The sequence below is a fragment of the Zingiber officinale genome, chromosome 2A (assembly GCF_018446385.1).
Source record: "Zingiber officinale cultivar Zhangliang chromosome 2A, Zo_v1.1, whole genome shotgun sequence".
Lineage (NCBI taxonomy): Eukaryota > Viridiplantae > Streptophyta > Magnoliopsida > Zingiberales > Zingiberaceae > Zingiber > Zingiber officinale.
The window spans coordinates 117,345,323-117,414,689 of record NC_055988.1 but is presented as its reverse complement, the minus strand read 5'-3'; the positions used below and the strand labels follow the sequence as shown (position 1 = coordinate 117,414,689).

The following is a 69,367-nucleotide window of genomic DNA, read 5'->3' as shown; positions in this document are numbered from 1 at the left end:
ATGTCCGGCCGAACGGCCAATCCTCTTGGCCTAGCAGTACACTCCTAATATCCAGTGATATCCTTTTGGGAGTTGGTGCTACCGACGTCGGGGATGGGCTGCCAGAAGATCGTACGACGGAAGCTTTTACTGTCAATTCAGAGATATGCTTGACCCGTTAAGGTACTGTGTTAATGACACTTTACTGACATGTCTTTTTAGGGAAAGCTTTGAGAAGTGTGCTTGCCTTCGGAAGTGTGCACGCGCACTACCGAAGCTGTATATAAAGGGGGGTCCAAGTATCGGCAGAGGTACGCAATACATGCGATATTCACTATTTGTTTATAGTTCTTGTTGCTCCCCTTCATTTCTCATCGTCGGTGACTGACTTGAGCGTTGAAGGGCCAACGTCGGCGCTGACATAGTCTGTGTTGCAAGTCTGCACGGAGTCCACAAGAAGTCAGCGTGAGCATCACATCTCCAGCTTTCCGTTTCTTCGACTTTCGGACAGGATCATATTTACCGCCGTCTGTGGGAACGTCACCTGCATCCGAGCTGACAAGATGGAAGACGACGCTGGACGATTCACCACTGTGACGCTCACTCAGGAGGAGCTTGAGATGCTCGTTTAAGCCCGAGCAACAAAAATGATCGAGCAACAACAACATCAGGCGCTAGCCGATCGGCAAGCACGGCAACCTGCAACATTGACAGTCGGGAGTTGGCAGTTGGCAGACGAGCAGGGTCGAAAGACCGAGTGGAGTAAATCTCCGTGTGGGGGCAGAACCGAAGGTCGACCGACACACAAGGGGAAGCACCGCTAGCGCCGATCCCCTTCCATCGAGTTTTGTTCCAAACCCCCTCAGGGATAGCCCAAGCACATTAGGAGCGGGGATCATCTTCAGATGATGCTCCCGTTCGAGATGCATGAAAAGGCAAGGCGCCTCAGAGCAACGCGTCGCCTGAACAAATTAACCGGCAGTTCTCGGAGGAGATCTTACAAGACTCTCTGTCCTGATATTATACCCCCGCTGGCGATCGGGACGTAGAACGGATCGATCGATTTGGATGATCATTTGGGTCAGTTGGCATAACGAGGCCACGTTGCACCAGTATACGGACGGGGTGAAGTGCAAAGTCTTTCACACTACGCTCTCGGGATCAGTGCAGCGTTGGTTCTGAAGACTGCTGGACGGCTCAATACGAAGCTTCAAAGATTTCAGAGCCGCGTTCCAGCATCATTTCACCAACAGCAGACGCTACAAAAGATGAGCGTCAGCCTCTTTGCCCTAAAGCAAGGGCCTAAGGAAGTGCTCCGAGCGTACATCCTGCGCTTCAACCAAGTAACCATGGACACCCCCTCGATCTCATCTGAGATAATGATGAATGCCTTCACTCAGGGGCTCACTGAGGGAGATTTCTTCCGATCACTTATCGGGAAGCTGTCCAGGGACTTCGACCATATGCTCAAGAAGGACAATGAGTATATAAATATGGAGGAAGCCCAAGCGGCTAGAAGAAAGGATTCACCGATCGAACCATCGGCGCCAACCGAGTGACGACCATTGGGCAGTCATCAACCGCCTAAGGGGTCGAGGGTCGAAGGAGAGCGGCCACACCAGGAGACCAGGACACATGCAGTGCAGCATGTGACTTCTGGTTGGCCAAAGGCGGTAAAGGGCAAGATATGGACACCAATGTTTTGTTCGTTCTGCCAATCGACGACACACAACACGTGGGATTGTCGCGATCTTACACCAATCGTCAGCCGACCGGCCCCAAGAGGGTACCGCCATCGGTATCTTTCTCCTGATCGACGGCAGAGGCACCGATCTACCGGACGACGAAAGGAAGAATGGAGGGAGACCGAGCGACATCACCAACATCAGCAGAGAGATGACACTGATCCCTCCCGAGTCCCGGCCGAGCGAAATAGACCATCCGCTCGGGAAGAAGAAAACAAGAACAATGCTTCCCGAGGAGAGATAGGCATGATCGTCGGAGGACCGACCGACGGCGATTCCAACAGAGCCAGAAAGTCATACGCTCGGAGGTTGGAGATCCACGCTGTATGATGCAGCAAGGAAAAGACCGAAGGGCCCTAGATTAGCTTTGTCCCCAGTGACTTAGAGGGGGTGGAGATCTCCCATGATGACGCGTTGATCATCCGAGCAGTAATCGCTAATTACACAACTCACCGAACTTTTGTTGATATAGGGAGTTTGGTGAACATTATTTTTAGGAAGGTGTTCGATCAGTTATAAATTGATTGAAATGAACTGCTTCCCATGATGATCCCGTTGTACAGCTTCATGGTTAATGAGGTACTGTCGCTCGGGCAGACCCGACTGGCGATCTCACTCGGAGAGGAGCAACTAAGGAGAACTCAGACCACTAACTTCATCGTGGTGGGCGCGCCATCAGCCTACAATGTCATTTTAGGACGATCAGCCCTCAATGAGTTCTCAGCGGTAGTATCTACTTATTAACAAAAGATCAAATTCCCGGTAGATGACCGGGTGGGAGATGTCAAGGGTGATCAGCTGGCCGCTCGGCGATGCTACGTCAAGATGATCAAGTCTGAGGCGAGGAGCGCACGAAAGACTCTACGACTGGAGGTAAACGTGATCACTGAAAAACCCCCTACCTTGGTATATGAAGAAAAGGATGAGGTCCAAATCCACCCCAGTCGAGCGGAGGCAACTACCTTCATCACCTTCGACCTGGAGGAGGAGGAGAAGGAAGAGCTCGTAGCGTGCCTTAAACAAAATCACGATGTGTTTGTCTGGTTGACACATGAGCTTCCCGACATCTCCCCGAGAGTGGCTCAACACGAGCTTCATGTCCGACCGGACGCTCAGCCGGTGAAGCAAAGAAAAAGGGATTTCAGCGCAGAGCAAAATGTGATCATCCGGGCGGAGATAGAGAAGCTACTAAAGGTCGGCCAAATTAGGAAGGTTCAATTCCCGAGCTGGCTAACCAATATGGTGTTAGTCTCCAAGTCGGGCAACAAATGGCGGGTCTGCATCGACTTCTGCCATCTGAACAAGGCCTGCTCGAAGGACTTCTATCCACTACCCAGGATAGACCAGATGGTGGACTCGACGGCGGGTTGCAAGCTGATCTGCATGCTCGACGCGTACCAAGGATATCATCAAGTGTCGCTTGCCCGCGAAGACCAAGAGAATGTCAGCTTCATTACGGCTGACGGAACGTACTACTACAATATCATGACGTTTGGACTCAAGAACGCCAAAGCCACATACCAGAGGCTGATGAACAAGGTATTCCGATGGCAAATCGGTCGTAATATGGAGGTATATGTCGATGATATATTAATTAAATCCCTCCGAGCTGCTGACCTATGCACAGATGTCAACTAGACTTGTCGGGTGCTGAGGACTTATGGGATAAAATAGAACCTCGGCAAGTGTTTATTCGACGCGAAGAGTGGCCACTTTGTGGGCTATATCGTCACCGAGCGGGGCATTGAAGCCAACCCGAGCAAGGTCAAAGCTTTGCAAGACATGCCTCCACCTCAGAATTTAAAGGAAGCTCAACGGTTGACCAGTCGGATCACGACGCTGTCCAGATTTATATCCAAGTCATCTGACCGGAGCCTGCCATTCTTCAAGGTGTTACGCCAAGTCACGAAATTCCAATGGGATGCTGAGTGTGACCGGGCGCTGGAAGAGTTGAAGGAATATCTTAACTCCTTGCCTGTATTAGCCAAGCTAGTTGTTGGTGAGCCACTTTGGATTTATCTATCGTCCAATGAACATGTCATTGGATCAGCTCTGGTTAAGCAAAACGACAAAGAGCAACAACCTGTATAATTTTTTAGTCATATATTGAAGGATGCTAAATCTCGCTACACCGATCTCGAAAAACTAGCATAAGCTTTGATTCTCGCCGCTCGGAAGCTTCGTCCATACTTCCTAGCGCATACAATCATCGTGCTAACTAACAGTGCCCTGGGACGAGTCCTTCTCAACCCAGAAGGCTAATCAAATGGACGACCGAGCTAAGCGAATTCGACATCTATTAACAACCCCGAGCGGCAATCAAGGCTCAAACCTTGGTGGATTTCATTATAGAAGTCCAGAGTGACAAGCCAACGGTAACATGGAAGATATATGTGGACGGCTCGTCCACTCGGCAGGGCAGCGAAATCAACATATTGCTTATCTCACCTTGGGAAGACCGGATGCAGCTATCCGTTCGGCTAGACTGCAGAGCCACTAATAACAAAGCAGAGTATGAGGCCCTGATAGCAAGCCTACAGGTAGCTTGACATGTGGGAGCAGTTAAAGTCCTCATCCACTCGGACTCCCAACTCGCAATCCAGCAGCTATTCGGGACATTTGAGATAAGCAACGCTTGGCTAAGGCTCTATGCGGAGGCTTTTGAGAAGCTGAAGGTCAACTTCCAGGAGGTCATTATACAGAAGATCCTCCGATCGGAGAACTAGACGGCAGATGACTTAGCGAAACTAGCCAGTTTGTTGCCCCCGATCATCATAGGGCAGTCGGTCGAACAAGTCTCGCTCATGGTGCATATCGATCGGATGGAAGGAATAACCTTCCCAAGCGACTAGAGGACGGTCCTAACAGAGTTCTTGCCATCTGGAGCTACACCTGCCGATCCGGAAGAAGCTCGCTTGTTGAAGAAAAGGATCGAGCTATTCACCTTGATCGGGGATCAGCTTTACAAGAGAGTCTTCTCCAGGCCTCTCCTCAAGTGTGTCGGGTCGGAAGACATCGAGTACATCCTACGGGAGGTCCACCAAGGCTCCTGCGGAGGCTGTCCAGGCAGTCGTGCATTAGCCCGAAAGATACTCCTGGCCGGATATTTTTGGCCGACCCTCCAAGAGGATGTCGCTCGAACGGTGGCTACTTGCTTGTCCTGCCAGAAGTAGCACAACCTGCCGCACCAACCGACCGAGAAAATGAAGGTGTCCACGGTCGCATGCCTGTTAGACCAATGGGGCAAGGATATCGTTCGGGCATTCCCCATGGAGACCGGTCAGCGATAATTCCTGGTCATCGCGGTGGATTACTTCTCGAAGTGGGTAGAAGCCGAGCCACTCGCAAGAATAACCGAGCAGATGGTCATCAAATTTATTTGGCAAAACATCATTTGTCGGTTCGGCATCCCACGCCAACTCGTATCCAATTGAAGACAATTCGTCGGTCAGAGGCTCAGAGAGTGGTGCAGGGGCTATGACATCCGACAAGCCTTCACTTCTATAGCCTACCCCCAGGGAAACGGGCAAGCCAAAGTCATCAATCGGGAGATCCTCAGAGTCTTACACGCTCGACTCGACCACGTTGGAGGCAGCTGGGTCGACGAACTCCCCAGCGTGTTATGGGCCCTCCGCACGACCCCGAAGGAGGTGACCGATATGACCCCGTTCCATTTGGTATACGGCGATGAGGCAGTCGTCCCCGTGGAGGTCGAAGTAGAATCCAATCGGGTGCAACACTATGACGAGAGAAACACCGAACGGAGGCTTATGGAGCTCGACTTGGTGGACGAAATGCGAACAAAAGCAACGGTTCGGCTAACGGCGTACCGACAGCAGATGAAAAAGAACTACAACCAGAGGGTGATCCCGAGGTCCTTCCAGGTCGGCGATCTCGTCTGGAAGAAGGTGAAACCGGTCGGCGACGTCACCAAGCTCGAGATACCATGGGCAGGGTCTTTCAAGGTCGTGCAGAAGCTCTGTTCGGACGCTTACTATCTGAAGGATGAAGAGGGAAGGTTGCTCGAGAGGCCATGGAGCGCGAATTACCTTCAACCCAACAGGGTTGGATAAGAGGTGCGCGAGTGAATACTGTACTTGTATTTTTTGTATGTCTCCCGAACGCAGGGCAAAATTTGAATAAAAAGCAAAGGCCTCTGGAAGTGCATCTCCCTCAATGGTCGAGCGACAACTTTAAACCCGGGTCCAGATTAAGTTTACATCAACGGTTGAGCGACGACCTTAAACGCGTGTCTCCATCAACGGTCGAGCGGCGACCTTAAATGCGAGTTATCATCAGCGGTCGAGCGGCGACCTTAAACCCTTGTCTCCACTAACGGTTGAGCGGCGACCTTAAACCTTTGTCTTCATCGACGGTCGAGTGACGACCTTAAACTCGAGTCTTCGCATAGTCTTCATCAACGGTCGAGCGACGACCTTATACATGTGTCTCAATCAACGGTCGAGTGGCGACCTTAAACCCTTGTCTATATCAATAGTCGAGCAGCGACTTTAAACCAGAGATCACATAATGGTTGAGCGGTGACCTTAAACCCAAGATCACATCAACGGTCGAGCGACGACCTTAAACCCGGGTCTATGCTCTCCGCTGGTCTCAAACCAACATATTGGCTCTCCTATCTCCCCCATTCGGAGTCGCACGGTCTTTTAAATATAGTGACTGCTCGACACTATTCTTCAAAATGCTTCTAAGATCGATCGGAAGTCCGCAGAATCATAATGGAACTCCGGATACGCGAGGAGTGGTCGGCTGGATAGATTAATTACGGACGATCAGAGTAACGGGACCACGAGTTTGCACAATGCTCAAGGAAAAGGGGAGTCAAAGAAACATTCAAAGAGATAAAATTCATCCGAGCAGACGAGCATTCGTTAAGACTTCAAAATTTGACATTTTATAGAACTCTCGGACTCACTCTAGATAATCTAGGGCATCGTCAGGTAACGTGACAGTGAGCTTATCTCAGCTGATGACGCTGCTGGTCAAAGCTGGCAACAGATCGCCTCTCTCGTAAAGCTGGTCGATTATCCCATCGATGGCCAGATCGAAGAGGCGCAGAGCCCGATCAGTGACCTTCTCATTAAAAACATCTGAGCGGAGGTAATTTTTCTTCATGGCTTTAAAACGGCTCTGCTTAGCTTCTTGGTAGGTCGTCAGGGCCGCTCGGGAGGCCTCCAGCTCATCCTTGGTGATGGTCAGCGCATCGCCCTTGGAGGTGAGTTGGTCGCGGAGGGCAGCTTCTTCTGCCGACAGGCTTATCCGCTCAACAACCAGGAAGTCCTCCGCTTCCTTGAGTTTTGGGCGAGGGTCCGGGCCTCCTTATTCTTCTCCTCGAGGTCTGCAATGGCCAGGTTCTTCCACGCGTTGGCTGATTTGATCTTGTTGTCAAAAGTGACGACCTGCTTATTGAGCCGCTCCAACATCGTGGCCTGCCCGACGCTCTTGGTTCGTTCGGCCTCAAGCAGTTTGTTGCTCTTCTCCATAGCGGCTCGAAGTTTAGCCACCTCGGCGTCTGTTTGTTCTTGAGCAACGAAGGATTGGTCACTCGACGTCTTCAGTTGCTTTACTTCCTCTTCCATAAAAGTGAGTGTTTGGCACATGACCAGACTTTCCACGCAGTACTGCAAACAAAGCAAATATAAGCACCGATCGAAAATGAACTATGCAAATGTATGTAAAACTTACCCCAGTGGACATCTGAGTGTGGTTGTTCATGAGTGTCCTCGGAGGCATCACCGTCTCACGGGCCCGAGTGTCTTCCCATATTTTGGCAAGTGACCCTTGGATGGTGACCCTTGGATGATGATCTGGTGCTCTGAAGCTCAGGACTCGACACTGGATTCGTGCCATTCTTCGGTCACGAGGTGCAAGATCACCATAATGTGTCGTTGGCCGCTCGGGGCCAACTGCGCAGAAGTGGTCCGCCCGGACGACCGTGATAAAGAAGCTGGTCGGATGGCTGACTTCTTGGTCTTCAACTTTGGTGGCATGAAGACCACCGCGCGTTGCACTGAATGTCCCTTGAGGAAGACCGGACAGGGAAGGCGTTCGATCCGACAACTTAGGGGTGATGGACTCCTGAACGGGAGTCGGGGTCGACATCTCCACCCGTTCGGTGGATTGCACCCCGGAAGTGGTGAAGTGTGATGAAGGCTCCGCTTGGCGCCTCTTGCGCTTGGTCAGTGGTTTGTCTGAGGAAGCGGAGCCTGAATCCCCCTCAACTAGAATGATCGGGCGACATTCAGAAGGTTGGGAGCCCCCGGTCGCTCCCCCACTTGCTAGAGCGGGAGCCGCCTCGCTCTCATCTTGAGGCTCCTCCTGCGAGCCGACTAGCGGTAAGCCACGGTTCCCCAGTTCTTCGACAGCGACCGCGTTGATCACGACATATGCGAGCTTCACCTTGCCGACCAGATGTGCGCGCAGCATGACTTCGGCTGAAAAAAAGGAAGAGAAATTAGTTAGAATCAAAAGAAGGATTAAAAGAAATGGCATACCTAGGTTGGTCAGCAGTCGGGTGTGGATTGGACTCAGGCCGAAGATATACAGGACACCCTCCAGCAGCAGCTTGTGGATGTCATATTTCTGACCGGCCAATATAGCGACGGTGTTGAGATAGTCCAATCAGCTCTTATACTTTTTCAGAGGAGACTGAGGTGCCACTTTGAGCTGTCAGTGAGTCGGGAAGTCTGACCGCTCGGGAAGGCGCAAAAAAAAAATATTCTCTCCAATGCTTATTGGAGGACGTCATTTTGTCGAAGAAAACTAAGCCCACTCGGGCTTGGAAAAGGAAAGTCCCTGGCTCGGACAGTTTTGGATAGTAAAAATAGTGGAAGACCCGGGGAGTAAGGGGAATACCGTGCAAGCGAAAGAGAACCAACACCCCGCACAGCAACCGAAAGGAATTCGACACTAGTTGATGGAGGGAGATGCGTAAATATTTACAAACAACATGGAAGAAGGAATGGATAGGGAATCATAGACCAACTGTAAAGTGATCTCGAAAGAAAGTGATACAGCCAGACGGCGGAGAATTCAGCCGATAAGAAGAAGAAGGAAGGATGACTTCATATTCAGGAGGGAGCTCAAAAGTGACTTTTAGACTCTCAGCGTCGCTGGTGTCAAACCGGGACTCGGTAGAAGTGTACCAGGGCCCCGGGAAGCCGGCAAGAGGCTGCAAAGAACTTGCCATTACAAAACAAAGGTCGAGATTTGAAGAAAACCAATTGGCGGGGATATCGCCTGAATACAGACGCTGAAAAAATCGAGAATGGGAAAGAACGCTAGGAGATGAAAAAGCTCGGAGGTCAGTGCGACAAGGAAAAAGCTTACAAGCAAAAGGTCGACGGAGAGACTGCTGGGGAGGGGTCACCGAAGAAGCAGTAAGAGAATATCGTTGGAGCACGAAGCAGGCAGCACCAAAGAGCACGAAGGCGAAATGCGCAAAGGCAGCGACACGCACGGGCTTATAAGCCTGGGGGTCGGCCGATCGGAGCCATCCGATCTAGGTCGGAGAAACCCAGGCAAAGATCGGATTATTGAATTCAAAAAATCAAACATCACATCAATACCCTATCACATCAGGCGTGCGGCGACAGCAGGCGTGACACATGGCGCATTGCCACGGGTCAGCATTTAATGAAGGTGTCGGAGCGTGCTCAGTCCTAATGCATGGAGATTTGCACGATTTTCCAGAAATCTGGATGACGTCAGCCTAGTTCGCGCTTGCCCGAGATAGCTCAAGAAGAAATTCCACAAGTGCAAACCTTCGTCCTGCTGATCGGATTAAGGAAACATACCTACGGTCGAACGACAAGCTTCAACATGCCTACCGGCAGGGAGTAGTCACATCTCGATCAGAAGCCTCATAGTGGCGAAGGCCGATCGAGAGGAAATCTGCTCAGATAATTGTCTAGTCAGTCGGACTTACAGCCTCCTTAGACTAGACTTAAGGGAGAGATTTGTGATGCGGTGATGATGAAGGACCCCACCCCACTGCCACGGTGGAGGTCAAAGGAGGTCAAAGTCAAGACGGTCAATGCGCAGATGGCATCGGTCGGTCAGTCGAATCATGCCCAGACCGGGGAAAAGGGCTCCGACCCACCGTCACCTCCGATTAGAGATGTAAACAAGCTGAACTGAGCCGAACAGTATTAGGCTCGAGCTTGGCTCGTTTAAGTTATATTCGGGCTCGAGCTCGACTCGAGCTCGAATCGAATTTTTATTACAAGGCTCGAGCTCGGCTCGATTTGGAATTATCAAGCTCGTGAACAGTTTGAGCTCGGCTCGTTATTAGCTCGATTATCATAGTTAACGAGCATAATTCCTTAAGCGAGTTCGGGCTCGTTTTCGTGCTCATTTTAGAGCTCGTTTTAAAGTTCGTTTTAAGGTTCATTTTAGAACTCATTTTTTTGCTCGTTTTAGTGCTCGTTTTTTGTCTCAATTTAAGGCTCGTTTTTTGGCTCATGAGCCTACAAATGAACATGTTCGCGAGCTCACGAGCTGAATATCCTTAAGCTCGAGCTTGGCTCGATAAAACTGTCAAGCTCGAAATCGAGCTCGAGCTCGGCTCGATAAGATAAATTAACGAACTCGAACGAGCTTTTTATCAAACTAAGCTCCGAATAACTCGCGAACCGTTTGGTTCATTTGCATCCCTACCTCCGATACGAGGAGCAATCAAACAACCAACGCTCAAGGGAGAATGGGCAAAAGCAGAAGCCGAGCGGCTCTCTCGTTCGTCCAGACAATAGAGATGCGCAGAGTCCAACTTACAACCGAGCGGCTACCTCGCTCCGCCTGGCAATAAGTTTCGACCGAGCAGCTACCCCGCTCGGTTTAGCAACAAGCTTCGACTGAGCTGCTACCCCGCTCGGTCTGGCAATAGGCTTCGACCGAGCGGCTACCCCGCTCGGCCTGACATCAAGCATCAGCAATGGCAGAGTGAACCTTCGGTCGAGCAGACACACTAGAGGAACAGAGAGGTTCTGGCCGACCAGACGGGGCACTAGGGCGGTGAATGTCTGGTCGAGCGGTCAATCCGCTCGGCCTAGCAGTACTAGAGCTGTCAAACGGGTCAACCCATGGCGGGGCGGGTCAGCCCATGGCGGGACAACCATTTGGCGAGGCGGGGCGGGCCGACCCGTCAACTTGGCGGGTTGAAAAATTTCCAACCCAACTCAATGCAAGGCAGGTTGCGGGTTTCGCGAGCCAACCCGCGGGCCCATCAATTTAAAAATGTTTCATATTTTCAACGTTTTACTTCGAAAATATTTCATCAACCAAATGTATCGATAAACATGTATTTTAAATATAAATGAACACAAACGAGTAGTTATGTAGAATGAAAAGTACTATTTTTATTTCAAAATTATAACAAAGAGAGATAATAACTTGGTAAAAAACTTAGCTTACATGTGTTTCTCAACCCGCGGGCCAACCCAAGTCCATCGCGGGTCGACCCACGCGGGTCGCAGGCCTAGGCGGGTCGGCCTATGGCGGGCTTGGGTTGATAAAATTATAACTCAACCCGCTTAAATCGTTTGGCAGGGCGGGCCAACCCTACGGGCCAAATCCAAATTGATAGTTCTAAGCAATACACTCTTGATATCCAATGATATCCTTTTAGGAGTTAGTGTCACCGACGCCGGGCATGGGCTACCAGAAGATCGTACGACGGAAGCTTTCACTGTCATTTCAGAGATATGTTCGGTCCGTTAAGGTACTATGTCAGGGACACTTTACTCACACGTCTTTTCAGAAAAAGCTTTGAGAAACGTGCTCGCCTTGGAAAGCGTGCACGCACACTATCGAAGTTCTATATAAAAGGGGATCCAAGCATCGACAGAGGTACGCAATACATGTGATATTCACTATTTGTCTACCGTTCTTGTTGCTCCGCTTCATTTCTCATCATCGGTGACTGACTTAAGCGTTGGAGGGTCAACATCGGGGACTCCTTCTCTGGCTCGACACTGACGTAGTCTGTGTTGTAGGTCCGCGTGAAGTCTATAGGAGATCAGCGTGAGCGTCACTTCCTTATCTTTACGTCTCTTCGACTTTTAGACATGATCAAGCTAATTAATATCTTATGTTTTAAAATGCAAAATAATTAGTATATTATCTAAATATTAGGGTAAACATATAAAAATATATAAATAAAGTTTGTATGTATATCTATATTTTGTAAAATATTTTGAACGAAGAAAAAATATTGATTAAAAAAAACTTTTTTATTTGCCTATTGATTATTTATTTATTTATCTATTTTTATTTATTTATTTATTAGGACTTTTTCTTTTCTTCTTGCGCTGCTCTTCCATTGCTCTTCAGAGGAAGCAAAGGCTACAGCCCTAGCGAAGAGGAAAGAAGGGAGAGGGGGAGGAAGATGGATGTGGTGAAGGCCCAGCAGTTGTCCGGTAGGGCGGTGGAGAAGGTGATCGTCCACCCGCTGGTGCTGCTCAGCATCGTCGACAACTACAATCGCGTCGCCCGCGACACCCGCAAGCGCGTTGTCGGCGTCCTACTCGGATCTTCCGCCAAGGGCACGGTCGACGTCACCAACTCCTACGCAGGTCAGGCCTCTTCGCCTTGATCCCAGTCTCGCTACTTCGGCCGCATCCTGTGATCTGAGTGATAATCTCTTGCTGTTAGGTTAGAGGATTGTCTAGATAGATCGTGACGGAGCGAGGCTAAGTTTGATAACGGGACTAGAGCCTAATTGTAAATCCATGGTTTTTTCTTGATTAATTTAGTGGTTGATAATGTGTTCGTTGAACATTATAATTGCTTGGGGATGCAGATGGTGTCTTGGTGAACAAGTTAAGGCGTTATGTTCTGCTTAATTCCTGCTCATAGGCCATGGAGTCTTTAAGACTTTTCCTGAGAATAGAGTCATTTTTAAGACTTTGGTTTTTTACTTGTTGATAGAGTTTATAAGGTATTGAGAGATCATGCACTATTAATTTTTATTATATTTGGTGGTTTGAGGATGTGAGCATTTTCTTTCAATACATTGGGATTGGTTTCTCCGATGTAGTCTAGGTGAGTGGAACCGAGATTGGCATTGGCCAATCCTATTTCTCCTGAGAGTTTGAAATTTGTGATGTTTACAACAAATAATCAAAGGCAGAGATAACTACCTCAAATCAAATAGTTGGTGAAGGAGTTAAATGAGATTTCATCAGATTATTTAATAGTTGAGGATCATATTTATTCCCCTTGTTTTTGTTCCATAGTTTAAAACTATAAGTCCAGATCCTACCTCTGATATGACCAAACAATATAGATATTGAACGTATGGGATAGGGGAACAATAAGGCATTTATGTTTTTTTTTTTTTATTTAGATATACAAACAAATGAGAATGCCAAGTGAAAGTTAGCTTAGTTAAAAAAAACAGCATCCCAGCAAGAGGATGTCTGAAATTTTTTTTGCATGTGTGCAGTTCTCACTATTAAGTAATAATCAAATGGATATGTGAAGCAGGAAGTTTTTACTTGTTTCATTAATAAAGCACCAAACGTGATTTTAATCCTTATTCAGATGAATATTTTGAAATATAGTTCTTTGCTTATTGATGAAGTAAATGAAATATAATTCAAAGACAGATTTTGGATTATGTTGGTGTTATGAGTCAATTGCTCAAGTGGTCGTTTTTTTTAAAGTGGGCTTGTTTATATTGTACTTGGAGCACATTGCTATTCTGTGAACAGATCCTTCTCAACCAATTTTACTTTTCAACCACCTTATGCTAGAATTATGCCATTTCGCTGGTTTATGTTCCTCACATCTTAACAATTGTTTCAGTGCCTTTTGAAGAGGACGAGAAAGACTCGAGCATTTGGTTTCTGGATCACAATTATCATGAGTCAATGTTTTCTATGTTCAAAAGAATAAATGGTGCTTACCTGTTCAAACTTTGATTTTTTTGTGAAAGAATACTAATCTTTCTTTTTGTGCCTAAGTCAATCTTCTTGTTTGTAGCAAAGGAGCACGTTGTGGGTTGGTATAGCACAGGGCCCAAGTTACGGGAAAATGATTTGGATATCCATGCTTTGTTTAATGAGTAAGATTATCGATTCACTTAGTCGTTTAATTTAACATTTTTTTAAAACAAGAAGTCTTCTTTCCTAAAGCCACTATCAGAGAGTTAACACTTACCTAGTTCTTTATTAAAGTATAATCACTGGTTCTCTGTCTACCCCTCTGAATAGATATCAAGTGGTCAGGATGACTTGCTCTTTCTTATAAATCGTAAACTGGTGCTTTGCAGCATTAATTTTGATGCAGTTAATTTTTCACTTAATTATCTTTGGGAAACAATAAATAAGTTTAGTTGGCTGTACTGAATTGAAATTTTTTGGGTCATTTTTCTTTTTTGATAAATAACATTTCGGATCTAGTTGGCTATATCATATTGATGCGTTGTGCTTGTCACTCCAGCTATGTTCCAAATCCTATCTTGGTAATCATTGATGTCCAACCTAAAGAGCTTGGCATACCTACAAAAGCATACTATGCTGTGGAAGAGGTCAAAGAGGTGAGTGTGTATTGGTCTAATGAGTTTTATGTATTTGTTTATTTAATGAGTTTTATTAAATTTTTATATTTGCCTATAGAATGCGACACAGAAAAGTCAGAAAGTGTTTGTCCATGTACCCTCAGAAATTGCAGCTCATGAAGTTGAGGAAATTGGTACTTAGTTGTTCAATTGAGACTCCCATGATTCTTTAAATATATACATACACACATATACTATTCAACTTGAGTAGCCATTTGTGTGGCTGAATATTCTGTTTGTGAAAATAAACTAGCGAAGTGTTTATGTGGACTAATTTCTCCTCTCTTTGCAGGAGTCGAACACTTGTTAAGAGATGTCAAGGATACAACAATCAGCACCCTAGCGACTGAGGTTATTACTCCTAATTGAGCAGTGCAACATTAACACAACTTATGTGTGAATTTGTGATACATGATCTGAGATGATTGTTAAAATCTGTGTTTTGTGCAGGTCACTGGCAAACTCGCAGCTCTGAAGGGGCTAGATGCAAGGTTACACGAGATACAAAGTTATCTAGAACTTGTCATTGATGGGAAACTGCCTCTGAATCATGAGATTTTGTACAACTTGCAGGTACAGTACACCTTATCTTCTTTTATCATCTTTATAACGAGCATTTCTTGTTAATTTTCCCTTAATTTTTCTCTGCTTACACATCAAAATTCTTGATCTCTAATCAAATGTGTTCAGCAATTTTCTATTCATATATGCATATTTTCATTACAAACTTGCATTCACCAGTGTTTGAAATCTAGCATATCGAAGCATATATGTGATCATAATCTTTGTGCTGATCCAAATCGAAGTAAATTATCTCTTGCAGGACATTTTCAATCTACTTCCAAACCTCAATGTGAATGAATTAATCAAGGCGTTTGCAGGTAATTTTGTTACCTACAGAAAATCAAAAGCAAAGTCTATGCAAATTCTTTCTTCTTTGTTTTTTTCCAGAGTTTTGACATTTTTTGTTGACATTATTTCCCTTCCATTTTTGCAGTGAAAACAAATGACATGATGCTAGTTATATACCTCTCTTCTCTCATCCGAAGCGTTATCGCCCTTCACAACCTGATTAACAATAAAGTGAGTCTAGTTTATTCTGCATTTTCTGACTTTGCTGCACGTCTGTTTCGTAACTTAGAGTCTTCCACATCACTGATATTTAAGTATAGATATCAGTTTCTATATTGAAAACGATGGCCGGAAAACAATATTTTTACAATGATTCAATATACATCAGGAATCAGTATAATAACTCACAGGTAACTAGTAATTTCTAGACTATAATTGTGTGCTTGGTATATAAAAATAGTTATTCTGTAGTCTATATATCTCCAGGGAGTAAGTATTGTGTCAGATGGCCAGTCAAACCGAGAGGGCTAACAGTCTGGTCTATTAGTATTGTGCCAGATGGCCAGTCAAACCGAGAGGGCTAACAGTCTGGTCTATTAGTTATGCAGGGTAAATTTGTAGAATCAAATTGAACTCATCCTGCAAAAAGGCGAAATCGCTCGCCCCTAGCGCCCCCACCGCATCCAACCCAAGGTCATCACAAGGGAGGTAAATCACGGTAGCCGAGAGGGCAAGTGGTGGGTGGGGTGAGGTACACAGGGTCCGGAGATTTACACCCCGACATCCCTGTAGTTCGACCCCGCATTCTCAGCTACAAACATAACCGTCACTTACCATCTCGGATAACTCCGTGGGGTTCAAATTGGACTCATCCTGTTAAATTAGTTGGACAAAATATTCATGATGGATTATATTTTTATAAATGTGAAAAATATTATTCAATGGCTATTCCATTGTATGAACCAAACAAGAAATACTTCATTTTATCTCTCATTTATGAATCAAACACATCATAATAGCCTCAATCCTCTCTCTTATATGAGCACAAGTTCCTTAGATTTAGCTGCATCTGCTATCGGTATGTAATAAGCATCTGATGTTATTCATTTTGGTGTTTGTAGATGTTAAACAAGGACCACGAGAAAGCTGAAGACTCCAAGCCTTCTGCAACTACTGCTACTGTAAACTAGGATCGCATAACCCTATACCTTCTGCTACAAGTATTTTTATGCACTGAAACAGGATCACTTAGCTTATGGATTTCACTATTTGGTTAGTTTATCTAGAGGTCGATTTTGCACCAAACGTCGTCTGGATTCTTGCTTGGCCGCCAAATTCGCTCCAATGTGTTATCACATAGCAAAAACATTTAATTCATTCGAAGGTGATACTTTAATTATGATTATCAATTTGTTAGTTGGATCATCTATTCAAGTACTTTCGGCTCAAATCAAATAAATAGCTTATGGTGTAAATTTTATTTTATTTTATTTTTGTGGTAATGACAAATACAACATTGAGCAACTGCTCTCGAGCAGTGTTTTCAATTGAATCGGAGGGGAATTTTTTCTCATTATATAAAAATAAATCTTGATTAGCAAAATTCATTCAGTATTATCATATTTCACCAAATAAAAAAAAAAGGCAAGCAGAATGATTTCTCTACAATTTGAGATTACCTAGAAGTAGCTAATTAATTAATACATTCTCCATCAAATTAATATTTCATTATTATTCCTCCCCTTTCACTGCATGGTGATAGAAATTCTTTACCAGAATTCAAATTGCCTTTGCAGCATTGTCTTGTACAAACGATCTTTAGCTCTTCACTCTACTTGTCACCCTTTCCAAACATTCCGCCCAAACCGCCCATGTCTTTGGAACCCATCTGCTTCATCAGGCTCTGGAGCCCACCCATGCCGCCGATCTGCTTCAACATTTGGGGGGGCAAGACCTTGCTCATGTGTTGTGCGTTCATATTTCGTGACAAAGCACTCATTTCACCTTTCTTTGGGATCTTAAGCCCCTTCATCTTACCCCAGATTTTGGCAAGGCGCTTGTATTCCTCCAACATCTCCATGACATCTCTGACAGACCGGCCCGAGCCCCTTGCAACCCGCATTATGCGGGAATCATTGAAAAGTTTCGGATTTGTGCTATCCAACTCTGAGTTGCACAGGAAAGGAAATGAGCATACTGTTTGCCCAGCATTCTAGAATTAGTGATCAAATTTACCTGCATTTGTCATGGAATCCATCATTGTCATGTAACGCTTGATTTTTGCTTGACTTTCTTTCTCATGCCCTTTCGGCATCAACTCTGAGCTAAACCCAGGCAACATAGAAAAGACCTAAATGTAACATAGTGCAAGTCAGATCGGAAAAAAGAAACCATGTCGTACTAGAAGAAAAACTAGGAAGAAGTATAGCAGCCATAAAACAAATCGATATAAATTTCATGATGTTGCAGAAACTGGGCTAGTACAATGTGATATTGAAATGCATGGTTATTTGCTCAAGAAATAACTATTTTGCTAATAATACCGATGATACAGAAAAATTTCTACCTGTCCAATAGGACCCATTTTGAGAATATTCTGAAACTGCTCGTACATAAGACGGAGAGTAAAGTTTCCTTCAGAAAGCTTCTGCAGAAGCTCAGGTTGTTGATCTGTAGGCACGACTTCATGAATTTTGTCCATGAACCCAGACCAATCACCCATACCTACAGTTGGTGAAGAGTTAGAATTATCAGTTACCGAGCAAGCAAGTATTGTAGCAAATATCAGTGACATAAATATTACTATACCTAAAAGGCGACTAACAAATGGCTTGACGTCAAATACTTCAAACTCCTCCATGTGCTCTCCAGTTCCAATAAAGATGACAGGGCTTTTTGTGGCCGCAACTCTGCAAGGGGAGAAAAAAATATCCATTAAAGAAAGGTACCAAAGTGTTTCGGATTGCCGGCCAGAGGGTGTAATAATATTATACGTAGATAAATGCAAGCATATAACACATTGTTCCGTACAAAAATATAAAAAACAAAGTTCAGGGAGAAAACAATATAAGGCCCGAAGTTTGTGAATTACAATACTTGAGTCAGATGAGTGTAACAAAGAGCTCTTACGCACTAAGTGCACCACCACCTTTTGCGTGACCATCCATTTTAGTGATGATCACAGCTCCAACTGCTACACTCTGTTTGAAGGCTTGTGCTTGATCAAACGCTGCTTGACCAATACTACTGTCCATGACAAATATGATGAGATCCGGTTTCTGAGAAACAAGAACGAAGAGATTAGCATATTTTTTGTTGTATGCAACAACACTCAGATGTATATATGAAATGGATAGAACAATATATATATGTACCGTTGCTTCTGACACTTGACGCATAGCATATTTTTTGTTGTATGCAACAACACTCAGATGTATATATGAAATGGATAGAACAATATATATATGTACCGTTGCTTCTGACACTTGACGCATTTCTTCAAACAAAGCAGCCTCCTGTTTGTGTCGCCCGCTTGTGTCCACAATGATCAAATCTCGATTTTCTTTCTTAAACGTTTCAACTCCTTCAACAGCAATTTTTACAGGATCTGATTCCATGTAGCTGTATCAAGTGATCAATGAGATCTGTAAATACGCTGAGCAAAGACTTCAAGTGCACAGACAACAGCAGCATGATACTCCATTCAGTTATAAAGCAAAATAGGCAGAAAAAGAATATACATTAACTCACTGGACAGGATGAATCACTATATTTGCTGTGTCACTATATTTAACTATCTCATGCTTCTAAGCTTCTAAGATCAGTAATATTAACAGATTCTTCAATAATTAGGTCACCCAGCAGCACCATTGTGCTAATGGGAATGCAATAGTTGCAATGCTTAACAAAAACTCTAGTTGTTCCAAACAAATACTGTTAACAATAAGATAACAAGGAGCGGCTAAGAGGAGAATAAGAAAATAAAAAGAAAAAAAATCAACAACCTTCTGGAAACATTACCTTCCATAATAGGGGATTTTGGTTTTGGTTGCGTTTTGCTTTAACTGATCAAAAGCACCAGCTCTAAATGTATCAGCACAAACTAATGCAGGTTTCCATCCTTTCTTTTGATAAGAATATGCATATTTAGTACAAGTTGTTGTCTTTCCAGAACCTGATACAAACAACAATCTTTAAGTGACACAATAAATTGTTTGAACATAGAACCAATTATAAGGGCAACGTTTCGTAAGCAAAACAATCTGACTGATGTAAGGTAAACATAGTACAAGTTAAATTATGTAGTTATGAGTATAGGTGTGTACTCCCATACATAGTGGTGAAAAGCACACACCTAGTTGCTAAGTTAAATTATGTTGTTATGAGTATCGGTGTGTACTCCCCCACACATAGTTGTGAAAAGTGCACGCCTGGCGCACAAAACTTAAATGAATCGCGCTTAAGCGCGTGCCTTTTGAGAGGTTAAGGCACACCAAAGGCACGATTTCCTCACTTTATTGAAGTTTTTTTTTAAAGTTCAACCCATACCTTTAAATACCCTTTACATTAATTAGGTTGCATTAACTTGCATGCATGAGACACATTTTTCTTACTTGACTCTTCCTCTCCCCTAGAAAATGAACATCAACCTCCCTTAGTCCCTTGCAAACTTATTTCATTGATTTTTTGACTCTTCCTCTCTCCTAAAAAATCAGCATCAATCTCTCCTTTCCTCCACTCCTTTCTCAAACATGAACTCTTCTCTCGCCTACAACATCAACATTGGTCTTCCAGATTTGGCTACACTTTCTTGCTTTGTGCTTTTTCCACAAATTTAAGTTCATAAGTTTTTTTATCAGATTTTTTTCCTCACAGAATCAAATTGTAAATTAGTTTAGAATTTACATTCTAATGATTGTTTTTTCGTTCCTCACAAATTCAATGTAAATTAGTTTAGAATTTACATTCTAATGATTTTGTTTTTTTGTTCCTCACAAATTCAATGTAAATTAGTTTAGAATTTTCATTCCACTAATTTTGATTTTTCTTTAATTTGAAGTTTGATTTTGATTATGAAGATGAACTATTTCAATATTTAAATGTTAGCGAATTTTATATTTACATTATTGTTTAATAGTTTGTGAAATATTTAAATTTTGTTAGTGAAATATTTTAGCAAAAATTTTCTATATATATTTGAATTATAAATATTTATATCCAAAGTGTAGTAAGGTGTGTGCCTAGCGCCTCAAGCCCCCCAGCACCTACGCTTTTGGGTGCCTCACGCCTCGAGTAACTATGCTCCCATATAGTGTTTAGTCAAAAATACAACTGTAATAGTTCTCTTTTGATAATTACAATGTAATGCTATCCTTCAAAATTTGGTATCACAGTCAGCTCTCTCTCCTAAGGTTAGATTTTTTTTCAATTCCCTTAAGGGTTACGGGTTAATGTAACAGTATGGCCTCCCTCCCCGACCATCTCATCATAGAAGCAGAATATCTTTCAATACCTTTTCAATGACCTTCCTCCTGATTCTGTCTATCAGAGTAATATTAGGCTTTATCGAGTTGTTCATCCCGATATCTTTTTTTTCCATACAATCCTTTAGATTTTCTACTTCATCTTTGAAATTCAGTTTGATGAGAATTTATTGCACCAATTGTATTGAAGATTAGATCAATACAGTCAAATTCTCTTCTGAAGATAATTACCAACTTCGGTTTAGAGAGATACATATCAAAGCTTCACAATCACAGCATTAGTATTAAAACTATGTTTCTGTAGGGATAATGATGCATAACTAAGATTGCACATAACAGTGATGTGAGCCATGCACCAATTTGCACACATTATTTAGTAACCATGGTGAATGATTGCCATGGTGAAAGTACTAAATGATAAAGCCAATTGAAATCCAATGCATATGCATATTATCCAAACTGTTGTTTATTTCGTGTATTCTTGTTGATATATCAAATATTTTGTAATTGTGGTGAATCTGTCTTTTGTGTTTTTGTTGGTCCAAGTCATTGCGACAGCAAAAACCTCATTAGTTTATGAAAAACACTCCAAGTATACATTTCTAGCATAACTCTGATCATTATGATGATGCAAGTCTCAATTGAAATTTCAATTATTGATATACCTTGGAGGCCAACGAACATTACCACACTAGTCTTTCCCTTCTTGGGAGTGAAAGAAGGTTTGCCAGGATCCAACATCTTGCATAGCTCATTGAAAACAGCCTAACAAAATAACAAAAACCAACCACGCAATTAGAACTGGTACAATCATTAAAAATGAACTCAACTACCAACTTCTAGCTACAGACCTACATGTGGCACAATGCAGAAAAGTAACAAGTCAAAATGGCAAATCATTTGTTTAGATTGACTGCAGAGTTAAGAGTAATTTTCAGGCAGTGTACATGAAAAATAAATTTGAAAAGAAAAAGAAGAGGAAATATAAAGCATTTTAGATAATGTGCATTTGAAATCCATCCCATTTTCCATGCAAAGCCATGCTTTAACATGGTCATCATCGAAAACACTGGGTAATTATTGTAAGGCAAATCTATGATAATTCACATAAATGTGTAACAGAAACCAACTTCATACCCACCAAATTACAGGGAATTCACAATATAGAGACAAAATACAATTATTTTATGTATTTTTCTATCAATTTTGGTCTGCAAAACTAGCATTATAGCTAGATTTTTAAACAAGCATGCTTTTCAGCCACACTATACAACAAAAACAACAAGAACCACGCCTTTATCCCACTAAGTGAAAAAAAAAAATAGAAATTGAACCCCACGTGAATCAAACACACAACCTTCTGATATGGAGTCAGAAATTGTCTATAATCACAGACAAAAGCAACAGAAAATTACAAGCCCTGCCGCATCAATTGTCTTGGATCCACTATATGAATATTACATCTTTATTGAGCTTTATACGTTGCCACTGAACCAAGATAATTTCAATCTCTTAGTTAGTTTTTGGAGCTTTCCCTCTATCCCTTGCACCTTCCAAATCTGATTGATCAACTTATCTAAAGAATTTATTGGCACTGTTCAAAGATGGACATATTCTTAACCAATTTATCTCATCTCATTTTTACTGTAATATCTACATGGATGTGCTCAGGAATACTAACACTTCTATTTACATCACTTTGTGACTAACCCTGAAAATTCATCCGAATATTTTTACTTCTACAGAACTATTTAATCGCAGAGGTTCACATAAACGTCACGGAATGATTTCAAATCCAGGAAACAAAGGACGCTCACACTGCAACAATTCAAACACATAATTCAGTCATGATATGATCCCATAAATCCTAATTCTAACTTTGTTGTTAAGTATGTGTTATTTTCCCCCTGGGAACTTTTAACCGTCAGATCTTGTAATAGGGAAAAAAAGATATCAAAATGGAATATTTATGTTAATCCTAGATCGGAAAATTCTAAATGAATTAGGGCGACAGATAGGCACCGACCTGTTGAATAATTCGACGCTTGTTGTGACCCGCGGCTAGCTCGTCGAGGTTGACGATCCGCTTGATGTTCGACTGCATATCTCGTACCAGCTTGAACTGCACGTCGGACTGCAGCAGGGCGCGGGAGATCTCATTGAGGCACTCGCTGAGCACCTTCTCGTCGATGATGGTCGCGTTGCTCATCTGCTGCAACGCCCGGGCGATGCTCCCTCCGAGCTGTGCGAGCACCATCTTTGCGCCAAGATTCGCCGCCCGATACCGATTCTTGGAATTAGGGTTACGTTTCCAGAACAAGAATGAACAGAGGAGACGACGATTGCAAATGGGGAAGAAGCAAGAGACGGATCGGAAAGGTAGCAAAAAAACAAAAAGGAGAATTTTGCAGAATACCCCTCAGTAAATACCATTTCTAACGTAAGCCATACTAGGCCGTCGTGCCTCACGGCCCAAATTACTTTATATGGGCCGTACACTGCTCGGAACCAATTTTCTTATGATTTGGACCACCTTTTCTGATGGTATTATGAAAGGAAGCCTGCATTCGCGTAACAATTTTCTTATCAAAATCACACCGTGCATTTCCGTCGTACCACTAAGTTGTATAAAAAAAAAATTCTAACTCCGGGGCAATGGTACAGTCGCAGCAGACGTCTTAAATTTTTTTAAACATCTAACACATCCGAGAATTGAGTCCTAATTCCAACGAATTAACACAAAAAAAAAAAATCTTAATAAATAAATTGAGCTAAAAATGTTAGATGGATGAGTCATTCATTACAAAAAAAATTTCAATTTACTGACTAGTAAAAAACTTTTATAATATTAGATAAATCATCTCCAGAGTTAATCGACGTAAGTTAAATACTTGATATCAATTAAAAAAAAAATTGGTAGGATCGTACAATTCTATGATCCGATCTTGATCGATTTGATCCTGACCCTAGATCGATTCTGTGTAGGATCACGATTCTATAAATTATGGAGTAGAGAAAAAAAATTAGAGTAGAGAGAAATATTTGAGAACAATGCAAGGAGAGGTATAATGGAGATTAGAATTGTCAAATTTAGGTTGGATAGGTCTCATTAACCGGTCTGGTCAAACAATTTAAGTAAATTAAATTAAATTTTTATCAGAAAATAAAAAATGTTCACAGTCCACCCGGAACTTAATCTATCAGATACGCTAATGAGAAATTCCAAAAATACCGAAATGAAGGTTAAACACGTGTCCAGTTTTAATAAAATGCCGATTTGCTTTCCATATATGATCTGATTGACGAGGCACTTTAGAATGCCATTCAGCCTTTGTTCGTTCACCTACCAAGAATTTTTGCCTTCCATTCCATTGCCAAATCGAAGTAGGAAGAACTGGCCACCCGCCATTAACAAACTCAATGCTTCTCCTTATAAATATACCTTTTGATTTTCCCTGCCAAAGTGCCAATCCAATTGCATGCACCGCCACCAGTTCGATCTCTCTTCGATGGCACGGACCGATTCACTTGTTCTTCCGATGAGCGTCGTCGCGCTGGCGCTCCTCGTCGGCATGCTCCAGTTGGCTGCGCCGCCTCCGTCGGCCAGCGCCCAAACGCTCGGGTGCTCGCTGGCGCTGTCTGGCCTCTCGCCCTGCGTCAGCTACCTCGTCGGCAACTCCTCGTCCCCGACGTCGGCGTGCTGCTCGCAGCTGGCGGGGCTGATGCAGACGCAGGCGCAGTGCCTCTGCCTCATCCTCGGCGGCGGCATCTCCCAACTCGGCTTCATCCTCAACCAGACGCAGGCCTACACTCTCCCCGGCGCCTGCCGGATCAGCTTCTCCGCCGGCCGCCCCTGCCTCGGTCCGCACCGATCGCAACCTCTCCTAAATTTTGCTCAATTGCTAACTGCGTAGTTCTGGTGGTGCAGGATTCAATGCGCCTGCTCCGGTAGGGGCACCGGCGGAGGCGCCTGCCCTCCCACCTGCTGCTCCTGCAGCCACGACGCCAGCTCCGACGGTGGATTCAACTCCGACGTCGATACCAAATGCCGGAGAGCCATCTCAAGGTAAGCGATCGGATAAACTAGCAGATCAAATTGTGATGGAAAGTAAGTGTTCGTCGTTTTGCTGCAGGGAATGGTTCGAAGACGACGGGACAGGCATCGGCGGCGGGGAGATCCTTCGGATTCACGCCTGCTCTGTTCTTCTCCATTGTCGCCGTGGCTTCGTATGCTTGGATTTGAATTCGATTCAGATTATTAATTGGCGTTGCTTTTGTTTCTTGTATTCGATTGTTTGTGATTGATTGCTAGAGATTGAATAATATTACTTTTCAGATTGCAGAAATCGAATTTATTTACATTATGTGAAATTAATATATATATATATAGAGTTAAGAAAGTCAACGGTCCGAACGAAGTTCTCTCAATCGACCGCCGCCACAGCACCGCGACAAAATCTTGCACCGTCATTTTGCCTCGTCTCGTGTACACGTGGCGAGGAACAACTGGAGCCAGGGCCCAGAGGGCGGAGGCGAATGGGAATATTTTATCCTTATCGATACGGATCCAATACAAATATAACTTTCGTTAGGATGTTACACTTCCACACCGCGCACATCACCCTGCGTGGGCAATGATTGAAGGATTACGGTTACCGTACAAATGGACTGCAAGGTGTCGCGTCGATTGCAGAGGATCCCAACCTGTCTATTCTTTGCCCATCACAAACTGCCCCTTTTCCTTCCATAATTAGGTTTTTCATCCTCTTCCCCAAATCGAGTGTGATTTCCTTCGCTAGCCTCCTCCGCGTCGATCAAAAAGCAATTTTCTGAAGGAATTTGCGTTGTGTTTCGTATTCGAGCTAAATTCTCCTTGTTATCGATCGGGAGGCAAAAATTTTCTGAAGGAATTCGTTTTTTTGTTTCGGATCGAAGCTTCCGCTGTTCGCTCGCGGTAAATCTGAGTTTTCCAGGGCGGATTAGGGTTCCGCAGGAGGTATGAGGGTGCATCCGGCTCCTTGCAACATCATCTCCGCCGCCGCCGTGCTCGGCCGGCAGAAGAAGCTCTGCCGCCTGCCGCACGTCTTCAGCAAGGTCCTGGAGCTGCCCTTTTCCGCGGAGGCGGACGTGGCGGTGGAGGAGGACGCGGACGGTTTCCGGTTCGCCGCGGCCACAGACGAGTTCTGGGGCGCGGTCCGAGCCCACGCTATCGAGATACACCCCGGGGTGATGAAGGTGGTCGTGCGGGACGGAGGAGGAGGAGGAGGCGGCGGCGGTGGTGGGTACGAACTCGGCGAGGGGATCGACATGAACCGGTGGAGATTCCGCCTGCCGCCATGCACCCGGCCGGCGCTGGCCACCGCTGCTTACGCCGACGGGGAGCTTGTGGTGATGGTGCCAAAGAGGGCCGAGTTCGAGTTAAAAAAGTGATTTCATTCGTCTCGCAATTGTACAGCTTCAAGTTTATCGATCCTGTAAAAGATTAATTGATAATTAGAGTAATTCAATAATAACATTATTAATATTATTATAATCAAATTGGGCCGGGCCAATTAAAAGTCGACAGAGATTAATTAATGTCTGGCCCACTGATCTCCATCTAGGGTTTCAGTTGCGCTTTGTTTAATTTAATGAAACGATTCCTTCCTTCCTTCCCTGCCATTTCCTTCGACCTCGATTCTTCCTCCTGGCGCGCGCGTACGAGGGCTGCAGTAGGGCGAGGAGAGAAACTACCCTTGTTGCCGACGTCGCCGTAGTTGGTAATTATGTTAGTTTTACTCTTCTTATTTCGAGAGCGTGTCTTCGTTGATGTCTTCTTCAAGGACTTCTGGAGCATTGGTGCAGTGCGCGAGGCATGCCAAGAAGCGGATACAGCAATGCGCGGGGCGTTGTCCAAGTCCAAGTCATACAGGAGACAAACTTAACAATCTTTCAAGCATGACATGAAATAGACTTGATCATGCATGTAAGGCATGCCAAGCAACAGCAAAGATGTGGCGGTGTGTAGAACTGTCTAACCACAAGTCATGCAGGAGTAAGATTTAGATTGTGGCGAGCAAGTGCGAGAATTGGACGTGTTGGGTTCGAGCATTTAGCCAAGCAAAACTTGCATGAAAAGCAAGTCATGACATGTGGTGAGCGCATGCAATATAGCATAGCAGATGGAACAGTAGGGGATGTTTCACCTAAGTTAAGTTTGTGGTGCAGGATTTGGGCCAGACACGGAACGTGCACAAGGCGTGCATACAGACTTTGATGCGGTGTTAAAGAAATGGAGTCATGGGTCAAACACTGGCGTGCAGACAGAATTTAGCATGGTGCCAAAGAGCAGAACCGTGATCAAACACAAAGCGTGCAAACTATCATTTGGCATGGAGCCAATGCAGTAGAACCATGGGACGAAGCACAGGCGGTACAGTCTGACACTTGGCATGGGGCAAATGCAACAGGATGATGGGGCAAAGCACAAGGTGTGCAAGTTGTCACTTGTCATGGTGTCAATGCAGCCAAAACATGTGGACAAAATGACTTTGTATAAGTTGAGTTGGTTTTGTATATATGGCAAGGGTGGTTGGTGCAACTACCATATAACCTCCATTGTAGCCGTCTATGCATGATAAATAGGTATGATTGGCATGGGCATGGGAGGGAGGCAAATTGTGAAGGAATTATGAGGAAAATCGTTAGGGATTTGTGTGGGCAAATCATAAGTGATTTGTAAGCGATTCTGTATTGTTCCATTTGTATTCTTTTGTTATTGAGAATAATAAAGGTTTGAGAGTTTTTCATATACATTTGGGTGTTACTTGCTTGTCTGTGGCTTTTCTTGGTGAAATTGTTTTGTGTATCCTTTGGAGTGTTGGTAGGCTGAGTCAAGTATGGGGCTTAATTGACATGTAGGGAAATTTTTTTATGGTAGAAATTTATCCCATTGACAACTGGTATCAGAGCGACAAAAGATGACTGAAACAACCACGAAATCAGGGAACAGATTGCAATTCTTGAAGTCTTGAACATGTTCCTGAGAGAGATGTTGATTACAATCTAATGGCAAAGGTTGTCCATTTAGAGGCTGCAATTGATCAAATTCAGAAGCCTCTGATGGACAATGATGATTTGCGCTTTTAGATTGTTCTGCAAAGAGCAATTTCTTCCAATACATAACAAGGGAGGAGTCATCCTACAGTAAAAGTTCTAGAACCAAAATCCTTTGGTGGCACACGGAGTACCAAGGAACATGAAAATTTCTTATGAGACATGGAGCAGTATTTCTTTGCCTTCTTGAGTGCTTGAAACTGTGAATGTGACAATTTCTAACATATACCTTGGTGGTAATGTGAAGTTATGGTGGAGAATGGGCATCATGGATGATGTCAATGTTGGTCGAGAAAAAATTGGCACTTGGGTTCAGTTGAAAAACGAATTGAAGGCGCAACTTCTTCCAGGCAATGTCTTGTGAATGACCCTAGATGGGCTAAAACGTTTCAGAAAGAAGGGTTATGTGAGAGACTATGTTAAAGAATTTTATTGTTTGATATTGGATATTTCCAAGATGTCTGAGGAGGACAATTTGTATAACTTTATATACGGTTTGCAAACGTGGGCACAAATTAAATTTCGAAGACAGAACGTAAAGGATCTTCTTGGTGATATGGTTGCTACTAATGCCTTGGCTAATTTTAATACAAACAAAGAGAGTTTGGATACTTCTCCACCTTCCAAATTCATTAGGAATCGAAAAGAGAAGTGGAATGGAAGAAGGATTCGACTAACAATCAGCGGAATGGCAAGAAGGATCATGCTATCGCCCAAGGAAAGAACAATTTAAAGAACCAAGGATGTTTCTTATGCAATGTGCCTCACTTGGTAAGGGATTGTCCCAAGCGAGAGAAGTTGAAAAAGAACAATAAATGCCAGAACAAGAAGTTGATCCTCTTGTTAAACCTTTACTATTGTTGAATTCAATTTTTGGTATTGATGCTAATGAAAATGAAGGAAAAGTGGAGGTTTACAGAGAGGAATCTAGCAAGGTCATGGTTACTATGTTGGAGTGGGAGAACTACCTACGGAAATGTTCAACGAGGGTGTCGAATTTTTCTGGTGCGGATGGTTTGTTAGCCCCCTAACCACAGAAGGACAACAAATTGTCACTCAGACATCCGCAGTTCGATCTCCTAAACTACGGTGCATTTACAAAGATTTTTCTCCAAATGAGAAGCATAACCATGAGATGTTGGACTTCTGGCTGTCCACCATGAGCACTTCCCAATTTATCCTGACCATCGATGGAAAACTTTCATGAAACCAGATCGGTCTCCTAAGTTCGGTATTACATGACTTATCTTGTTTTTTTTTTTTTGCCATTGATTTAGTTCGATAATATGTTTATTCACTGTCTTTCCTATGTTTTAGTAGGCAACTGATTCTTCATTCATAGCACCGTTTGAGCAGAGCAAGGAGCAATATCGTCTGTAGTTCAATTCGGTTTGATCTATTAACACCGATGTTGGCTTCGTGATAGTCTTTGTAGAGCTGGAGAAGTGGCCAATCCACGGCAGTGCAAGATCCCAGATTGGTTTCTGAACAGGAAGAAGGACTACAAGGATGGCCGATAGTCCCAGGTTGTTTCCATTGCACTGGACGTGAATCTTAGGGATAGGACTCGGAGCTGCAGGAGAAGATAAGGTCAACTATTACTGGAATTCATCTTACTTTCTGTTTGCATGTGCTGTGCTTGGCTTGGCAGAGTTTAGTGCACAAGAACCATCGAGGTCTTGGTGGCTTCTACTGAGTCCTTCGAGCTTGCAGTCAGCACGTGAAGACTACCGGCGGAAGGGGAAGACAGTTGGTGTCTCGAAGAATCGACAAACTTCAAGTCCTGCTCTATGACATTTCAATTTCACTTTCAAGCTTTTAGCTCAATATGTTTGCTTGGCTTAGAAGATCATTGGAACTACTTCAGAACAACCATCAAGTTCGAGTGTAACTTGATCCTTTTATTAACAGTAGTAATTTTGATGTCGATGTCCTGTGCCTTCTAATCAAATATGGGCGGACACAAAGGAGCCGTAGTCCACTACAAGGAGCACATCCACACGAGATATCGAAGAAGAAATCATGAGCTGATCGGTATCACACGAAGTGAGTTTTTTGGTCTTCTCAGAGCTTCCTATACCGATCGGAGCAAGTAATTTTCAATCATTCAGAAAGTACTGGCAAAAATGAGAACCGCAATCAAAGCTCGACGGATAAACAACCACACCAGAGGATTTTCAGTCGTCTTAACTTAATTGTCTCATTGTCCACTATATCTGGACAGAAGTAATTTGCAGAGAAGGCTGACAAACGAGGGGCTTAAAAGGATGACCGAAGCTCAACAGGATACGCAACCACTCTGTGATCATTCTCATCGAAAGGGAGGATTTTCGATCTTTTCCATATCCACCAAGAGTTAGGCAAGATTAGTCGGATGTGGATTATCAAGAGAGAGAAAAATAATAAATCCAACTAGTCCAGAATGATAGCTTAGAGGATATGCAACAAAACCAATCTCAAGAAGACTCCACAGGAAAAGATGATGACTTCTGGAGGAGAAACCACACATTAATCATTGGGTTTTTCCCAACTTCATCCATATTAAAAAAAGGAAAAAGAGCTCCTTTATCCATATTGATAAAGGAAATATGACCTAAAGGTCACGAATTTAAATATAGAAAACAACCTCCAGTAAAAAAACTAAAACCGCATACAATAAACTTTTTTCCGAAACCTCACGTTTGACGAGAACTGCGTGCACCAAAATACCCTTTATCAATATACCCTTTATCCATATTGATAAAGGAAATATGACTAAATTTCAAAGGGATTGGCAAACCACACCAAACTGATCTGACAAAAAATTCCCATATCAAATATCTTGTTCAGAACTACCAAAACAAAACCAAAGATTAGCAAATTCATATATACAATTATAAATTCAGAAATCTGATCTGAGCTGTAGCCAAATCATCTGACTTGGCGAGTCACACCATTAAGGTCCCTTTTAAGTGTAGTTCATGAGACATTCAATACATCTTTAAGTATGTAATGTTACACAACTCTCCAAAGCTAAGAACCGAATATATTCTGTTTGGTTTCATTCTCATCAGAAGCACAAACAAGAAGAGACTGGTTTTTTATCGCTTTAAAAATTGCTTATATGACAACAAAGCGAGTATAGGGACCTGAGTGGTCCTCAATCGTGGGCCGAGATTGGGGGAGTGCAAAATATTTTACCGGTCACATAAAGAGATAGTATGCCAGCTGAACAATTAAAATTCCAACTCATTTCAAGGAGAATATGCAGACAGACTTATTTTGCCATCTTGCCATGTGCTTCCGTGAAGCAATGAGTGCAGAAACGTGGAGTCATGCAACTTTCCCCAATCCAGGTAGCCCATCGATCTTCAGGAGACTGTTCGGCCATAGCAAATGGAAGCAATATAGAGGTTCTTCGCCCATTTTTCCTGCAAAAGGACTTGGCTCAGTTTGAAAGTTGTTTCCATATGACCCATAAGTATCAACTTAATTGTATATGTTCTACCGCTTACCATACCATCACCATTAGAATACAGAGATTTAACTAAAGTCAAGTCATTTGTTTTTATGACTATTATTGTGTGGGAGAACAGTGGTTAACAACAAAATATCCTTATGCATCATGGAAAATCATACAATGGCTCATAAGGGATCAACAAAGAATGGAGTGGCACAATATGACAGGAGTTTGACTTGAATGTTTGAGGTCATGGTGTTAAGAGCATGGAATTTACAAAAGTGAGCAAACTATTTAGTCAGACTTGCAAATTACTAGGGATAATGGGAGATGTAAAGCAAACTAGCTGACTACCAAGTACATGTCTTTTATAGACTTAACATGTATTTTAGACCATCTAAAAGCTAAATAATTAAAGTGCAAGCAAAATCTACAGTGCTAGGTGGCAACTTATTTCAGATTAAAATAGTTCACCTTTACATGGTTGCTTGGAAATGCAGAAGTTCGAAGAGTTTCCTGTGTCTCATCTGGCACTTTTCTTTTTGGTATGCTCAAGATAAAAGCAGCTTGATCAGGAGTAGCAGCAGCAGAAGTTATCCGGTAGCCACTCTCCCATCGTCTGTGGATTCCTTCACTTGGATAAAGAAAATCTAACTCTACAACCTGCAAATAATCGAAGTAACTTAGGGAGTAAAAAATACATAATGAGCTGCAGAGACAAATATGCTTCGCGATTTACCTTTTAGACAAACTAATAAAATATAGGAATCAAGATTCAAATATAACCAAATCATATCATGGAGAAACTGGCAAAAGTATCATACTTGGTTAGAGTAGCCAGCGTTTCTGGACATGACTACTCCCCAGCGGTTGCCTGCTGTAGTCATGGATGTAACATGAAAGCCTTCCTTCCATTTCTTACTGATCCACTTGAAAGGAAAAGATTCACTAACTTTATAGGATTGTTGTGTATACTGTGTAGCTGCATAAATTAAATAAGAGATTGGGTTAAAATTATTTTCAAATAAATTGTTCTAAAATGAAACAAACATCAGGTGGATATAGAAATAAACTTTGCAATTGTGCAGCGGATTATAAGGTGGAATTCACTGCTAAAGAGATTGAAAAGCTACGGTTTGTCCCCAAATGGGCACCTAAAGGACCAAGGCTCAGGATTCAACCATATGCTCAAAAATTGTAGTATAGGGAAAAAAAAGCAATCAAAATTAGCCAGTTGCTTATGTAAGACAGCCCACAAAATTAGTTTCACTATAAGGGAGTATGTTTGGTGACTACCACATGATAGAATCAATGGTCTGATACAAGTTTGTTATTGTATACAATTTCCTGAGTACACTTAAACCTACTTAGCAAGGGGAAAAGTCAGAAAGTAATAATGTAGTCCTTCTAGTTCATCTAAAACAATGTTTATTGAGATCAACCAATGGTTGATTTGCAAAGATTAAACAAATAATACCATCAAACAAACAATTTATGTGAATGGAGAGGAGTTTGGATCTAGAAGTTGTCTAATACTGTTCAGCACAAACCTTTAGACATTACAACTAATGAACTCCCATTTGTTGAACCAGCTATTGCAGTTATATAGTAGTTCTTCTCCCATTGCTCCATAATCCAATCCTGTAAAAAAACCAAACAGAATATAACATCAACAGAGACAGAAAATTACTTATAAGCATTTCATACAGAAATACCTTATGCAAGAAGACTGGTGATAGCTCGTAGATCTGTGAGCAATAACCTGTCCCTGCATCCATAATAAGTGCCCAGAGATTTGTAGAAGATGCCACACAACTGATATATAAACCATCTTCCATTCCTTTCTCTATGTGTTGTTGAAGTCTTGCATCTGATACGTTATAGTGGTATCTGAAAAGGTTCAACATGAAGTTCTGGTTCAAATTTTAAACTAATGATATTTGTTTGGCGCAATAAGATGGAGAATAAAGGAACTCTTGTTTCATCTAGTGCATAGTTTTTGCTAGCTACGAGATGTTAAGCAAGTTGATGCAATGCAGAAACTAGGCTGCCAGTAATTTACTCAACCAAGTCAATTTGCAAGTTTAAAGGTGTAAATTAATCCAACTTTCAGCAACCAACAATGAAAATCAGCAGCAGTTCAACACCTCTAGTAGTGATGTAAGGCTCATACCTAAACCTTCTTAAACATGGTTGAATAAGTGCACCTCTAAGCATATTTATTTATGCCATCTATTAGAGAACTTTTTCAAAGAATATTTGATGATTGGTGAATACATGATACAATGTTAACTGAATTGTTCAAGGCCACCGTTCTTAATAATGGTTAAGACATCAATTTATTGGCTGTGGATCAATAAGTTCTGCATAATTTTGACTTACCGTAAGCCAAAAAATTAATGAAATCACATAAAAATATCTGCCTGAAAACAGCAAATCAGCTGCTTGTATTGTCCAATAAGACAGTACAATTGTAATAATTTAACATTTGAAAATAAATATTGTTGTCAAGAATGAAAACTGTGGCGAAAGATGGATTTATTAACTCTCTTTTTTCTAAACAAGGAAACTAAATCTATGGGAAAGAATATCTTATGAATTAGAATGTTCTATCCTCAATGAACAGGATAAAAGAAACAGTTTGAAAAGAAAAAATGGATCAATTTTTTTTGTTTGTTTGTTTTATACCTCTGTTTCATTGGTCTTCTAGCATTGTAAACTGATACCCATTGAGTTGCTGGGCTTCCCAATCGTACTTTCTTCTTAGGCTGTTCATCCTCTTCAAGGTTTACAAGCAATCTACCTCGCTTCTGGCCCACCTAATTACATGAATAATGAAACTTAACAACTAAACCATGGAATAATAAAAAATGCATAGAATAAAGCCTCATGTAATGCTGATGAGCAAAACTACATAGTGCATAATTCTAGCAACCTTCAGAGCTCCATCAATCTTGATTGGTCTAAGAGAAGTGCATGGTTCAATCAAACTGTCAAAAAGGGATATAAGCTTTGAATAGTTTGGCTCTTCGTCAAATTTCATATTTGTCACAATCTCAAGAAATTGTTTGAATGGAGGTGGACAGAAACAGCATAATAACTCTGGAGGTGTAGCCATTTTCTTCTTACACACTAGAAAACTCTTGTTATCTCCCTGCATAAAAATACAATTTCTAACATAAACTAGGAACTGTAAGTGTCTGAACTATTAGTTAAAATAAACACGATACGTAAAGCCGCATTCCACAGATAGATAGAATTGGTACCTGATAACCTTGCCAAGGTAGCCTTCCTCTCATGATAAATACCAGTGTATATGCCAACGATTCCAGGTCATCCCTCCTACTACCTGTACGACCTAAATGAGCATGTACACTTGCATACCTAATTGTTCCTCTGCAAAAGAAAACTATTTAGCACAATGGTTAAATTGCATTAAAAAAACACAAGTGTTTTCCACCTAAAAATATCAGGCCGTTGATCATATTCAACATGTTGGCTAGATGATGCTTCTTTCCATCTTGATGCTGCACCAAACGAATGTTAATGAGAAAACTAAGTTGTAATATAGAGAAGATGCTTTGTTAGACAGAAAAGACATCCAAGATGCTTGGCTAAAACAATTTGAATGCGCACCTAAACCAAGATCAATAAGGAAAAGTTTCTTCTCATCAGCAGTTCCTGGTTGTCCTAGCAAAAAGTTCTCTGGCTTAATATCTCCGTGCACAAAGCTGACCAGAAATTACAGAAAATTTAGAAAACAGAATAAGAAAGATAATGGAAAATCAAACAAAACTCTTAAGCTGCCACAAGATATTTACAAAATTACCCCTTCAAGTGAAGCTTCTCTAGAATTGCTATAGCCTCCACAGCAATGCAGGCAGCCATACTTGGAGACATCCTGTAAGAAACACTAGTGAGTGTACAGCATAAATGCATCATTAGGACATTACAGATTATTATTAGAAGAACAGAATTCTTACGATTGGCCAACTGAGTTCCAAACATCCCAAAGACTAGGACCAAGCATATCCATAACCTGAAATTTTAAAACTTAATAAAACAAATGTAACAAACATAACCAAAAGAGTTTAGTAGTGTGTTAAAAAACTGCTCACCAAAATGTAATAATCCCCCTGAAGGCCCTTATAGTGGACCCATGGAATTCCATAACAACCATTGAGAGAGCTTGTGAACAACATCAATTTAATAAATGATTGGCATAATTTTGAATTAACAAATATATGCACGTAATATGAAGTTGCTTACTTGTAAACCTGCCACTCATATGGTGGGCCAAAATTGCAGCCCTTGCTACTTCGATGCTCAAGTTTAAGAGCCACCTAAAAAAAACAGTTATTAACATTCATTGGGTGGCAAGTACTTTTACTTAAGGGAAATTCTGAGTTCAACCTCATAAGCATCTGGACCTGATCCCACTGTTCCACCAGATACTCTTCGACCAACATAGACCTGACCAAAACCACCTTTGCCCAATTTTTTCTCTACCTTATAGACAGGTGAATTACCCACTTGAACCTGCAAGATATTTATGTAAAATTAGCCCTCAATTTAACATTCGATGCAGAATGCTGAACAGCAGATATGTCATGAAGTAAGAATCATATATTTATAGATAGCACGACAACAGAACATCTAATATGTCTAGACTACTTTCGACTATTTGGATCCTATCCCACAATTGAACAACATATATGAAAAATATATAAAATAGTATTGGGGCATTGATTCCCATTTAAACAAGAAATAGCACACAATACTTTTACATTTTTAGCCCAATACTACAACTAATGAAATTCTCAATAAGAATTTATGATAATATGCAAATAAAAAATAATAAAATATATGATTGAATATTGTGGATTGATGATGTCACTAATCTGAATACTCTGGATAAGAATTTTAGCCTTGTTTGTTTGAGAAATTTTTTTCTCGAAACTGCTCTTATTTCTTAGAAGAAAAAAAAAAAGTTGAAAATTATGTTTTTAAAAAAAATTATCTTGTTTTCTGAAAACTGAAAATAGAAATTATTTCAGTTGCCAAGTCATAACCATTTTTGGCTGGCAAGAGGAACTTATGCTGACATTGTCGGTAGCTCTATCTAAGGCTATCCTGCAAATTATTCCAAATCCATTTAAATCTTATTTAGGCCCCTTAATCCTTCACTAGTTAGACTGTAATTAACTTAATATGCCTAGATGAGAAAGTAATATATCATCTTTGAACATATTCATACAGCTTAACCTCAATTTATCATCAATGAAGATACACCCAATTGTTTAGGAGATGTGAATAGAAACATTATTTTACCTTTACAAGTAACGCTTGCATCACAATATATATTATCATCTATTCTGCATTACTTAGTAATGTACCAAAATCAACATCGTTGGTTGCCATATCTTATGATTTTTTTCTCTTTCAAGCTTGAAGCATGAATTGATGGCATGATACTCTAGAAGTTCATGTCTACTTTAACCACCTCATATGTATACCACTACTGACATTTTCATCAATCCCTTCTTATTGAAAGAAAAACATGCTTATATGGGCTGTATATGTGCACTTTACAGTGCAATACCAAATATTTAAAGTCACACTGCTGTGCAAGAGATGCATGCATATGTAATAAATGTATGGCCATACCTAGATGCAATCAAATACTCATATGATTGCACGGGCAGCATTTGCAACATAGAATTTCCAGTCGGATAGAGTACTGAGTAAGTTAACATAATTTCCATTGGCCAGGAAATTATTTTTCAATTTGGCTACCCATCTTGGCAGCCAGAATTTTCTTAATGGCCCAAGAAATATGAAGCACAATAAGAAAAGTTGTCAAACTACTAAGAAGCTTGGCAGATATATATGAACAACTTTACTTTCAATACCAGGAATGATAAATAGCCATACCCTCTCAGGTACAGGAGCTGTGGCAGATTCATCTTCAACTCCTATGACCTTTTCAGCACTTCCACCATTCATTGCTATATTTTTACCAGCAACTTGATGTGCTGCTTGGTTTATAATCAAGTTTTGGGCACCCTCAACTATGGCTCCTTCCACCGCTTGAGGGAGTATCTCACAAGGCTGATCAGGGTCTAAGTCAATAAGTGGGGTGCCTCTTCCTCGAACACCAACAACTGGCCTAGCTGGTGTTGCTGAAGTCCTTTTAGCTATTGCCGCAGCATTTCCACCTCGTCCTCTTCCAGCACCACCCCGCCTTCTGTTTTGAGCAGGCAATATTGGATTTTCTGCTTGTCCTAAAGATCTTGTGGGGGCTGCAACGTTGTCAGGATTCTTTGATCTTAGATGACCTTGCCGTGCTCCACTTCGCAGCTCTGGCATTCTCTCCCCATGCAAGTCAGACCCACATTGTTATGCAATGGAAATACCTCTTCAGTCTGTACATAAAAAGGGCAATGCCATGAAGACAAGATGAACAAAATCCCATTTCTCAGCAGCTCAGATAGCATGGCAGGTCAAGCAAATGGTAACAAGCCAACACACGAAAAACACATAAGTTTGTTTTTCTCTTACCTACAGTAGAACGAACATATGAAAAATCTCGTCGATAATCAGATCAATGAAAAATCTGCGGAATCAAACTGAAGCTTTCCACATCAAACGACAAAAACATCCACATTCCAATACATCACTCTTTTGGAAGGAATCAAATGCAATGAAAAAGCATCGGAATCTACGACGACTGTTATGCGGATTTGCAGAAAAAACTCTACCTTTCCTCTAGACATCATCGGCCCTAATCAATACAATAATTTCTATCAAAAACAATCAAACCAATCTTCCTTTTACAATACCTTCATCGTTCTGTCATACCAAAAATCAATAAACAACAAAGACGAAGGTGAAAAAACCGAACCCCTTTCCATCTAATCTTGAATCGGTCATCATTCAGTAGAAACCAAAACGAGATGAAAACGAAACCTTTCCGAATCAAGCCGATCCCCCACGACGCCCGACGGATCATCCGTCCCAAGAACACGCTCAAAAACCATCATCGGAGGACCACATGCCCCGATACAACACGAATTGTTTTTCCCCCCTAAAAAAAACCCAAAGATCGACCAAAAATGCGGCGACAAGCGCACGATCGGGGACCGGAATCCGAAAGATCGACCCACTTACGATCGAAAACGCCCGTCTTGGATGCCCGATCGTGCAGGGACCCTCCAGGGGAGGACAAACGGCGGGCGGCGGAGGAAGGAGAGCTCGCTCAGCTGGGCGCACGCGAGGCTACCGATTGGGATCGTTAGGGTTACCTCGGGAAGCGGAGATGGCGGAGGCGGAGGGAGGAAGAGCAGTGTGCGCTCAGAGTCTTCCTCTCTCTCCCTATCTCTTCCCCTTTTTATTTGCGATGTCCAAAATGTGTTAACTACGCACTACATGCATGGTTGAGAGAGAGGAGGAGGTGGATGGGTTATAATTCAATCCTTCCCCTGCCCTCCTTCATTATACTAATCTCAATTCTAATCTTCATTAAAATCCTAATTAACAATTTTATTTCCCCCCCCCCCCCCCCTTTTAGCTTCCTAATTACAATGGTATGAATGGGTCCTAATTAATAGACTGACCTGACCTGACCTAATTTGGCTTCTTTCTCAAATCCTATAAGCCACCTCTTCTCCGTAATACATCCAAATTTTACTTCAATTTACTTATCAATCGATAGCATGCACTAAAAAAAAATATGGTATGATTTATGATCGAAAATTGTTAAATTTGTTGTGTTCTCGTTACGTGGCAGGACCATTACATATAGCTCTCAGAATGTTTTAAAACCGTGTCAATTTGACAAATATATAGCCCTTCATTGAGGGTATGGAATACATATCCAAGGGTATAATGGCATAAGAAGTGCAATAAACTTAGTAACACTTCAATAGTCTTAAGAACCTTAGACCATATTATATTGCTACGAACGTCCCATGAGCCAAATTATCTCTGGATTGTAAAAATTTTAGAAATTTACATTTCTTTAGGTCGTGGAGTTTACAAGTATGGTGATAAAAAGTAAATATGTTCATTCCCAGTGTTCTTATCAATCCGTCTCAGGATCAATACGGAGGAGGTAAATCACAGACGGTTACTAGCCTTTGGAATAGTGACTAACACATAAGGGAGGCATTTATCTCGGCTTTGCCGAGATTCGAACCCGAGACCTCATGGTGACAACACCTCACACGCTAACCACTAGACTCATCCGAGGAAACTACACTTAGGGAGGTCATTACAAAAGTGTCCAGTTGACTAGAGTGACAAATATACTACAATGAGATAAGGGATCAATTTCTAACTGGTATATATTCTTGGAGAAAAAAAATCTCTTCCACCCTCTAGCCACTTGACGGTTAATTATAAGTTGATCCCATAATTTATCTCCATTCATATAACTTGGAAAAAAGTGCCTAGGTGAATGTAATCATCTTTATACTATATTTTCTTTTAATAATATAAATATTCAGCTTTTTAAACAGACTAATTTTGAAGACTAATTTTGAAGATAACATTTTTATGTTACAATGATTACATTCAAAGAGGCTTATAAAATTATAGTGGTCTTAGTTTAGAGTGATTTTAAGAAGGGGGTTTATAAGAGTGTAGTAGTCTTAGTTTAGAATAATTTTGAAATTTTTAAAGTTGTCAATAAATTTTGATCAAAACTTTTTCATAGCCTGAGATAACTTAGTAACATTTCAAATCAACTTCATTACATTTCTTATATCAATCTAAGTGTAATTATGCCCTAAAATATGATAGCATAAAAATAAGGAGTTGTAAGTTTTTAAAATTAACATATTTTTTATATGTTTTGAAAGTTATAATGATCCTGCAGGGTTGAGTTAGTTAGTATAAATGATAATACAAATATATTATCATAAAATAAGGATTTGAATCTCAGTAAAATTATAAAACAAATCCTCCTCATACTGATTATGCTAAAATGATGGATTTGTCCCTAAGATCATGATGTCGCGGTAGGATATCCAGATTGTCACCCAAGCACACGCTGTTCAAATTTCAACTACGATGAATTTGTAAAAAAATTTATTTCAAATGGGGGGCGTAATCAAATGATGCTGGACTTCTAGACTGATCGCCACGTGCGCTTCTCGATTTATCCTGATGATCAATGAAAAATTTTCATAGGACCAAATCGATCACCTAACTAATTGAAATTATATATATATATATATATATATATATATATATATATATATATATATATATATATATATATTAAAGACGGATTCTATGCTTTTACTATCAACCATCATAAATCTATTGTAATAAATTTAGAAATTGACTGCCAGCTACTGTCTAATAGTAGTCGCTGGGTGATTGCTGACAAAAGAGGGGCATAATGCGTTTCGATAAATATGAAAATTAGATACACACTTTAGATATTACGAAAATCTAACTGCGGGGTTCAGTAAATTATCGAAAAAAACATTAACAATCAATAGGGGCAAAGACTACGTCGAATCAATTCTATCTAAGAGTAGATAGTTTTGATTAAAATTTGACTATGTCCGATAAAAAAAAAATCTATATTTTTTTATAAAGTGAATCATTTTGATCAGAATGTGATCCAATTATTGAATTTCTATTTTAGTGTGGTTGATAAGATAAGAAACACGTCTTGATTATTATCCTTTGATTAAACAATTTGGTGCCCACTTAATGCAATGTCTTTTAGGTAATTAGGTTATCCCTCATGGTGGTATAGTAGTTGAGACATGAAATATTACTATATAAAATATTGGGGTCGAAATTTGACGTATTAAATATTTTCCTTATATGTTAATTACTATTCCAATAATCATCTATGATCTATTTTTTCTATATTGATCTTGGGATAGATTAGCGGGGGTCTTGGGGTTAACTGAGTCATCTTTTACCAAAATTTAGATAATTAAGTTACCCCGGATAGGCAATTGGTAGGAAACTTCTGTGGGACCGAATCGATTGTCCCAGATTCAACATTACCTAATCTGATTAATTATTTTTTATAGGTAATTAGGTGTTCTTATTGGATGTCTAATTTAAAAAATGTGATAGATTTACTATAATGAAACAAATATTAATTTTTGATTGATACATATTTTCAGGTAAAAAATCCCTCTCACCCTCTAGTTAATTTGATGATTAATTATAAGTTAATTTTATAATTTACTTTCTTTTATATAATTTGGGAACAAATTAATAGTCACTCATGATATACTTCCTTTGTATTAGCTTAAGAACGGATTGACGGCGACGCTGGGACGAGCGAATCACATACCTTTTGCTACATTAGTTAACACCATATCCATTCTATCCAAGTTATAGGTTTTTTTACCTTCACGCTCCGATATCTAGGTAGGTAAATGAACCACATCATGAGCAAATCTAGCGTTCAACTTAATAATAATTTATTTATGTTCATTCAATATACATAAAGGCAGTTAAATAAACAAACTTAAACTATTCGTTAATTAAAAAAATAAATTTAAATATATATTGTTCAATTCATTAACATTGATTTATATATAATTGTTCCTAAATAATATTTATAAATAAAATTTATGGATCATGATCATAAATAATATTCACGAATAAAATTTATAAACCATATTTATTAACAAAAATCAAAATGAATAAATAAATTTATATTATCAAACATAATAACTAATCCAATAAATTTAAAATTATAAACTTTTCAAATACTCATATAGAGCTCAATAACAATTAAAATAAATAAATCATAAGCAAATCAAGTTTGAAATATTATTTTAGTTTAGATTTAGCTTCAAATAAAATATCACGAAGTTATTGACTTTACTTATTTACACCCCTACATATTTACATTTTGTTTAATGCAAATATTAAGTATAAAAAATAGTTATGTTCTGTTTGGAGGAGGTGAGGAAAGAGGAAGGAAGGAGAAATAAGGGAAAGTAAAACTTTGAATCTTATTTGGAAAGGAGTGAGGGAAGGGAAGGAATGGTAGAGAAGGGTGAACTTTAATTTTCCTTATCCATTGAAAGAGAGATTTTCTTATACCTTAAATTGGGGTGTAAGGAAGGGAAAGTAAAAAATAAAAGTTTTTTTTATTCTAATTTTATACATATTCTTAATAATTTAAGAAAATTTTCAATTTCTAACTTTGCTACGCCGCTACCATCCAATTCCCTAGCTTTCAACACAACTCGCTTACCACTGGATCGTTAGAGGAAGGGATCCAACTTGTCTTTTGATTAAATTGAAGGGAGAAATCATTTTTACCGTAAAAAATTTAAGAGGGAATTTATCATTTTTTTAATTTTGTCATCAAAATTTAATAAGTCTCAACAGAATAAAAATTCTCATTATTAGCGTTATCTTTCAATTTTTTTATTTGAGGTTTTCAAAATTATTATTTTTATTATTTCTCATTTAATTATTTGTTTTCGGTAATTTATTATTTTCATAATTATGTTATTGCTGTTATAAAATAATTAATTTTTTATTTAAAAAGGAACTAATTTAAATGGTAATATAAAAAATTAATCTTGTTATTAAAAAATATCTAATTTATATTTATAAAATAAATATTAATTGTTAAGTATTTGAAAAAAAAAAACTCATGCCCACTCACCCACGTGCACATGCCCTCCCCCACACCCCATTTTCCTTTTCCCTTTTCTTTTCCCCACCGATGCCTCAAAACCCTTCTCTTCTTCTCCTTTCCCTTCTCTAGCGGCGACGAACTATGGATTTCTCCCCCATTCTTCTTCTCCAAGCTTGCAACCCCCTTCTCTTCTGCTTTTCTCTTCTCCAACAATCACAAGCAACAAGTTTCTTCTTCCTTGCTGCTGTCCTGCTTCTCGGCAACATCGTCGGAGCTCCTCGGAGTGTGCCGGAGCTCGCCGGACCACTAGGAAAGGGGGGAAAACAAAGCCCTAGTTGCTCTCTCCTTTTCCCCTCCAACAGCAGCACCTTGCAACCTTTTGTCTTCTGCAACAGCAGCCCTAGCTGCTGTCCTTTTCTTGGCAGCACCGTCGGAGTTCGCCGGAGCTCGCCAGAGCTAGCTGAGGCGGCCAACGACGAAGGGAAAATAACCCTAGTTGATGTCCTCATTTCCAGCAGCCACACAAACTCCTTAGAAGGTATACTTTATGTTTTGGGTTAATTGATGTGTAGTTAGGAGGGTTATCTAGATTAGAACAGAAATTTCATTTAGAAATGCGAAGTGGTACGCGATACCGAGATCAAAAATAATGATCTAATGGCTTCGAGTCGTAAATCATGTTTAGATTTTTGTATCATGAGTTTATTATCATTTTAATTATTCGAGTTATTATATTTTGTAGACACGAGCTCGAGTGGAGCGCGGTGACCTGCCGACACCCGCAGATTTTGCTGTATATAAGGTGGATACATCTACTATTGTATATTTCCTTGTGCATGAATAAATATATAAATTGTATTATGTATATGTTGTATCATTGTTTTCAAAAATTGGAATTAAAATGATACTTAAATAGTGAAATGGGTATTAAATAATTAAATCATTGGAGGGTAAATAAGTGATATTATTTCTTGTTCATATGTCGGTTCATATTGGGATTGATATGGGAAGGGTTGTTTTTAAAATTAAAGAAATATTCTGAATTACTTTTCTATTGATACCTTATCTCTTTTGACTTGCTTGACCTTTTATACTTCATGCTTTTGATACTCTATATGTTGATCCTTGTAGTTTTTTTATCTGTGAACCCTATAATAATAAATTAACAGACCTGATACGAAAATATTACCTTGTGATCCTGTCCGAACCGCTGAATCGACGGACGCTGGGCACGTGGCGCTCTCCCCTATCTTCGGCCAGCTGCATCGACCTCCGACGAACCTGCACAGAAGTCGGGCCGGGGAGGGGTCCCCGGCGACGACCCTCCGACGCTCAAGTCAGGCAAGCAGACAGTAGATATGAGGCTCCAACATGCCAGAGAGAGTACCTCCGGCGAAGGGTGAGGACCCTTATATAGGGCTGTGAAGAGGCATGTGCACTCATACCGAGGTGCACACGTGTTATGTGTCATACCTTAGTATGGGCTTGTCAGATGGGCTTGCCTGACCCCTTACTGCTACAGTCTGAGCACGTCATTGATGGGACAGTGAGTCCATGCCTTAAGATCCTGCGTATCACCTGCTGTCAGAGGATGTTTCTGTCCTTGTCTCCATGCCTAGCGTCCGACCGGTCGGCGGTTTCCTCACGTCCGACCGGTCGGAGCTTCCTGATCCGCTCGGGAGCTTCCTGGTCGCGTGCTCGGGACTGTTCGCAGTGTTTCATTCTTTCGGCCGAGCGGGCCATCCGCTCGGCTCTACTATACTGTTCATCATAAGCGTCGGAACCCCGACTCCTCGCCGGGGTGTATCGCTTTCGACCTCCACGTGGTGTTGACTCTGCTGAATGGGGTCCCCCATTCTTACCGCCGGATCACTTGCCTCCCCTTCAAGTCTAGTCGAAGGAGGCAGTGAGTCCGACTGACTGGACTGTGTGTCCGAGCGGGCGGTCGTCGCCTTATCGATGCTGCTGACATCCCGTGAGCCGTTCGACCCTCATGCCAAATTTAGCCGCTCGATATTTATAGCCGGTCGGCGCGACTCTCGATGTTTAACGACGGTGCTCGTCGGTCTTCCGCTCGGGTATTTATAGACGCCGGCTCGTCTCTCGATGTTTAACGTCGGTGCTCGACGGCGCGGTTATTTATAGCCGGTCGGCGCGGCTCTCGATGTTTAACGACGGTGCTCGTCGATCTTCCGCTCGGGTATTTATAGACGCCGGCTCGTCTCTCGATGTTTAACGTCGGTGCTCGACGGCGCGGTTATTTATAGCCGGTCGGCGCGGCTCTCGATTTTTAACGACGGTGCTCGTCGGTCTTCAAGTGAGACTATATACCCGGCCGAACGGCTTGGGCCTTCACATCGAGCGCTGGGCTCGAATACCATATACCCGGCCGAACGGCTCGGGCCTTCACATCGAGCGCTGGGCTCGGATACCATATACCCGGCCGAACGGCTCGGGCCATATACCCGGCCGAACGGCTCGGGCCTTCACATCGAGCGCTGGGCTCGGATACCATATACCCGGCCGAACGGCTCGGGCCTTCACATCGAGCTCTTGGCTCGGTTTATACACTCCCGGCCGAGCGGCACGGGAGTTCTTACTTAAACTACCAATCTGAGCAACAGGTAATTGAAAGAACTGACCTATCGATCGGCACGACTATGACCCAATTTCTCAACTCCCGAATACCCGGGGAGTGAGGAGCATACGTTATACTTGTCGAAACTTATTGGCCAGTTGCCTCGCCTGATGAAGACCCCTTTGTCGGACCGATATCGGGGCAGGAGTTGCTCCCACCTGAGGGCCGATTGGACCCTTATTTTACTCCCATTTCTAATGTTTCTCCGGTCAGTCCTCCTGGGTCGCTCGGATATCCGCTCAGCTTGAGCCTTTTGTCTCTGTTGCTCCACGAGCTTAGCTGCTCTTGCCCCCATTAGAGCGTCGAGTTTCTCTCGGAGGGGTAACATATTTCATCACCCATCTACCAAGGGCTCTTATTATGGAGGGAGCTTTCAACATCGGAGAAATAAAGTGAAGTGGCGCTCTCCCTATCTTCGCCAACTTGACAATCTCTTCAAGTGGTCGGAGAGGGTCCCGATGAGCTACGCTCAAGTCAGGCAAGCAGACAGCAGATATGAGGCTCCAACATGCCAGAGAGTACCTCCGGCGAAGGGTGAGGACCCTTATATAGGGCTGTGAAGAGGCATGTGCACTCATACCGAGGTGCACACGTGTTATGTGTCATACCTTAGTATGGGCTTGTCAGATGGGCTTGCCTGACCCCTTACTGCTACAGTCTGAGCACGTCATTGATGGGACAGTGAGTCCATGTCTTAAGATCCTGCGTATCACCTGCTGTCAGAGGATGTTTCTGTCCTTGTCTCCATGCCTAGCGTCCGACCGGTCGGCGGTTTCCTCACGTCCGACCGGTCGGAGCTTCCTGATCCGCTCGGGAGCTTCCTGGTCGCGTGCTCGGGACTGTTCGCAGTGTTTCATTCTTTCGGCCGAGCGGGCCATCCGCTCGGCTCTACTATACTGTTCATCATAAGCGTCGGAACCCCAACTCCTCGCCGGGGTGTATCGCTTTCGACCTCCACGTGGTGTTGACTCTGCTGAATGGGGTCCCCCATTCTTACCGCCGGATCACCTTGATTGACTATTAAATATGAAAAGAGAATAATCATAATAAATGGATGAATATAATCATAAAGTGAAATAATAAAGATAGTAAATGAATAATTAAAAAGTGAAGACTATGAGCCTAGCTTTATACCAGAGCTCTATATTAGAGTACTGGACCACCCACATGTTATTGTGGTAGCGCGGCGGCCGCGGTCCAGAGTACCTGACCGTACACCCGAGGCGTGTTGGCATGATGTAGCCATCGGTCAGTGTTTAGTATGTCTTCCACCGGTGAGGGTTGATAGCCCGTACATCAGATGACGTATGCGACAGTTTTATACTCTTAGGAGGCTTTTAGCTTATCCATATGATATTTCACTCTGATGATATTGACTCCAGTGATTCACTTTTTAGTTGATTTATCAGATTCAGACTATTGATATACATGTTGATCTTACCATGATAACTTATAATTGAGTGATTAAATAATAAGATTGAAGAATTGATTTTATTAATGATGATAAGTGATGATAAGGTGAAGATCCTAAACTCTAATCTAAAAATTTTACCTGATTATAGATAATGAGAATATGATTATACATATATATGTATAAATGTAGAACTTTAAGAATAATCCTAAAGTTGTAACAAAAGAGGGTGATTTATTCTACTTCCTTGACTTCTTCAATAAAATTAAATTCATGCACATCTTTCTTGAGTATCCACTTAGCCATTTGGCTAACTTTCTACATTCTTTGGTCTCCAGTTTTGCAGACATAGGGATCCTTTTGATATTATAGTTGATTTTGGACTTTCATAGAGTTGCTCAGAGATCTCGACGTGCTGATTTTTCTGGTTTGTTTTACTTTGTTTCGCTGTATTTACATTTTGAAATTTTGTTACAGATGTCATTTATCTGCATAGTAATTGTAGTCTATGAAAACTATGACATATATATATAGTTGATACATTTCGTGATTATGTTGTTTCTATTTTATGTATGTTCCAGCCGTGTGGGCTGATGAATATGTTGTTTATGTTTATATATTGTGATGTATATATGTATGCTTCATATTGTCACCGATACAGAGGAGATGTTGCCGGATTTTTATCTGCCAGGGACTCCTCTGGGGGCGTGACATTAATATTATAAAAAATATCTAATTTAAAACTAAGGATATCTTTATAACTTTATCTATTTAATCTTTATTCCCTTTCCTTTTCTCTCAAATGAAAATAACATTTGGCTGAGTTTATAAGCTCTCTAACACAGCTTATAAGCTATTTTGGAGCTTATATGCTCTTCAAATTTGTTTGGTAATTTTTTTTTCAAACAGCTTATAAGCTGTCAAAAGAAGTTGTTTTGGAGCTTATAAGCCGTTTTTAAAAAAATATGAAAGACCCTATTTTTTTTAAAAAATATCTTATTTTAATAATTTTTTCTCTAAAATATCCTTATATAATTTCATAAATCCTCATCTTATCCTCCATAAATTTTTATAAGTCTAATTTTTTTTTATCTCCGCCGACTTCTCTTCCAACGCTGTGTCATATTCTCCGTCAACGCCTCTTTCCAATTTTCTCTCCCCGGTACAGAAATTTGCTCAAAACCCTCTATTAATAAAAATATCAAAATCCTCTATTAATAATATTATATCCTTTTTGATAATTTTATTAATAAAAAGATATTATAATACCAAACACATCAATACCTTTAAGTTGATTGTAATAAGTTGACCCAAACACTTTAACAACTTATTTTTAAAATAAAACCTAACTTGTAAATACTAAAACAACTTATAAACTGTACGAGTTTATAAACTGTTTTTAATAAATTTAACCAAACACCCTCTAACATACTTTATATTAATAAATCTTTCTTTCCTTCTTAAGAAAGAGAAGTTAAATACTTTACTTCGTCCCTTTCCCCCTTCTCTTAATAAACTTTTCCTAATGAAAAAACAGAAAATTGCATGGCTTTGCTGCTCTAAGCTGTCATTGGCCATCAATGACATGGGGACCTAAATATTCTACGCCATCCATCTTCAAATCCTTGGAAATGTCCACTTCTTCCAGCCATCCAACACGAGAATCTGCAAATTGTTCGAAGAACTGACAAGTCAACGCTTGCAAGATCATCGACACAGTTGCACGAGCTAATTTAATCTTTTACAAGAAACTTTACTGTTTGAATAATAATCCCTGTAGTACGTAATATCTCGCCCGTCTTCTTTAGTGTAAGGAGGCCCTAAAACATCAAGCACGACGCACGGAGTGATCGCTGTGAATGCGTGAATGTTTCCCCCAGTTGCTGGATAAAGAACAGACGCCTTGCAAGGAGCAGTGAAATCAGAGTCCACAATCAACTCAGCTGGTCTCATATCTGCAAATATAAATTAACAAATATATAAAAGGCATAAATGCAGATCAAATTCGGTGACCTAGCTAGCTAAAAGAGAGCTTAATTACATCTATCAGAGGATGTAACAGGATCGAGCCAGTCGTAGGACTTTATGTGCATTGTTCCCAGGAGAAGTTTACTGAAGACAGTCATTCCAGGGTGGTCGTGGAGAGGTATAACTGCTGCTCGAGGTAAGAAGAATACACATATCTGCAATTGCAAAGGAGACAAATTAATCATCTCTACTCGTGTTACAGCGGCTTTATCTCAGTGGAGTTACCGAGAAGTTATCGCAGTTGTAAATGGTGGCATATGCGATCCTCGAAGTTCTGTTGGAAATGTGATCGCCATCTCTGAAGAAGAGTATGTCCGTGCTTAGTCCGATATCTTCAGGTCCCATTTTGTCTGCAGATAGCGAATATAGAAATGTGAAAAATTCTGATGTGCGTCGATAGGAAGAGGATCGGAGGCATTGAACGAACCTAAAATAAGCCGTAGCTTTCGGACGTCGGCCGGCCCCGGCACTGTCCCGGGGCCCTTGAACACCGCCTTGCAGGCCAAGAAGAGGCGCTGGATGGCGCTGGAGGCCGACTGTACGCGCCTCCGGGTTCGCCGGCGGACGCACCCTTGCTTCCTCTTTGCCGTCGCCTGTCGCTTCACTCCCTCTTTCATCACGATCTTCCGGCGCCCGGCCCTTTGATTCCGGCTACCAAAATATCGCCTAGAACAGAAATCGGATCGGATGAGGATGAAGTGTTGGGTAGGGACATATAGAGGGCGGCGGAGCGAAAAACCAGGGGCCATCGGACAGCTTCGAAAGGAGAAAACCGGACTCCTCTGGCTCTGGTGGCGGCGACGGCGGACGGAAGGAAATATAAAAGGGCGAGTCAGAGGAATTACGACTCGGCACGAGTCAAATCTGCGGCGGCGCGAGGCGGTATGGATTCCTGTGATCCATTTGGCTATCGCCACCTGCATCGCACGGGCTGCCACGTGGTATGCGATCATGCTACGCTACGGAGGAGAATGCGGATGAAGCTGGATCCGTTGCAGCGCTCCTGTTTGCACAGATCCGTGGTGATCCTCAGGCAGAGCGACGCGTGGAGAGAAATTTGGAATCGGGGGCCAATGCGGGATGTCGGAGCGAATCTGCGGGAACTCTGTCGGCGTGCACGTCACGTGGATGCAGCGGCCACGTCATGTACGCATTATTTTCGAAGTGGATTGAAAATAACAAATATGCCCACTGTTTATTTGAAATTAGACTATGTTATATATTTATTGATTTTCCAATTTAAATTCTAATATTTTTATAATTTTATACGATTGTACTTATTGAGGTGGGCCAATTGACACACCAAAATGATACGTGGCTCCACCCCTAGTTACGTGTATAATATAATACATTAACGCATACGGGCAACATACTTTATAAATTGGGTAAGGATGCGCGGTGTGCCAGATCTATACAATAATGCTATATTAGGATGACGCTAGAAAATTCAGCAGCAAGCTACTGTAACGGACTCCCATTTATAAAAAATTAATTTAATATCATACTTAATCTTAGACACAAAGTCGAGACAAATATACTTTATAATATCGCCGACCTAAGATATGTATAAAAGTTTTGTTGCTCGTTCCAATTATAAGATATAGGACTAAAGAAAACTCTAGATTTCTAATTTTTTAATGAGAAAAAATCTCAATAATATGTCGCAGCTAAGTCTCAAACTCTAGATCCCTGATTGATTCATGATAAAAGTTCTCAATAATATGCCGCAGCTGAGTCTCAAACTTTAGATACTGATTGACTAATGAGAATTTTTTTTAATAATATAGAGTCTTGAACTCTAGATATGCATTTGTAGAAATTACTAATAACCCTTGAAATTATTTTTGTATAAAAAGAAAAAAGATATTAACGTAATTTCATTTTGGACTTCACCAATATTAGTTAGTAAAGGAATAGATTTTTAATAAAATAGTAAGATATATAGTTTCCAAAATAACCAAATTAGGTACCATAGTTTTAAAGTTATCAAATCATGTACGCTTTATATTTTATCCTTGTCCTTAAATCAATTCAAGTGGAAAAAAAATCAGTCAATTAGATTGATTTCTTTATGTTCAAAAAATCCATCAACCGATTTTGGCAACAATTGATTGATGGACCTAGAGATCTTAGGATGACACAAAATCATATCTTATATGTTCGTTTAGTTCCCCTGATTATAAAAATACTATCAAACATCAATTTGACCTAATGTATTGAAGTCAATGATTTGTTCAACAAGAATTAGTTTTTTGAACATATTCACGTTTAAAAAATAATTGGATGTCTCAACATATTAGGTCAAAGTGATGTCGATATTATTTTTACAATTAGAAGAACTAGGCAAACACATAAGATTTTGTTTCGTGTCATTTCAAGGTCTCTAGGTCCATCAGTCGATTTTGATCATGAAATCAATTTCTATGTATTCGTCTAATTCTTATGATTATAAAAATATTATCAAATATCAATTTGATGTAATATAGTGAGAGAAATGATTTTTTTAAAACTATAGCCGAATGAACCTAAATTGATTTTATTTAGGTTCATTCGGCCAAAATAAGTTGATGGACCTAGAGAGCTTGGAATGAAGTAAAATCAGATTTTATGAGTTCTTTTAGTTCTTATGATTATATTCATGTCCTCAAATATCAGTTTGATACGATATATTGAAATCCTCAAATATCAGTTTGATACAATATATTGAAAGAATTAATTTTTTACACATAAATGTATCATAAAAAAATTTATGTTCAAAAAATTATTTCAATATTATAAAAAAAACTAGAAAAATATATAAAACATATTAGTTGATTTTAATCGAAACTACATGATAGATTTTTCAAACATACACAAAGAAATTAGTTTAACTGATTTTTTTTCGTCGAATTTATTTAGTATGAACATAAAATGAAAATTAGTATGCGATTTGATATATATATATATATATATATATATATATATATCAAAAACTTATCTGTTCGGTAAATTTTTTTCTTCTGAAAATAAATATAAAAAAATCGTAAAACTGCTTTATCTTATAAACGTGTATTTAGTAAATGGTGCATTACGTTAAATAGCAATGTCATTAATAAAGGTCGATTTCCTTCCCTTCTAAATTCCGCCCCTTTGCTCTGTTTCTTCGTCCCGTCTCCAGCGCCTGCGAGTCCGCGCCCTGCGTGGTCTGCCGGCGCGAACAGTCGACGAAGTGGGGCTACGCTTCGCTAGCCACACGGTGATCGTCGTCCTTCTACGAGCTTCTGTCACGCACAACCGCGCTATCGTCTGGTGCCGCCGTCTTTCCCTGGTATTCCTTCCAGTTGTAGATCTAGATCTTGTTATTTTTCTCCCACTGGTCCTTAATCAATTCGGCAGGGTGATCCCGATCTGTCGGATTGGATGTGATCGTTCGACTTTTTGAGACGAATCGTTATATTCGTCGACTCCTGGCCATTTCTAGCTTACTATCCTTCTATCTCAAGTGGATTGCTGGAGATATGAGGTTTTCGATGATCTTATGACAGTAGACTAACTTGGACTGATTTCTCTGGGGAAATTGGATCATCCTCTCTTATTTGGATGCAATTCAGCCTATCCGGATAGGAATTGTCCGATCCGGTGTTTTTTCGATGGTTAATGACTTGTGATTTGTAAATCGAGCCATATCATGAAGATTGTTGCGAAAATAAACTGTCCATGCCTACTTCGTTTCGATTTTGTTACGGTGACTGAATTTGTTGCAGGCGGATTCCTCAGAAATGCTCAAATTCATTTCAAAACGACTATGGCAGTGTCTCCTAGTCAAAAAGCTAAATTTCCACCTAAACTGAAAGCCCAAAGTAGGCATAATACTTGTTTGTTGAATATATAGAAGTAATGTAATTGCTTAACCATCCTTTTAAGTAAATAGCGGTTTAAGGTCTTAGTAAGCATAGGTAATAGCTCGAAATTCAACTTCAAACAAAAGCTTACTTTTCAGATTTGCAATGGAGCATTAAATAATTCGAGTGTTCTGGTTCACATTCTATGGAATGGCCATAAAATCCAGAATCTGCTCTTAATCCAACTCCGTATCAGACTTCTCCAATGCAATGTTGTAGGCATATCTATTCAGACAACTATGGTCTAACTAAAATGTCTAACTGTATTTGTTAGTTTTTCTTGCTTAAATTTGTATGGCTATATATGTATTTGATGTTTATGTCTATGTATCTTGTTGTTATTGATATTTTTTGGCTACTTAAGATATATAGCTCTAGTCATGTTGTTTATAAATCATTCAAGAGTTAAAAAAAATAGTTTGAAGAAGATTGATCTATTGAATTTTCCATGAAAGTCACTTGTGAAGTTGGTTATTGCAAGTCATAGTTGTCCAATAGAATTTAACTCGTCAATGTTCTTTGAGAAGTTAAAATGCGCTCTCTCATGCAGTTAATTAACTAGAGCAAAACTAATTTTTCTCTACTGTTTTATTTAATTCGAATTTCTCCATTTAATATTTTTCAAGTGCCCAGTTATAATTTTCATAATCCTGTCTCTCTTTGCTTGCCTGGTAGTTCTGAAGGTAGTTTTAAGTATACTTCTTTGGATCCTATTCTCCAGGATTAAGATGGTAAAGTTGACAATGATAGCACGTGTTACTGATGGCCTACCTTTAGCAGAAGGATTGGATGATGGTCGTGACCAGAAAGATGCTGATTTTTACAAGCAGCAAGCAAAGCTTTTATTTAAGAATCTCTCAAAAGGGCATTACGAGGCTTCTAGAATGTCAATTGAGACTGGCTCATACTTCTTCCAGTATCCTAATCTTTTGCATGGTTGGTTTTCTCAGTATTCTTCGTACCTAGCAAGTGGTCCAATACTTCTTATAATCTGGTTGAGCAGCTCATACATTATGAAAATACTCAGGGAGCATGATTAGCTATGATAGACTCTCATATGAACTGATAACTCTCTTGTTTACTAGCCTAATTTTCTTCACATGCCTTAGTTAGTTATAGATGGATGTTTCTTTTCCTAATAAAAAATATGTTCAAGGCAACAATCTGTACATTACTTCTTGTTGCAAGAAATATTTGTAGAATATCTAACCAACTCCACATTAATGCTTGTTGTAGATCTTGCCAACTAATACATGATTTTAAGCTAATTCTGTTCCTTGTCACTGCTGAAACCAACTCTTTACCACTCAGTATTTATGCATTTATTTTTCATTATAAAGCTCTTTGATCACGTCAGAGATGTTTGACATAATGAATTTGTTACTTGTAAGATATTCATGATTTCTAGATTCCAAATGTTCTACTTTCTACTGTTTTCTCCTTGACTCGGTCACTTAGCTACATTATTGAGGGCCGTGTTTGTTACCTAACAATGTGCGATCGTTCCTACCCCAAGAAGCTTGCTTACCAATACTTGGAAGACCTTAAGAATGAGTTTGAAAGAGTCAATGGAAATCAAATTGAAACAGCTGCAAGACCTTATGCTTTTATCAAATTTGGTACAATTTTCATCGAGAACAACAGTTTCTGTACTTTCCAGACAATTTTCAAACCCTGATGTTTTATTGCTCTGTTGGTGCTTTGTTAGATACTTTCATACAGAAGACTAAGAAACTTTATTTAGATACTCGTACCCAGCGAAATATTGCTAAGCTGAATGATGAACTGTATGAAGTCCACCAGATAATGACTCGCAACGTGCAGGAGGTTCTTGGTGTTGGTGAAAAGTTAGACCGTAAGTTCTAAACTTAACTATTGCATGTTATGTACTTCTTTGCAAGCATTGAAAGAATAAGAAATCGATATTGTAAGATGTTGAACCTTGCTAAAAGGGCATGTTCTGTGATTGAAGAATCAAAGTGCTAACTTATTTCTGAATTTTTAAAATGGTTGTTAATTTTCCAACTGAAATGGGCCAATGACATCTTGTCTTTTCAACTTGTTTTTCCAACCAACCTGAGATGAACTAATAATATCTCTATTTGTCTTTACACTACTTTTTTTTTTAATGTTTTCTTTTTCTCTTTCCCATGAACTAAAACAGGTGCTGCCCCATCCTTGTTAGTTTATTGGCTAATATGCCTAAACCATTCCTTTTCCTCACCTTTTGAGATTCAGGGATAAACTTCAGTCTTGCCAAAGGACAGAAGCTTCTGCCTTGTTGATTAAGCTTGAAGCATTTTTGGACCAGTAAACCAAAATTTCTCATTTTTCTGAACTTAAACTTTCTAATTAGCATGCATCTGAACTCTACTACATCTTTGCAATATGATGCTGGAAGTTATTGGATAATAAGTCTGTTTTTTTTTTTAAATGCAAGGGATAGAATAACCTAATCAAGAATAAAGAATACAAGACCATTCCAATGTTTTGATAATATGTTGTCATCAGAATTCAGAATCCTTGGCTTTGGCTCATAACAGGCATTTAATTGTCCATTAACTATTTGTCAATTGATAACAATAAAATCTTTTTGGCGTTCTGTTAATGTATATCTTTGCTTGCACTTCTTTGGTTGCCTGTATTGTTTTGAGCTTTGGAATATAAAGCAATATGTTTTCATGTTTTCTTAAGAAAAAAGATTTACTATTTATGTCCTAACTTATAGAATTGTTGCAGAGGTCAGTGAATTATCCAACCGGTTGACATCTGAGTCCCGAGTCTATGCTGATAAGGCAAAGGATCTAAATCGACAGGTAAGCATACAATAAGCCTATTTAAGTTGTTTTTCTTTTTATATGTTTATCTATGCAATTTGAATTTGAAGGTCTAGCTACAGACCTCAATTTTTTTGGGGGCAACAATAAGAATAAAATATTGTCGATCTGTTCCCTATAACAATCCTGATTGAGTAGATGGATTAATGATATTTTTGAAGGGCTTGAGAAGTAAAGGAAAAAAAAGAACCTTGCTTTGCATGAAATATGCCCTAGACAAATAAAGGTTATACTGTAGTTTTAGCAGCTCAGCATCGGATAAATTTTCATGTTTAAGGTGCAAGAATAATATAAGAGACCCAAATCCCCATCCCATGTATTAACTTTCTAATGAAGGAGCTACAACTATCCTCAACCATTAGTCTCATGGTGCATTTGGTTTGATTCATGAAATAGAATTGTTAAGGAATGAAATAATTATTCCCAGAACATACTGTCGACTAAAAATAAAAGAAGAATATTTATTATTATTTTGGTTTATAAAATGACAAATGTTTATGTTTGATTTGTAGTGATATTATAAGTGATACTGTAAGAGACAAGGAAGTCTTTGCAAATAAAATACTTGTACCCGACCCAATTGACTCATTCTTCCCAACCCGCTCACCTTCCCTATCCAAACAACCCATTCGGTTCATTTGGTTTGCTCTTTTATAAAACTAGATAGGTATAGAATGATAATAAATGTTCTTTGGAGAATAGTGAGAAGTAGTTTTCTTGAAATAAGTTAAAGATTAGAATTGGTATTTATGTTTTTTTTAATACCTATTTAATAGAAATTTATATGGAATGAAATAACTATTCATTGTAAATCCCTTCTCTCTCTGTTTTTTTTTTGTCATCCACTGAATTTGAGTCTTGCTCCTTGACTCAGGCTTTGATTAGAAAATGGGCTCCGGTCGCCATTGTGCTTGGAGTCGTCATGCTCCTCTTCTGGATTAGAAAGAAGATTTGGTGAAATCTGATAATAGATTCTCTCTTATTGTCTCTGCATTATGGGCCAATTTCGCTGTGTTGACCATTTTGATAGATGTTCAGAACTTCAGACAGACTGTAAGATGTAAAAAGGGGTGGAATTTCTCAGGCCATTCAAGAAAAATCAGGTGCACTCATTTTTACCAGTTGCCAGAATCTTTAAACTCAACATTTATAGAGGTTCATACTACAACAATGCTGAAAATTTTGCGACGAATCCAAATGGAATATTGGTTCATTTGTGTTGTTTTCTTTTGGATATTGTGCAGCGTCTTAATCTCCCATAAACAATGTAGAGCAATTTACTATAAAAACCTTTACAAGTGATATTTATTAAAATGTCTTTTTAATAAAAACCAAAAAACAAAACGCATCTAGATGTGTTTTCCCCCAGATGTTTAACTTTGAGTTTGTTAAAATTGGTTGATCAACCAATTACCAAAAAAATCTTAAATTATTAAAATGTTATTATTTTTCTCTTTATATATGGGTGACGTATTTAATTTAATTTATCTAAATTAATATATGGATTAATTAAATTTTTATATACTCAAGTGAGATTGTTAAGTCGATCGAGACATTTGTTTCTGCATATTCTTTTTCCTTAAGGGGCGTTTACAAATTAATGATCATACTTGTGGCGTTGACTTTACAGAAAGTCAAGTTAGCAAAACGTTGATCACTTTACCGAGTTCTTAAAGTTCGATCCAAAACCGTTCAGGTCAAAACCAATTTAATTCACTCAAACAACATCTTCAAAACATTCGAGTTTGGGCTTCATCACGTTATTTAATTGTCGCAAAGCAGCATTAAGAAAGAAAATAAAAATTATATATTTTTAAATCTAAATCTTCCTTTGTAAGCTATTTTATAAATCAACTTGTGAGAAGTTATCCTATGCGTACAACTCTTTTTATAAATGAAGTTGTATGATTGAAGGCAGATCTGTGGGCTATGAAGAAGACTGTTGAACCGCTAATTCGTCCTTTGTCGGCGAGATCTTTACAGTAAAGATTCATTTTCAACGTGTTAAATCTTCCACAAATCTGTGAGCAAATTCAGTATTGTTTGTCCAATACAAAAATGACAGTAGCAAACTGAAGCTTCTGATGTGCCTCGGCTTTTTCCGCTAGTGCCAAATCCAATCATTGGACCAACCACAGTGAATTCCAAATAAACTATTTCATTGCCTTTTTCTCCCATGTTTCAGCAGCAGAAGCAAAACCAGTGTGGCTTGTCTCACACTTTTCCTCCTAAAGGCCATGCCACTCCACTGTAGTGGGTCCTCTATCTCTTTTATTATTATTATTATTATTATTATTATTATTATTATTATTATTATTTTTTAAATTCTTTGACAGATCCACTCACTCCTAAACCAGTCAGATGATGGAGTTGTTCACTCGTGCACAAAGCACTGAACTGATGCAACAGTGTTTGTCTAATGTAACAACAACGACATCTTTCTATATGTAACTCAAAGAGACGGTGTGATAATTAAAATACGAAATATTATCATATAAAATCTTAAAGTCAGAACTTGGTACATCTGAGTATATCTTTTTCTATGTTTTGGCTACCCAAACTAATGGCTAGTAGTCACTCATAATTTACCTCCTCCGTGTTAGCCTAGGGATGGGTTGGTAAAGGCGCTGGGACGAGCGAATCATCTTTTTTATCATATATACGTAACTCAAAGGTGTAACTCAATTGTTTTCCCAAGTTATGATTTAGTGGTAATGGTAGGATATTCACATAGTCTTTTAAGTATTTATGATTTGATTTTTAGCTACGGTATACTGTAGGATTAGATGGTAAACTCGAAATGCTGGATTGTTCAGTCATTCATTATGAATTATGGGTACTTTTAAATTTTTCCTAATGATCAATAGTAAATTTTTCAGGTGTTGAATCGATTATTTTTAGGATTAATTATTTTGAGGAATTGGATATCTTGCACTAGCTTAAAAAAAAATTAACTCAAAAGTTGAATTTTATACCTTTCATTATGTTAAATAATTTAGATGAAGATTTGGTATTATTTAAGGATAATTTATTATTATTATTATTATTTTACAAATACAATAACTTTTTCATTATTAGATGATTCCTTAAGGCGTGTAGCGACAGTATGCCTTCTTAATTTTTCATACATCTAAGGATATATTCAATAATTAAACCTCTAAATGAATTTTTTAACCCCCGGTGTCACATTAAAAATAAAAAACCAACTATTTTTTCTATAATGAAAAAATCTCCTTATAAGTTTTTTACCCTACATTACAAACATATATCTCTTTGTCTTATAAATCACAAATCACAATGCAATACTATTTTATAATCAATTACAAGTTCCATCTTCAAGAGAAAAAACAAGTAGATTTGAGTTTTCAAAATCACTCTTGAACTACAAACCTCAAATCTCACCTCTATAATTGTTCAAATTTTTTTATTAAGGTTTTTTGATTTTACAAACCTCTCACAAGACTTACATTGGATATATTTTAAGAATCGAGTTTAAACTTTGACGAATTAATAGATAAAATTTTTTTAATGATCAATTACTTAAAAATCATTGGTTGATGGGTTATCCATTATAAAAACTTTTCAATTTATACGGTAGTCAATAGAAAATTTTCATAAAATCGAATTGATTATTCTAAAATATATATATATATATAAAAGAGATATTACATACATGTGCATACAGAACCATCCAAATCAGACTTAGGGCGCCTGGAATTGATCCAGGGGCTTGTTGGTGATATGGTCCAGGCGCTTGAAATGAATCAAGACGCCTAGACTCATTTAGTATTTTTTTATATTTTATTTTAGGATATATTATATGTATTTAAGGTTTAAAATTTTAGAATTTAGGAGTTGAGTTATAACGGGTCTGAGTCAATAAGATTTTCCCTCTAGGGTTCATACTTCCCTCTTAATTTATAGTGTTCCGGCTTAAAAATTTTAGATGTTTGGGTATATTATATATTTTAGGATTTAAAATTTAGGAGTTGAGTTATAATGAGTTTAAGTTAATAAGATTTTCCTCTAGGATTAAGGCTTCCCTCTTTAGTTATAGTGTTCAAGATAAATAATCTTATATGCTCACGAGGTATAATATATATGTATTTAAAATGTTTTAAAGATTTTTTTTATTTTTATTTTTTTTTTAAAAAAATAGAGTCAAGGTGCTTGGATTTAATCAGACACCTTGACATATATATATATATATATATATATATATATATGTAATTATCATGTCTTAAAAATTTTGTTTTTACTTCCTATATGTATTTTTTTTCTTTAACTTTATCATACAAATATTATTATCTAATTACTCCTCATATTTTGTAGATTAAAAAAAATATCTAAAAATGAGTATAATTTCTCAGTACATTAAATTATAATCAAGTATATTTTCTATTAAAATCACCTCTCATATTTATTTTAGAAATAAAAAAAATCTAAAGATGAGTATAATTCCGATTAAATTTAGCATTTTAAATTAGAATTGAATATATTTTCTATTAAATTAAGTACCACGTTTGTTCCGGTTTAATGTAATTCTTTTAAATTCAATACTATTCAAAGAAAATCTATTATATTTTCCATCTAAGTACTAATTAAAGAAAATCTAATATTTTTTCTATCTAATTAAGATGTAAAAAGAGTCCTATTTAATTTAATAAAAAATATATTAGATTTTAATTTAATATCTTAAATTTAAGAAGTATTATTTATTTTTAAAATTTTTATATCTAAAATTATAAAAAGTAATTAGATAAATTGATATTGATTGTGTTTAAATTAGGGAATAGAAATAAAATTTGACTGCATGCCAAATTTAAGTTATGATTTACGACTGCTTGTAAAATTTCCCTTGAAAAAAGCATCCGATTATTCCTTTATAATAATTGTTTTCGTATAAACTCTTCGTACCTCTGAATTTAATGTCTTTTTAGGTCAACGTGGTAGATATAATAACTTGATTTTTTATATAAAATAAAAAATATCTGAAATGGTGCAAAATGAAAGGGCTTAATTTTTTTTCAGAAAATTTTCACTTTACTCCTAAAGTTTTTCTTTTGTTATAACTTTCCTTTAAAATTATTAAATTACATCTAAATCGAGCTACTAAACTCTTATTATAAGAGAATATGTAAGAACAATGGAAATAACCTCTTGTAAATAATAAAATTGATGTTTTGTGATAAAAAGTTACGGGTTCGAATCCTAAAAATAGCCTCTTGCAAAAAGTAAAATAAGACTACGTACAATATGTCCTTTCTTGAGACCCATATAACGAAAGTTTCATACACCGAACTATCTTTTTATTCAAGAACAATGGAAAATCAAGTTAAGAGTCAATATTTTTTATTCCTTTCCTCCTAAGACCTATGTGATTGTAAAATCTTGGCGAGATTAAATTCTGAAAAAAGGGACAATAATCAAAAGATAAACCTTTTTATTGAAATTATCAAAGGCATTCCTTTTTTAATTGTTTATCAAAAAGATGTCCTATTTTATCAGCCTCTTATAAAGTTACACAACTATCCTTAAGTACAATATTTGAGTCTCCTCAGATGAGTCTAGTGGTTAGCACATGAGGTGTTACTACAATGAGGTCTGGGATTCGAATCTCGGCAAAACCGAGGTAAATACTTTCCTTATGTGCTAGTCACTATTCCAAATACTAGTAGCCACCCGTGATTTACCTCCTCCGTGTTGGCCTTGGGACGGGTTGACGGGGGTGCTGGGACGAGCGTATTCACCTTTTGCCATAATATTTGACTAGTTTTGATTTTTTAGCATATCGATTTTAATTTTTTGATAAATTGATTTCAAGGTTAAACCCTGAATGGTTTGGATGATCTTGATCTGTTCAATAATATTTACATTGTAGCAGTTATGATTTAATAACTGCTACAATAAAAATCATTCAAGTTATAGCAAGTATAATTTTATAGCTGCTAACAAATTTGACTTGTTTACCTAACATTCACATTACATTAGTTACGAAACCATAGTTATTATAATTCAGAATTATCCTATTTAACAACATTCACATTATAACTACAAACTGTAGCTGTTACAATTCGAACTTGTCATGTTCAACAATATTCATATTATAACAGACTAACAGTTATAAAATTATAACTATTACATCACGGACTTGTCCTATTCATACAATGGATAAACTGGTTCATGATTAATACGTGCTATAAGAAATAATAATGTTGAAAATGTACTTACGGATAACCCTATTATTTTATAAGGGATTGATAGAGTGGGAACTCTTTTAATAAAAATAGAAAGAGAGATGCTCATATATTCCAAACAATAGATGCTCTTTTATTATTATTTATATATATATATATATATATATATATATATATATATATATAATTGATAGATTTACTTCACCATGCGCTTAAAGCTTGTGTACCTATACCTCTCTTTATATTTGTGAGTTTGACATTAGGGGTCGTTAAGGTAGCAGATCTACCTTTTTTTTTAAAAGATCAGCACAAATAGTAGTGCAAATCAGTGTAAACCAACACCATGTTGGTGCTGATTTGCGCAAACCAGTACTACGTTGGTACTGATTTGCGCAAACCAGCACTATGTTAGTGTTGATATTTAAAGATTCACACCAATAATGGTGCAAATTAGTGCAAACTAGCACCACGTCGGTGTTGGTTTGCCCACATTAGTATCACGTTGGTGCTGATCTTTAAAGACACTAGAAGAATTCTGACTTTTAGCGACGCATTTTAGCGTCGCCATTTGTACATACAACGCATCACTAAACATTTTGTGGCGCAAACACGCATCACCGGCGTGAGTCACAATTGGATTGTATGCAAAATGTCAATATGATCTTTGGCGACGCATTAAGGTACGCGTCGCTAAAGGTTACAACATTTTGCGACGCAAGTATTGACGACACCTTCTTTTATGCGTCGCCAAAGGTGTTATCATTTCACAATACTAATATTGACGACACCTTCTTTTACATGTTGCCAAAAGGTTCTAACATATCGCAATGCATGAAATGCATCGCGAAATGTATTTTTACAACATTTTTGTTTTAGTTATTTGTGACGCATCCTATTCATTACAAAATATATTGCTCATTTAGTGGCAACTTTATAATGTGTCTAAAATGCATTGCAAAAGTACAATTTACTATTAATTAGTCAAATATTTTTAAAATATGAACACAACTAGTCAAATATTGTCCAAAAGAATATAAATAGTGAAATATGCATTACATAATGGTGCAAAATAAAAAAACTACATAGTCAATGATGAAGGCTGGGGAGGTGGTGGGGGAGATCGAATTGAAGTGCATGTTGGTGGAATGAGAGGCCAGGAATGACCTATTGAAGCTAGTGCAATAATGCTTCAAATTTTTGATGCTGCTCACATATAGTCTGATTTTGTTCATCAATCGTTTTTTGCATAGTTGCAAATTTTCCATATTAATCATGATGCTTTGAACTGATGTTTGTGGCTTTAGAACCATCCACTACAAATAGTTTAGGTAATGGACCTAAACCCTTCACGTAACGAGACTGTGAACCTAAGACTTGCATCATGATATTGACATCCTTTGACCGACGTACATTATCAACAGTAGAGGTGGACACTTCACTTTCTGACTGAGTCAATCGAAGATCTACCATTTCAGCCTAAAAAATATTAGTATGCAAAACAATGGATTAATGAATTTAATTTTTATGAATAAATATATCAATAATATGTAAAAAAATATAAACAAATTAATCACCAAATATACAAATAAATAACCAAATGCTATTTCATTTTACATTAATTCGATGAAGTGGAAGGAATTATATAAAGTTTTTATCAACTAAATATGCAGACAACGCAATCAAAATACAATCAAATCAAATAACAAGTATTATGTATAGATATTTATTAATCAGAATTCTTAAAACAAAACATTAAGAAACATGCAAACAATAGAAGCATTCGAAGTCCTATTACGTAATTAGTTACATGGAGTTTTAGCCAATTCTATGTTAACAACAGAAATTCCTTTTATAAGTCACTTCAGACTTTGAAAGTACTTTAGAATAAGCATTTACTATCAATGTATCAACATGACGTATCATAATAAATGCAATTCAAAGTGCACATATATCAAATACACAATAAGCTTCTCACTTTGATAAAGAGACTCTCAAGGTGTATAAATACACATTACAAGACATACATACAAAGGACATTGACAAAGAATAGAACTGAAGTTTATGGACTAGGAGTGACAACTGTTTATATATTATAAAAATGATCATTTTCATCTTCCTATTTATGTATAAAATAATAAAGTGTTTATGTATGAAATAACAAATAGGAAGTGTTGGAAACAAAAATGGAACAATGTATATTGACATGTGCCAATAGCCAACACATCAGGAATAACTTGAAATGCATCATAAGAAATAAAAGGATAGAAAAGATACTTACATGTTTTCAATGCTCACCCTTGATAACATAGTAACAGATACTTACATGTTTTTGTGCAACCCAATTATGTTTCCATGGTCCTCCTTTGTGAAATTTTTTTTCGAAGGTGTCGATCATACTCGGAAGCTCTCTCGTCATAGGATCAACCTTAAAAATGAAACAATTTATTATCATATAAATTGTCATAAGAAATTTTATTTTCAAATAAAACTTACAACTTTGTGATAATGTTGAACCAAAGTCTTCAATCCATGGGCTCATTCAAGTGGCCTATTAAACTGATTATTAGTATTCTTTTCGGATATTTCCTCAGTGATATGGCGCATAAAGGTAGGACCTGGTCAAAGGGACGTGGCAGTCAAGAGTCAAGGGGATGTAGCAGTCAGGAGTCAAGGGGACGGGGTAGTCAGGAGTCAAGGGGACGTGGTAGTCAGAAGTCAAGGGGACATAACAGTTAGAAGTCAAGGGGACGTGATAGTGAGTCAAGGGGGTCGGGATTCAGCTAACACTGGGTACGGAGTTCCAGGCCAGAAACTAAGATAGGTTACTTAGGCAAAATGCCCAGATCAGGAGTTTACTCTGAATGTTCGGTCGGGAGGTCGAATGGGTGCACTGGTTGAGGTGCTCTGGTAAAAAAGCTGGGAAAGTAACATCAAGAATAAGGAAGAGGGGGAAGGAACCAATTAGGTCAGGATTTACAGACTGAAACTCCCGAGTCAAGCTATGTAGGGCAGGATTTATAAACTGAAACTCCCGGGCCAGGTTATGTAGGGCAGGATTTACAGGTCAGGATTTACAGACTGAGACTTCCGGGTCAGGATATGCAGGGCAGGATTTACAGGTCAGGATTTACAGACTGAAACTCCCGGTCCAGGTTATGCAGGGCAGGATTTACAGGTCAGGATTTACAGACTGAGATTTCCGGGTTAGGCTATGCAGGGCAGAATTTATAGGTCAGGATTTACAAACTGAGACTTCCGGGTCAGACTATGCAGGGCAAGATTTACAGGTCAGGATTTACAGATTGAGACTTTTGAGCCAGACTATGTAGGGCAGAATTCATAGACCAGGGCTTACAGGTCAGGATAGATCGGTCAGCCGAAGCTTCTCCCTGCAAGACAGTAGGTCACTACACGACAATTAAACTAGAGAATCACAACCATCTGTCAGAGAATAACCACTGTGTGTCAGGGTATATTCCAATGGTCCATGACTCATTACCAGAAGAACCTTCTTGTAACCTATGATAGGATGCCACGTGACACTTACTCCCAGACAAGGTCTGACACCCGACATTTCCTAACATTTGCCAGAGACCAGAAGTACGCATTGTCATATAAAAAGGGGGAGTCCTCTCCCTTACGCAGGTACGCTCTCTCACTTTTTGCATCTGTCTTTTACTTTCTGCAATTTTACTATTCTTCTGGGGAAAAAGTACCTGACTTGAGCGTCGGAGGGCTTGCTCCGGGGACTTTTTCCCTGGTTCTTGGTCTCTAACGTGAGGGGGGCTTGTCTGAGTGTGCGCAGGGAACTCCCGCTTCTGGACCCCCGTCATCACTCCCTGTCAGTAGCCCGTGGAGCTTGCCTGTGCAGCCTTGTCCTTGTGGAACATCTCCGTCGATTTCCGTCAACGCCAGTGACATCATAGATGACCTCCGTTTAACTCAGATTCCAGACGGGATCACTCAACAATCACTAAGCTCATCTTTTCATATTCAAATTTGTTCTGCCAAAAAATTATAAATGCATAAATTATTATATAATAAGAACACAATACATTAAAGAACATAATGTAATTTTCCAATCTTACATCAAGACAGTCAAAGATGAGTTAGTTTTCAACCAAAGAGACATCCTACCAACCGTAATACAAGGAGATATTGTGTCTCGAACTATTTGAGCTATCAAGTTATTAAACTATTTTCCATTTTCTCCAAGACTACCCCCGATATGCTCTTCAAATTCAACCTTCAATTTATTTATTTATTTATTTTTTTGCTTTTTTAATGCCTTCTCGAGAACTCTACTATAAGGTTGTTGTCTCCATGTTGTTTGTCTACCTCTTCCATCATCTCTTGATTCACCCTCATTAACACCTGAACTACTATCATTCAAACTAGACATTCTGTAAAAAAAGAAAGATTAATAACACGAATAAATGAATGCAATCATAAATCATGAATGAATGGACTATATATACAACATGAATAGAATAAACAAACATTAATTTATATAAATATATTTCTTACTTCTTCTTAAGTTGTGCCATTAGTTTCAATATCAATATTATCATCATCGTCAAATTCAACAATACCGTCATCTTCTTCATCATATTCTTCTAATGTGTCATCTTCAAAATCGTCATCATCAACTACAAAATCACTTATATTTTGCTACAAATGATCGATATTGATAACTTCGGTTGGTTCAATATCATCACGATAGAAGTTGACATTCTCTAACTCTGATAATTCTACCACTAATTGCAATGGTTGTGAATTAACTTCTTGCACTATATGAGCATCAGTAGTAGTTTTGTCAACATCATTTTCAACTTCAATATCTGGATAGTCCCACACATTATGTGGGGCATAAACTTGCATCAATTTCCACATGGGGCCATTCTTGATATTAATCAAGTAATACATAGTTTTCGCCTGCGAGCAAGTATAAATAGATCATTCTTGTACCATTCTGCCCCAGTATAGATGCTCGTGAATCTGTTGTCTTCTTGAATTCTTCTTCTCCTAGGATCTACGTCAAACCATTTGCACTTGAATATCAATACTACAATCTTTTAAATAACACAACTCTATAACGTCTTGAAGAACACCATAATAGTTCTGCCCTCCTATGCCAAGTACAAAAATATCGCTATTTTGTGTGGTTCATCTAACATCTTGTTGTTCCACAAGAAATTTAGCATCATTGATAATAGCACCAGAGTATAAATACATACTAAAATTGGTTTAAGGAACTAGGGCGCTAAACATGCGAAAGCGCAGTGGAAAACATCTAGTTCATCCAGAAGATTCATGTGAAAGGAAATCATATACTAAGATTACATGAGAGGGAGTTATACATTTGTTGTGTGTCCTTCGCAATCCCGACATTAACATTTCTTTAGATGTTGATCTTAGCCCAATCAAGTGACCGCGCCTATATGGTATCCACACGAACAAGCCTCATTTGTGTCACAAACTCATAAAGTGGAGAATGAAGCAACCAAAGGTTGTGCTAGCAATCCTTCTTGAGAGTTTCGACCAAGTGGAAGAGAGGAGGAAGAAGAGCAAGAACACCAAAAACTCATCATGAAAATGAATCCAAAAATTCCTTTTTATAGATTCATGAAATTGCCTCATGCCTTAATGTCAATTGCCTTAATTGATATTAATATTTGTCTTCATCCAATGAATCCAATGCATCCAATTCATGAGCAATTCAAATTGTTCACTCTTCATCCAATGCATGAGTAATTCAAGTTGTACACTCCTCTTTCTTCATGAATTCAAATTCATGAAATCACTTAATGAGTCCAACTCATTAATCATCAATCCAATTGACTCAATGAGTCTAATTTGAATTTGACTTAATCCAATAGTTGGATCCAATTGAGTCTAACTCAATGAGTCACATTTGAATTAGACTTATTCAATAATCCATCATATGAATCCATTTCCATTGACTTGTTTTTTGTGTGTCATCCAATAGGTTCTCGTAACGTTGACAATCTATCCAAATTAACATTTATATACATAAGCAATGAGTGACATCTAGCAAGCCATCATTGCTACCCAAGTGATGAGAATGTCGAGATCCGACTTAACATTTCCATGACTATTATCTTGTATGACTCAATCTTTCTATCCTTGATATCTAAATTGATCAATGAGGCATAGATCGTGCTATCCTCTTATCAATTTTTGTGTTTCTTGATCTCTAAGTAGACACACACTCAATCAAATAAGCTCAATATCGCATATTGACTCATTTAAGCATGATCATGCATTCTTATGTCCTACTAATCAAGGGACCCATAGATATCACTTTCGTTATATGAAAGGGATATATCACATCTACATCACTCATATCCCTCTGCATAACTTATTTCATACTTCGTGATTGACTTTATGATCCACCCTGTTACAGGTGACGTTTGTCGATACCAAATTATACAACTCCTTATGTAGGGAACCGTAGTGATTTCAGGTCTAAAGACTATTCATACTAATAGTTACATGAGAATATTTATGATACTCATATAACGATCCATGAAACATTCTCATGGCGGGTTATTCAGTATATATTCTCTAATATATACTCATATGTCAACCTGATATTTCATATCCATGACTTATGAGATTAAGTCATCCGTTGACCTACATGCTAGTCTTAACACATTAATATTGTCCCTGCATATTAATATTTGACTAGAAATAGTTAAGAGTAGTATTCTATGTATATCTACAATATCTTACTATCAATTCAATCATTTGATATGTTATAAATTAGAACCCTAGGACATTATTATACTTATTCATTCGATAATGAATTGAAGTAAATATAATAATCAACTTTACCTCTATTAACAATGAAATATGATACAAAAGGAGCTCTTTACAATCATCTCATAATTGATATAGGGCTAATACTAACAATTGGATCTATTAGCTAATGCAAACAATTCATCTGTGGCCTCAGATGATCCAGCTACTCGCATTTCATTAACTTAAAGATTTTTTGGAGAAGTATTACATAGAGATTTTATTTGATTTCTAAGATTATTTAGAATTGAAGCATTTATCATACTTATGTAAACATGTCTTTTTACTTGCCTTATCCTTAAACCCCAATGAAAATTCAACTTCTAGTTGTTGCTCTAAATTATGCACTTGGAGCACTCCCCTTGCTAGTTGACCATTTCGATGTTCTCTACATGATATTTAAAATAATATTATAACTAAAAATATGCATTTAGGTAAAGGAAATAATTAAAAGAGTTACATATGACTTACTCAAGGTATTTTTCAACTTCTTGGCAATTATTTAGCACATACCACTCTGCCTTAATTCGTAACCAAGGTTCAAGAACTATGACCTCATTCTTGCCCAAAGGTCAACCAACATGCTTGAATATAAAAATAACTCAAGACGGGCAAGTGTTCAACCTATCATCATTTCTTTCAAGGTGATTATATTGGATTTCGATATCTCGAAAATATATCGAGCAAAAGGTTAAAGCCTCATTTACAATGTAAGCTTCGACAATTGACCCCTCTAGACATGCTT

At 39.1% G+C, this 69,367-nt stretch overlaps 8 protein-coding genes and 1 pseudogene across 10 annotated transcripts; 5 read left to right on the top strand and 4 right to left on the bottom strand.

Moving 5' to 3' along the window:
* Window positions 1–12,034: 12,034 nt before the first annotated feature.
* LOC122042048 (26S proteasome non-ATPase regulatory subunit 7 homolog A) lies at window positions 12,035–16,593 on the top strand. The gene is made up of 10 exons (XM_042601977.1): window positions 12,035–12,316; window positions 13,551–13,643; window positions 13,728–13,809; window positions 14,187–14,283; window positions 14,363–14,438; window positions 14,597–14,655; window positions 14,755–14,877; window positions 15,128–15,185; window positions 15,302–15,387; window positions 16,278–16,593. The coding sequence occupies exons 1-10, from the start codon at window positions 12,130–12,132 to the stop codon at window positions 16,344–16,346; spliced, it is 930 nt and encodes a 309-aa protein (XP_042457911.1). The 5' UTR covers window positions 12,035–12,129; the 3' UTR covers window positions 16,347–16,593.
* Window positions 16,594–16,810: 217 nt separating this feature from the next.
* On the bottom strand, window positions 16,811–23,011 carry LOC122042047 (signal recognition particle 54 kDa protein 2-like). Of its 2 annotated transcripts, none has more exons than XM_042601975.1 (9): window positions 22,666–23,011; window positions 21,305–21,404; window positions 19,177–19,330; window positions 18,531–18,777; window positions 18,286–18,434; window positions 17,965–18,065; window positions 17,723–17,880; window positions 17,392–17,506; window positions 16,811–17,322 (listed from the first exon to the last, which is right to left on the bottom strand). In XM_042601975.1, exons 1-9 carry the CDS (start codon window positions 22,894–22,896, stop codon window positions 16,988–16,990), a joined length of 1,590 nt encoding a protein of 529 aa, XP_042457909.1. In that variant the 5' UTR covers window positions 22,897–23,011; the 3' UTR covers window positions 16,811–16,987. The 2 variants fall into 2 exon arrangements, with proteins under 2 accessions (XP_042457909.1, XP_042457910.1); XM_042601976.1 differs by having other exon boundaries at window positions 18,627–18,777; window positions 22,666–23,009.
* Window positions 23,012–24,109: 1,098 nt separating this feature from the next.
* Window positions 24,110–24,985, top strand: LOC122042049 (non-specific lipid transfer protein GPI-anchored 15-like). Its single transcript, XM_042601978.1, has 3 exons — window positions 24,110–24,500; window positions 24,568–24,705; window positions 24,773–24,985. The coding sequence occupies exons 1-3, from the start codon at window positions 24,119–24,121 to the stop codon at window positions 24,880–24,882; spliced, it is 630 nt and encodes a 209-aa protein (XP_042457912.1). The 5' UTR covers window positions 24,110–24,118; the 3' UTR covers window positions 24,883–24,985.
* A 413-nt stretch (window positions 24,986–25,398) lies between these two features.
* LOC122042050 lies at window positions 25,399–26,177 on the top strand. Its single transcript, XM_042601980.1, has one exon. The coding sequence runs from the start codon at window positions 25,638–25,640 to the stop codon at window positions 26,067–26,069; it is 432 nt and encodes a 143-aa protein (XP_042457914.1). The 5' UTR covers window positions 25,399–25,637; the 3' UTR covers window positions 26,070–26,177.
* Window positions 26,178–30,586: 4,409 nt separating this feature from the next.
* LOC122042046 (casein kinase 1-like protein HD16) lies at window positions 30,587–38,638 on the bottom strand. Of its 2 annotated transcripts, none has more exons than XM_042601973.1 (17): window positions 38,344–38,638; window positions 37,108–37,598; window positions 35,587–35,712; window positions 35,443–35,516; window positions 35,292–35,361; window positions 35,157–35,212; window positions 35,003–35,074; window positions 34,810–34,904; window positions 34,634–34,700; window positions 34,440–34,569; window positions 34,109–34,327; window positions 33,862–33,992; window positions 32,889–33,063; window positions 32,724–32,814; window positions 31,998–32,155; window positions 31,648–31,836; window positions 30,587–31,144 (listed from the first exon to the last, which is right to left on the bottom strand). In XM_042601973.1, the coding sequence occupies exons 2-17, from the start codon at window positions 37,540–37,542 to the stop codon at window positions 31,085–31,087; spliced, it is 2,148 nt and encodes a 715-aa protein (XP_042457907.1). In that variant the 5' UTR covers window positions 37,543–37,598; window positions 38,344–38,638; the 3' UTR covers window positions 30,587–31,084. The 2 variants fall into 2 exon arrangements, with proteins under 2 accessions (XP_042457907.1, XP_042457908.1); XM_042601974.1 differs by having other exon boundaries at window positions 38,478–38,635.
* A 4,259-nt stretch (window positions 38,639–42,897) lies between these two features.
* LOC122039930 lies at window positions 42,898–43,820 on the top strand. Its single transcript, XM_042599343.1, has 2 exons — window positions 42,898–43,346; window positions 43,551–43,820. The coding sequence occupies exons 1-2, from the start codon at window positions 42,950–42,952 to the stop codon at window positions 43,574–43,576; spliced, it is 423 nt and encodes a 140-aa protein (XP_042455277.1). The 5' UTR covers window positions 42,898–42,949; the 3' UTR covers window positions 43,577–43,820.
* A 4,435-nt stretch (window positions 43,821–48,255) lies between these two features.
* Window positions 48,256–49,976, bottom strand: LOC122039929 (plant cysteine oxidase 2-like). Its single transcript, XM_042599342.1, has 5 exons — window positions 49,313–49,976; window positions 49,111–49,235; window positions 48,899–49,040; window positions 48,615–48,812; window positions 48,256–48,522 (listed from the first exon to the last, which is right to left on the bottom strand). Exons 1-5 carry the CDS (start codon window positions 49,836–49,838, stop codon window positions 48,425–48,427), a joined length of 1,089 nt encoding a protein of 362 aa, XP_042455276.1. The 5' UTR covers window positions 49,839–49,976; the 3' UTR covers window positions 48,256–48,424.
* Window positions 49,977–50,278: 302 nt separating this feature from the next.
* LOC122044538 lies at window positions 50,279–50,421 on the bottom strand (annotated as a pseudogene).
* A 1,558-nt stretch (window positions 50,422–51,979) lies between these two features.
* Window positions 51,980–56,917, top strand: LOC122042045 (25.3 kDa vesicle transport protein-like). Its single transcript, XM_042601972.1, has 6 exons — window positions 51,980–52,192; window positions 53,488–53,682; window positions 54,225–54,385; window positions 54,475–54,621; window positions 55,506–55,582; window positions 56,478–56,917. The coding sequence occupies exons 2-6, from the start codon at window positions 53,495–53,497 to the stop codon at window positions 56,559–56,561; spliced, it is 657 nt and encodes a 218-aa protein (XP_042457906.1). The 5' UTR covers window positions 51,980–52,192; window positions 53,488–53,494; the 3' UTR covers window positions 56,562–56,917.
* The last annotated feature ends 12,450 nt before the right edge of the window (window positions 56,918–69,367 follow it).

What these genes read in the sequence shown, in the direction of transcription:
- LOC122042048 (XM_042601977.1), top strand. Translation starts at nt 12,130, where the DNA reads ATGGATGTGGTGAAGGCCCAGCAGTTGTCCGGTAGGGCGGTGGAGAAG. An exon ending in CTGTGGAAGAGGTCAAAGAG is followed by an intron (nt 14,284 to 14,362) that starts GTGAGTGTGTAT and finishes ATTTGCCTATAG; the next exon opens with AATGCGACACAGAAAAGTCA. An exon ending in TCATGAAGTTGAGGAAATTG is followed by an intron (nt 14,439 to 14,596) that starts GTACTTAGTTGT and finishes CTCTCTTTGCAG; the next exon opens with GAGTCGAACACTTGTTAAGA.
- LOC122042047 (XM_042601975.1), bottom strand. Translation starts at nt 22,896, where the DNA reads ATGGTGCTCGCACAGCTCGGAGGGAGCATCGCCCGGGCGTTGCAGCAG. An exon ending in AATGTTCGTTGGCCTCCAAG is followed by an intron (nt 19,331 to 21,304) that starts GTATATCAATAA and finishes TGTTTGTATCAG; the next exon opens with GTTCTGGAAAGACAACAACT. An exon ending in GGATTCCATGACAAATGCAG is followed by an intron (nt 17,323 to 17,391) that starts GTAAATTTGATC and finishes TGTGCAACTCAG; the next exon opens with AGTTGGATAGCACAAATCCG.
- LOC122042049 (XM_042601978.1), top strand. Translation starts at nt 24,119, where the DNA reads ATGCACCGCCACCAGTTCGATCTCTCTTCGATGGCACGGACCGATTCA. An exon ending in CGCCGGCCGCCCCTGCCTCG is followed by an intron (nt 24,501 to 24,567) that starts GTCCGCACCGAT and finishes CTGGTGGTGCAG; the next exon opens with GATTCAATGCGCCTGCTCCG. An exon ending in TGCCGGAGAGCCATCTCAAG is followed by an intron (nt 24,706 to 24,772) that starts GTAAGCGATCGG and finishes GTTTTGCTGCAG; the next exon opens with GGAATGGTTCGAAGACGACG.
- LOC122042050 (XM_042601980.1), top strand. Translation starts at nt 25,638, where the DNA reads ATGAGGGTGCATCCGGCTCCTTGCAACATCATCTCCGCCGCCGCCGTG.
- LOC122042046 (XM_042601973.1), bottom strand. Translation starts at nt 37,542, where the DNA reads ATGCCAGAGCTGCGAAGTGGAGCACGGCAAGGTCATCTAAGATCAAAG. An exon ending in TACCTTGGCAAGGTTATCAG is followed by an intron (nt 34,328 to 34,439) that starts GTACCAATTCTA and finishes ATTTTTATGCAG; the next exon opens with GGAGATAACAAGAGTTTTCT. An exon ending in AGAAGACCAATGAAACAGAG is followed by an intron (nt 33,064 to 33,861) that starts GTATAAAACAAA and finishes GAACCTTTTCAG; the next exon opens with ATACCACTATAACGTATCAG.
- LOC122039930 (XM_042599343.1), top strand. Translation starts at nt 42,950, where the DNA reads ATGGATTTCTCCCCCATTCTTCTTCTCCAAGCTTGCAACCCCCTTCTC. An exon ending in CCACACAAACTCCTTAGAAG is followed by an intron (nt 43,347 to 43,550) that starts GTATACTTTATG and finishes TATATTTTGTAG; the next exon opens with ACACGAGCTCGAGTGGAGCG.
- LOC122039929 (XM_042599342.1), bottom strand. Translation starts at nt 49,838, where the DNA reads ATGATCGCATACCACGTGGCAGCCCGTGCGATGCAGGTGGCGATAGCC. An exon ending in ACAACTGCGATAACTTCTCG is followed by an intron (nt 49,041 to 49,110) that starts GTAACTCCACTG and finishes TTGCAATTGCAG; the next exon opens with ATATGTGTATTCTTCTTACC. An exon ending in TGTTACATCCTCTGATAGAT is followed by an intron (nt 48,813 to 48,898) that starts GTAATTAAGCTC and finishes TTATATTTGCAG; the next exon opens with ATATGAGACCAGCTGAGTTG.
- LOC122042045 (XM_042601972.1), top strand. Translation starts at nt 53,495, where the DNA reads ATGGTAAAGTTGACAATGATAGCACGTGTTACTGATGGCCTACCTTTA. An exon ending in TGTTGGTGAAAAGTTAGACC is followed by an intron (nt 54,622 to 55,505) that starts GTAAGTTCTAAA and finishes GAATTGTTGCAG; the next exon opens with AGGTCAGTGAATTATCCAAC. An exon ending in CAAAGGATCTAAATCGACAG is followed by an intron (nt 55,583 to 56,477) that starts GTAAGCATACAA and finishes TCCTTGACTCAG; the next exon opens with GCTTTGATTAGAAAATGGGC.